The sequence below is a fragment of the Urocitellus parryii genome, chromosome 7, assembly GCF_045843805.1.
Source record: "Urocitellus parryii isolate mUroPar1 chromosome 7, mUroPar1.hap1, whole genome shotgun sequence".
NCBI lineage: Eukaryota > Metazoa > Chordata > Mammalia > Rodentia > Sciuridae > Urocitellus > Urocitellus parryii.
Genome location: NC_135537.1, coordinates 162,616,933 through 162,689,021, shown reverse-complemented (window position 1 = coordinate 162,689,021; position 72,089 = coordinate 162,616,933). Strand labels below are relative to the sequence as shown.

The 72,089-nt window shown below is 40.3% G+C and overlaps 2 protein-coding genes and 1 non-coding gene across 4 annotated transcripts; all 3 read left to right on the top strand.

The window, feature by feature from the left end:
- The first annotated feature begins 5,775 nt into the window (after window positions 1-5,775).
- On the top strand, window positions 5,776-13,605 carry Krt222 (keratin 222). Its single transcript, XM_026387143.2, has 6 exons — window positions 5,776-5,871; window positions 9,155-9,283; window positions 10,102-10,322; window positions 12,445-12,521; window positions 12,698-12,833; window positions 13,377-13,605. The coding sequence occupies exons 1-6, from the start codon at window positions 5,776-5,778 to the stop codon at window positions 13,603-13,605; spliced, it is 888 nt and encodes a 295-aa protein (XP_026242928.1).
- Window positions 13,606-21,221: 7,616 nt separating this feature from the next.
- Smarce1 (SWI/SNF related BAF chromatin remodeling complex subunit E1) lies at window positions 21,222-41,455 on the top strand. Of its 2 annotated transcripts, XM_026387066.2 has the most exons (11): window positions 21,222-21,307; window positions 23,299-23,350; window positions 23,528-23,571; window positions 26,615-26,719; window positions 31,511-31,591; window positions 32,654-32,785; window positions 33,053-33,224; window positions 36,583-36,755; window positions 37,592-37,693; window positions 38,333-38,543; window positions 40,549-41,455. In XM_026387066.2, the coding sequence occupies exons 2-11, from the start codon at window positions 23,344-23,346 to the stop codon at window positions 40,755-40,757; spliced, it is 1,236 nt and encodes a 411-aa protein (XP_026242851.2). In that variant the 5' UTR covers window positions 21,222-21,307; window positions 23,299-23,343; the 3' UTR covers window positions 40,758-41,455. The 2 variants fall into 2 exon arrangements, with proteins under 2 accessions (XP_026242851.2, XP_077656659.1); XM_077800533.1 differs by lacking the exon at window positions 23,299-23,350 and having other exon boundaries at window positions 21,257-21,307.
- A 16,632-nt stretch (window positions 41,456-58,087) lies between these two features.
- Trnav-cac (transfer RNA valine (anticodon CAC)) lies at window positions 58,088-58,160 on the top strand. Its single transcript has one exon. It is a non-coding gene; the product is annotated as a tRNA-Val (tRNA).
- Window positions 58,161-72,089: the final 13,929 nt, after the last annotated feature.

The window sequence follows — 72,089 nt, the reverse complement described above, 5'->3', positions numbered from 1 at the left end:
AATAGAAACTAGAGAAGATACAACCCAGTTGCACCTATGAAGGTCATCTCCATGCAATTGAGAGAGGAAGAGGGATGAGGGGAAAAATCAAAACAAGTTCTTAAAAGTGAAAAAAAAGTTGATCGATCTTTTGGTACAAGCTAAATGATGAAACTAACAATAGCTGTTTGACTCAATCAAAATAATGCAATTATAGATGAAATGCTCAGAACTTCATCTCATTAATTTGCAAGCTTCATGTTGCAGATTTTTAAAAAAAAAAAAAAACATATTTTCACACCCCTTGGAACAGATTTAAGTGATGTCCAGATCAGCTACCATTTCCTGAGTAATTTTTTCACTACATGCTCATTGTCTCTGGGGAAGGTAAAACAAGTCAAATGGTTTCCCAGATCTTGATCTTCGAGTGAAGGGAACTCAGGAGCCGGTTAAGTGTTCAGAAGAAAGGTTTCTCTTGCACTTATTCATCTCTGCTTTTTCTGTGCCAGGCACAGAGCCAGACAGTGGTGGCACAACAGTGAACAAGACAGACAGGTTGTGTGGCGTAGGTGCTTGTGACGAGAGCAGGATTCTCCATCTCACCCTCAAGAAAAGAACAGCTTCCCGTAGCCTGAAGATTGCTGAGACCATGCAGAGGTGGGGCCCAAGAGACAAGAGCCCTGGGCCTGCTTCTGAGTCATTGTCCTCACCAAGCAGCAAAACTGAAGCAAGTTCAGAAAAGTGATCATTTAGGAGAACTGTGCCCTGCTTCCTGTATTGTAACCCCAGGAAAGGGACAAGAGCCAAATAGGTGATGACTGCACAGTGTGTCGGATAGATAGAGCCCAAAACAATCTACCTGCTGTTTCCATGCCACCAGGTTACAGAGCATCTAGTACATCTAGGATGTACTAGAGAGGGCAGCTGGATATTATAGAGACAGATACAAAGTAAAAATAAGAGGCTTAGTTTCTCCCACTGAAAATAAAAGAGACTTCTTCTTTTCTTCTTCTTTAATCATGTATTTTATTTTTTCAAATAAATTTTGTATATTTGAGGGGTTTGTTTTTGCTTTGCTTTGCTTTTTGGGAACAAGGATGGAACCCAGGGGAGCTTAACAACTGAGCCACATCCTCAGTCCATTTTTTTTATATTTTATTTTGAGACAGGGTCTTGCTGAATTGCTTAGGTCCTTGCTAATTTGCTGAGGCTGGCTTTGAACTTGTAATCCTCCTGCCTCAATCTCCCGAGCCTCTGGGATTACAGATGTGCACCACCCGTGCCCAGCTATTTGAGGTTTAAAACATGATGTTCTGGGATACATGTAGATAATGAAGGGTTACTATAGTGAAGCAAATTAGCTTGTCTATCATCTCACATAGTTATTTCCTTTAGTGACAAGAGCATATAAAATCAATTTACTTAATGAAAATCCCAACTATCGACCAGAGTCCTCATGTCATACATTACATCTCTAGACTTGTGCGTCTCTGCTACTTTGTATCTTGTGACTTTCATCTCTCTAATTTCTTCTTCTCACCCCCACCCTCACTCAGGTAGCCATTATTTTATTCTCTAAGTCTGTATATTTAACATTTGGGGTTTGTAAAAGGATTCCACATATAAGTAAAATCATGCAGTATTTTCTTTGCTTCCAGCTCATTTCACTTAGCATAATGTCCTCCAGGTCCATCCCTGTTGCAGCAAATGGCAGGATCTGCTTTTTAAGATGAAGTAATATTCCATTGCATATACATACTACATTTTCTTTAGCCATTCATCCATTGATGGACGTGTTGGTTGTTTCAATATTTTTGACTATTTTCAGTACAATGCTGCAATGAATGTGGGAGTGCAGATGTCTTTAAATAGTGGCAATTCCATCTCTTTGGGGTATATACACAGAAGAGGGATTGCTGGGTCATATGGCAGTTCTATTTATAATTTCTATTGGAATCTCTATATTGTTCTCCATAATGTATGTACCAGACTAATTTCCAACCCACAGTGTTCCTGGCTTCCCTTTTATCCACCCTTGTCAACATTGGTTATTTCCTATCTTTGTGATTAGCATCATCCTAAAGAGTTTGAGTGGTAACCCCTGATGGTTTTAATTTGCATTTCCCTGATGATTAATAATGTCAGGCACTTTCTTTTATACCCGTTGGCTATTTTAATGTCTTCTTTGAAGAAATGGTCTAGTCCTTTTCTCATTTCTCACACAGTTTATTTGTCTTTCTGCTACTGAGTCGTAAGAGTTCTTTACAGCCAGACATGGTGGCACACACCTGTAATCCCAGCATCTCAGGAGGCTGAGGCAGGAGATCACAAGTTGGAGGCCAGCCTCAGCAATTTACTGAGGCCTTAAGCAACTTGGTAAGACATTGTCTCAAAAAAAAAAAAAAATTTAAAAGACTGGGGATGTCGTTCAGTGGTTAAGGGCCTTTGGGTTCATTCCCAATACCAAATAAAAGAGTTCTTTACAAATTTTGGATATTTACCCCCCCATCAGATTTGTGGTTTACCATTTTTTCCCCCCAGTCCTAAGGTTGCCTTTTCAGTTTTGCTGATTGTTTTTTTTTTTTTCAGAAGCTTTTTAGTTTAATGTAGCAGTACTGCTTATTAATGTTTGCTTGTGTAGACTGGACCCCTAACCCATTTCCTCTGGAGAAAGAATGAGAGAGAAATGAAAGGGAATAAACTTAACCTGTGTAACAGTGCTTCCCAAATAGGCAGCGTTTTAGACTGGCTGGGGGACATGTTTTTTTTACTATCTGCTTTTGTTTTTACAATTCTGGTGCCCAGGCCACATCCTGAGCTCATCAAGTCAGAATATCTGGAAAAGAGATGCACTCACTCATCACTCTTTTTTAAAGTTCTTCAAGGGATTTCAGTGTGCAGACACAGAGACATCCTGTGGCTGTCCCTGGAAAGGAGTCTTCGACCACAGCATGTTAGCAGTTGTGAGGTCTGCGATCACTAACTTTCCTATGAATAAGGTACACTTTTAATAACTAGAAATAACCTGTTCCTATTAATGAAGTAATTTTTCAAACTACAGTGAATGGGGCTGGGGATATAGTTCAATTGGTAGAGTGTTTGCCTCGCATGCACGAGGCCCTGGGTTCAATCCCCAGCACCACAAAAAATAAATAAATAAAAATAAAAAACAAATCCTACTCATTAAAAAAAAAAAAGAAACTGCAGTGAAGTTATAATCATCTATAAGATTGACACCCTTGCCCATTGGAATTCTGATATGGTATCTGAGGCATAAGAGAATAGGATGTAACTATGGCTAATACACAAAGAATTCCATGAGCCCCCCAATTTTGCATGGACCATAGTCTTGAAGAAATATTATTACTGATTTTTTAAATAAAAAGTAGGATATTTTTGTTTTGTTTTGTTTGCAGTACTAGGGATTGGATCCAGGCCCTTTAACATGCTAGGCAAACACTCTACCACTGAGCTACATCCTTAACCCTTCTCTTATTTTTTGATTGATTAATTCATTGATTGATCTGACTAAGTCACCCAGGCTGGTCTCTAATTTGTCATTCTCCTGCCTTAGCCTCCTATGTGGCTAGGATTGCAGGCATGTGCCACCTGGGTAGGACCAGTTTTTTTGAAAAGCAGTGTAGCAGTATTTTTCCTTGAAAAGGGTATTCAAGATCTTTCCGGGTGTGGTGGCACACATCTATAATCCCAGAGGCTCAGGAGGCTGAAGCGGGAGGATCACCAGTTCAAAGCCAGCCCCAGCAAAATCGAGGCACCAAGCAACTCAGTGAGTCCCTGTCCTCTAAACAAAATACAAAATTGGGCTGGGGATGTGGTTCAGTGGTCAAGTGCCTCTGAGTTCAATCCCTGGTACCCCTCAAAAATTTTTTTAAATAAAAATGTAAAATCTCATTAATGTTTTATTTTGATTACTATATTTTAGACATATGGTGTTAAAATAAAATGTTAAGTTAGCTTCACTGTTTCTTTTTACATCTTTTGATATGCTTATTCGAAAGTTTTAAATCACTTCGTGGTTTGCATTTATGGTCCATGCTGTATTTGTAATAGCACTTTGTGGGGTTCATAGGAAATACCTAAGAAATCTGTTCAAAATGAAGATTGTCAGGACAGGGCTCCGAAGAATCTACTTTAGTTCTCTGTTTGAGGCAGAGGTTAACAGAAGCTCATATAAAGCAACAGGAAGCATTTAATTTATTGTTCCTGAATTTAATGTAAGAGTTTAATTCATCACGTTCTTTCTCCTCCGCTTCCAATGCCTCATTCTGTTCATATATCTCAGTATTGATCACTAAGAAAGGGAATCCGTTTGGCCTGGGTGGTCATCCATGGCCCCTCTTTCCTCAGAGCTTCTTGTGTCAGGCTATCTTATATAAGTCTCTGAACAATCTATGGAGTTGTGACTGGCAGGGAGTGTGGAGGAGATGGATCCATCCAGAAATGATCTAGAAACTCTCCCTTCCACAGGAGTTGGGGGTGAGCCATCTTGGCTTAGAAAGGATGGTGGGAATGCCAGGTACAGATTGATCTGGCCAGAAGTGAACTAATTCAGAAATTGTAAAAGCTAGATGTATATGCAAAGGCCCTGTGAGCGCTAAAGCCAAGATCTGTGCTCCATATAAAATTCAGCCAAGCCACTCTACGAGTGACCACAACAGATCCATCCACAAAAAAAAAAAAAAAAATTCAGCCACATCTAACAAGCAGCATGCCAGATGGAACAAGGAATTTAAGTGGGAAGAGAGTTACTGCAGAGGCAGATGAAGCAATGAAATACAACCAAGCAATCAAAGTTCCAGCCAGCCTTAGTCTACTCACCTTTACAGGCCACAGAATGTCAGGGATTGTGAAGATTGAGTGGAATCAGAGACCCAAAGTACTCCCTGTCTTGGAAGATCACAAGTGGTGTGTTCTAGGTATGAGTTGTCACTAATTGCATGTTTACTAATGAAGAAGTGATCTCACAGTAAATCGGACCTCAGTGAATTCAGCCTCTCCAGGGACCAAAATGGTTCTATTTCTTCCACCTTGTTCAAACACTGGTCATGTTAAGTTGTGGCTCCCACACTCTATGAGCAGTTACCACTAGCCTTGGCTTCATCTGAAATATGCCTTTCGGGATTTACCTCCATACATCAAAATCTGCTATCAGGTCCGCAGGCCACGGAGAGTTGCACAGTTGAGAGAAATAGACAATCAGGTCTGTGGCTAATGACAATTGTCAACCTCATCTGATGGTAACTTTTCCCAACCACTGTCAGAATATTTAAGATTTACAACATACATATCCCAACGATCGACCACAGCCTTTCTGTTTTAAAGAATCTAAATGGTGAGAAAAACCATAAAAGAAAAAATTTTAGTTATCCTCTATGGGCCCAGATTTTATTTCCATCTTGGGAAAACAAAAACAAAAACATTATTTTCTGAATGTTATGCCCCATTTCCTTTCCACACAATGAATGAATCCCCCCTTTGCCCCCAACACGGTGCTCAGGAATGACTGAGGGTCTTTTTAATTCCCTTGCCTTCGTGGAGATTCTGCCATTTCTACAATACCAGTGACAACAGGAACGCACGACGGGCCCCCTTATTGGCCAACATCCGATGAAAAACCACAGGGATTTCCGAGGCTTCAGGAAAAGGAGCTCTGCGTCTTTAAGGCTCCCCGCGCGCGGGGCGCCTGCTCTCAGCGACGCAGACGGGGCAGGCTCTGCCGCAGCGACTCATCCTATCGATAAGGTTCAGTTAGCCAAGGTGGAGGATGGGAAAAGAATGGAACTGTCCCAGCTCCTCAATGAGATCAGGGCAAACTATGAAAAGCTCCTCACCAGCAATCAGATAGAGACGGTGCTCTCAGCAAGGCTCCAGGTAATGATTTCATACAGACAGGCACCTCCCAGGATAAGGAGACAGTCCATGTCTACCCAATTCCTGTCCCGGCCTCTCTGAGGTACAGTATTTCCTTTTCAATGCAGCATATACTGGGGAAGGAGCCTAGGTTTTACTGCAGTGGGACTGGAATGACAGGGGGGAAATACTGTGATTGCACTGTTCAATGACCATTCAACAAATGGGGATCGATGCATTTGATTTTTGTAATGAATGATAGGAGGTGGCGGTCATTAATAAAACATGAGGTCGACAAGCCATAAAACGGTGCCCTCTGACCTCCTTGGGATGTTCTTCAGGAAGGATGCATTTCCAATAACCCTTCAGAGAAGAGTATGGAGTTATTTATAGAAATTATTCCAAGGATAGTCTTTTAAAGGAAGGCTTTAGGAGGAAGAGTCGGTGGCGTGAGTGCTTTCTGGAGATTGAAATGTTTCTAAAAGGTTTCTATGATCTTTTTAATGAGTTCGGTTTTATATTAGACTGTTATAAAGAGAAATCATCTGAGTTGGGAGTATGGCATTCAGAACCATTGATATAAATAAACTCTGACAATCAAAATTTCCCAAATTTTGCTAAGGGTCATTTAAGGGTATAGATTTTTTTTGTTTGTTTTGCACTATCAGAAATGTTTATTTCCAATATGTTGGCATATTGCATATGGCTTGCAATATGTATTTTAAAGAGAGAGAGAGCCGACTTAAAGGCTAAATCCCAATTTTACATGCTTACTTTTAAGATAACAATCACCTCTAGCAATTAATTAAGGTCTCAAGTCTTGAAACAAACATTCAAAAATTTGGAGATTTTGTTTCAGGGGTTTGTTTTTGGTTTGTTTGATCATATCTAAGTTCAAGTTCTATTTCAAACATCCAAATACATCAGAAAGTTTACTTAAGAAGGTCACCAAAAGAGAAATAAATATTGCTAGGAAATCACAGGTCTTTATTCCATTAGCAACTCATTTTAGTAATGTAAATTTTACCTCTGGGTAACATTTTCAATCTTCATAAAGAATGATCATTACCTGAGTCTAAGCAAAGTCACTGAGAAACTTGATTTAAGTGTTAAAATAGTTTACTCACCTTTTACAATAAGAAGGCAAAAATATATATATATATTAGATGACAACTTCTTAAAATTATAAATCCAATAAGTAATTTGTTTTGCAAGAGTGGAGACAATATAAGTTTAGTTTGCAAGACTCAATGCTAAAATGAATAAATCTGAATAAAAAAATAAGACTACAATAAGTTTAGTTCAGTGTTTTAATATAAAAGTTTAAAGATTTTATTTCCCAAATTATTCAGGAAAGTCAGATGGAATGAGTTCAAAAAAGCCTGATTATTTAATTGTCACAAAATAATACAAGGTTCTGGGTTCATTCCAGGACAAAAAAAAAAAAAAGAAAAGAAACAAAAATCACAAAATAAAGAAACATAAGCTATTTGGTTACCAATCACTGTATAATAAGCCACCCCAAAAACTCAGTGGATTAAAATAGCCATGGCATTCTGTGTCATGATACTGTGGAGTGACAAGGCTCAGTTGGGGAATTCTTCTACCACATTCGGTGTTGACTGGGATGCAGTGATCAGAGCACATCTGGCCTGAAACCACCAACGTGGCCCCTTTATGTGTTTGTCACTTTGGCCTTCATTGTTAGGAGATTGGCTCAAGTTAGGACAACTGAGCCTGTGTCTCACTCCACATAGCTTCAGAGACTCTCTCCATCTGGCATATCTACATCTCTCCAACAGAGTATCCAAGCTTGTAACATGATGGACCTGGGCTACCAGGAGCAAAGAAGGGGAAGCTGTTAGGGCTTTTTATGCTTTAGCCCCAGAACTGGCCCAGTATCAATTCTGCCACCTTCTATCAGTTGAAGTGGGAATCTCACTACCTCCCAAGCTTAGCTGCTGATTCCATACTCAGAATCCAAAAGACCAGTTGACATCAGCATTTTTAATGCTTTTACAGTTCCAAGTTTCTTCACGTTCTATTTGTTCCTTGCGGTATGACTTTGCCAAGTTGACTCTAAGAACAAGTAACCAGCAAACCAAAAGAAACATAATGAGTTTTGTCCTCTAATGCCTTGCCCTCAACTTTACTTGCAGCCTTTCATTTAGTCCGATTTATTTTAAACAAAATCTATTGTACAAATTAAATTTTTTAGTTTTAAAATGTATTTTCATAAGAACATAAAAGTTGTCATTTTGGCTTCAAACTATTATAATCAATTTGATGTGTTGCTTTTACTGTTCTTGGGGCCAAATGCTGAGAATTCTGTTAAAAGACACTTTCTTGGGCTGGGGTTGGAGCTCAGTGGTTGAGCGCTTGGTACACATACATGAGGCACTGGGTTCAATCCTTAGCACCACATTAAAAAATAAATAAATAAATAAAGATATTGTGTTCATCTACAACTAAAAAAAAATTTTAAAAAGACACTTTCTTTTAATTCCAATATCAGCACCAGAACATTTGAAATAAACTTTAATATGTCATTTTTTATTACTACCCCAGATACCCCAAATTAAGATGCCTTCTAATCAGATCATTTTGAAAAAAGGTAAATAAACAGTGGGTTTTCTTAATACAGAAATATATTTAAGAACCTTAGTGCCTATGATAACTTAATCCTCTAATTACTAGTAATGTACTTTCCAGTAATATTTACTCCCAGTTTATACTCCTGGTCCCAGTACTGATCCCATTTGGGGATATATAGCTGAAGTTCTAAAAAACAGGCTACAAGGGGCTGGGGGTTGTGGCTCAGAGGCAGAGTGCCACCTAGCATATGTGAGGCACTGGGTTTGATCCTCAGCACTGAAAAATAATTTTTTAAAAAACAGGCTGCAAGAAAATACCAAGGAAAATAATCATTAGTTTTCAATAGTTCTTCCTTAATTATCCATAAATAATGGAAAGAAAAAAAGGTCAAAGATTTAACCCCTAAAGAGGGGATGTTTTTTCATGAAATTACATGTATTTTTCCATACTTCAGAGACTATATTCTATTCAGAAGGGACTTTTGAAATCACTTTATATCAGAGAAAGCTGAGGCTCCGCACGCAATAGACACGGTCACGTTATTTAATTTATTTGTAACTAAACACAAGGACACACCTTGTTAATCTAACCATTAAAAGAAAAAAATGATTTTGATTTCTGTACATTTTTTTTTTATCATTGCTTTTATCCGTCCCGTTTTCAAGAGCGCTCTTTGTCTTTGTTGTTGCCGTCGTTGGCTTTCTTCCAGCTAGAAGAAGATATCAGCAGAAAAATGGACAAAGATGAAGAGGCTTTGAAGGCAGCTCAAGCAGAACTCAAGGAGGCTCGACGCCAGTGGCACCACCTGCAAGTGGAAATCGAGTCTCTCCACGCCGTGGTGAGACTGGGGTCTGGAAGCAGCATCCCGTGTCGGATTGAGAGGGGGCAGAGGGCTCAGCGAGGGTTCTTGCCCAGCATGCGCAGAAGAAGAAGGGAAAGGAACAATACCCCTCACTTTACAGTGAGAAACTGAAAATCAAGGCTGACTGTTATCAACTCACTCAAAATTAGTTCACCCTGGGGCTCTCTAATGGTCGAAATAGGGAATAGGGTGCTAATTAGCTTCCAAAGTCCTACCAGTGAGCTTTTTAAATTCATGCCTTTGACATTTCTAATAGAAATATTAAAGCCTTTTCCTGAAATGCCTTGCATAAGCAATCTGCCCTGCCTTTGACATTGAATGTATTTTCAATACTTAAAGAAAAAATCAAATTACTCAGAGTGACAATAAGTTAATCACAATATAGAGGATTTCATTTTGCCATAGGAATTATTACAGGATTTTTTTTTTGAAATATAATAAGCTCTCTCGTTATGTATATAAAATATAAATATGTTTTAGAAATTTGGAACGTACATGAAGCTGTAGGATAACATCTCTTGCATAAATGAGACATAATTAATGCAACTTAAAAAAATAAATAAGAATAGTGGGGAGGGGCTTGGTGGTAGGAATTGCCTAGCATGCACTAAGGCCTTGGGTTTGATTCCCTAGCTCAAAAAAAAAAAAAAAGAAAAAAGTAAAGGAAAAAAAGTCACACTCACACACACACACACACACACACACACACACACAATAGAATGAAGACATTGCAAATCAGATTTCAGAAACACATTTTGTGTCACTGATTCACTGATGAGCATCTCTATAAACAGGAAAGGGGCCTTGAAAATTCCCTGCACGCCAGTGAGCAGCATTACCAGATGCAGCTGCAAGACCTAGAGGCTGTGATTGAAGGACTAGAGAGAGAGCTACAGGAAGTCAGGCAGGGCATCGAAAGGCAGCTGCAAGAGCATGAGATGCTTCTCAACACGAAGATGAGACTGGAACAAGAAATAGCAACTTATCGCCGCCTCCTAGAAAAGGAAGAAATCAGGTACCTAATCTACATAGCTAGTGACAAGGGGCCAGACATATAGAGCCACTTATGTCATTGTTGATATAGTCATAGAAATGAAACCTAAAATCAAAACCCATCATCACCTGGTATAGTCACTGAGTTCCTCCAGTAAAACAGGATTAATACATGCTGCAATGAATACATGGAAGAGCTATTTACAGCTTGCTAACACTAGGAACCCAAGAGCCAAAATCGGCTGTTGAAAGGTCAAACAGAACAAAATGCAAACAATTCCTGATCAGTACTGAAATGATCTTTCTTATTTCTCTTTTTAATTACTGTTCATCTCTTTTAATATTAATTCTATAAACCATCCACAAAGAAATTTTGGAAGTCACGTATTATCACCACAACTCCACCCAAAGGGCCCACTCCCACAATACATTAAATACCAAAATAATAATAATGATAATAATAATGTAATTATATGACAACCAAGGAAAGCAAAACTTTTTGGAGCCATGATTTAGAAGACTTCCAGATGTCCTGAGAGGAAAAGGCTCCAAAACAGGAATTCTTATTTATTCATACAATATCACTAATGAGGTCAAATATCTTTGAACATGGTATAACCTCCAATTCTCCATGTTCTCATAAAAAGAAACTTTTAGTGGGATGTGGTGGCCCACACCTGGAATCCCAGCAGCTCGAGAGGCTAAGGCAAGAGAACCACAAGTTCAAAGCCAGCCTCAGCAACAGCAAGGTGCTAAGCAACTCAGTGAGACCCTGTCTCTAAATAAAATATAAAGTAGGGCTGGGGATGTGGCTCAATGATCTAGTGCCCCTTAGTTCATTTCCTGGTAACCCCCTGCATAATCAATCAATCAATCAATAAAGTCTGGAAATGTGGCTCAGTGGTACAACACCCTTGGGTTCTATTCCCAGTACAAAAAAAAAGAAGAAGAAGAAGAAATCTTTATTCCTGCTTGTTCAGAATTCTGAGTCCTCTATAAAACTAGATGAAACAACTTTGGCCCATAAGTTTTGACATTTATTTAATCCTTCAAAAAGCATTAATGAGCTCAGAAATATATTGCTTACTAGCAGTATGACTTCGAGGAAGTTACTTAATCTGTCTGTGCTTTAGTTTTCTCATCTGTAAAATGAGAATAATACCTACTTTATAAGATTTCTGTGAGGATTAAATGAGTTCATGTGTGTCAAGTGCTTAACTGGCACACTGTAAGTGCTAATGTAGATAGAGATAGACAAAGTTTTATATAAAGTTCTATACAATATAAGCAATAATACATATGTTGTTAGGTAAAAAGAACAGTTTTGAATTTTATTTAAGTCCTAATCATTCAAGATGTTGCCAAATTGGTCTTTAGTATTTATTTCTATAATGCGATTTTCTAAAATTTAATCATTCTAGCTAAGCACAGTGCACATTCCGGTAATCCTAGCTATCAGGAGGCTACAACAGGAGGATGGCAAGTTTCAAGCCAGACTCTTCAACTCTGAGACAGGGTCTTAAGTTCAAAGCCAGCCTCAGCAACAGCAAGGCGCTAAGCTACTCAGTTTTTTGAAATAATAATGATTTTTTTTTAAGTGATGGGGGTGTAGCTCACCATAGAGCTCTTGCCTAGCATATTTAAGCCTTTGGATCAATCTCTAGTGCCAAAATCTTTAATGCTATACTTAAGATGTACAAAAAAAAATCAAGAAAAGTATAATGAACACCCATGTACTACTTCCCCCAGTTTAAGAAGTATTTCCAATGTTGTTGCAGTTCCCTGGACACCTACACCATATCCCCCAATCTCATCCTCTCCCCTCTACTTATCCTGATTCCTGAATTTGATGCTTATTAGTCTCATATATTCCTTTATAATAATTTGTATGTATCCCTAAACAAAGTATGAAATTGTTTTACATGTTATTTTAATCTTTATAAAATTAGTTGCATTTTTCTTTTTTCATGCAACATTATGCTTAGGAGATTCATCCACAGAGATACAGTATAGCCTTCATTCACTTATTTTCATGGTCATATATTGCATTCATTGTATGATATACAATTTATCCACTTTCCTATTTGTTTCAATTACTTGTTAACACAGTGTTGCTCCTATAATATAGTTCTTTCCAATTTCAGATATTATGGTTGTATCCAAGGTGGGAAAAAAGATCAAAAACCTACCACCAGTAAAGTTGGTTTTGTTTTACCTTCAGGTGAGTTTCTTATATAAATAAACTAAGTTGAAAAGTAAAGTGCTATGTATAGGGATTATAATGAAATTAAATACTCCAAAGTAACAAAAGCAAGTAATATTTTAATAAAACTATTAATTTAATTGTGAGTAGTATGTTAACAGTGTAATTTAATGTCATAAATAACATTTTTACAGCCATTATAAATGAAATATCTTTTTCAACAAAACTCTCACAAAAGTATGAGGATGAAAAAGTGGAAACAGTGACCAAACAGGCAATATTAAATGGGAATATTGTGAAGGAAAGCACTGAAGCTCATGGCACTATTCAGTAAGTAAAATAACTTTCGTGAAGAAATAATAATAAACATATGTAAAGAAATTAACTCCCATCAAATAATCCCAGCAATTAATCTTATTTTAATGTTTCTAAACATACTTTAAATATCCAAAGATTTTTAACTGTACATAAATGCAGTATATAAAGACTTCTTTGTACATAATATGTACATAAAAACTCAGATGAGCTGGGTGTGGTGGCACATGCCTCCAGCAACTTGGGAGGCTGAGGCCAGTCTCAGCAGCAATGCCTACGAAATTTAGTGAAAACCTGCCTCAAAATTTAAAAAAAAAGGGGGAGGGGGGGGGCCTGGGGATGTAGCTCAGTAAAACACCTCTACATTCAACCCCCAGTACAAAAAAAAAAAAAAAAAAAAAAAAACACCTCAGAGATAAAAGAGTATGCAATCAGTTCACCATTTCTTTTCAAAAAATATATATAAATTACTTGATTTCTTTTTCATAGTATGGAATATATATATATATTTGTATATTCATACTTCTTCCTATAGAATGGTTCACTTTATCATTTCAGGACAGAGAAAGTGGATGAAGTTATTAAAGAATGGGAAGGTTCCTTCTTTAAAGATAACCCTCGATTAAGGAAAAAATCTGTTTCTCTTCGGTTTGATCTTCATTTAGCAGCCACTGACGAAGGCTGTTTACAGACTAAGCAGGATAATCTGCCAGACATAGAAGTCAGGCTCATCATGAGAAGATCATGCAGCATCCCCTCTATCAAACCTCCGTCAGCAACTAGTTAATCCGATGATTTGAATTAACATTTGATTTGCAAATGATACTAGGATGGACCAGGGTGTGCCATGCTGACCCCTTCTGTCCTAAAATGTAAGTTATTAAGTGTGTATGGAAAATGTTATGATCCATGTGTGATTGTGATTCTCTTCAGAAGAGCAAACACACACACACATTAAGGGGAAAAAATTTCTGAATCCATTTATGGGTATGCTTTTTAGAGAGGGAGAGCCTAAAAATAAAATCAGAAATTCAGTTTGGGTTCTATTTTATTTATTCTCTAAAGTCTTCTCTTTCCCTGGAAATTTTATTAGAGATTGTTTGAGTGTTTACTTGGCTTAGTTAAGTCTGTAATGTCATTCAATGGCAGAAAACTGTAAGGAAAAAAGAATAATTGGTTTAAAGATGACTGTATTATGTAAAGGGTCACACTGAGTTATTCATTGTTATTCTATGTCTGGCTAAAACAAAAAAGGTTGTTCTAATTTAAAAAAAAATTATAAGCAGACTTCTAAGGGGAGGCTCACTAGTCACTTCAGATTTTTCCTTTTGAGACAATCATTTGGACACTTAAAAAATAAGAAAAGTTATTTTCCATGAGCAGTTTTGAGAAAACTATAGAATGTACCACAAGGCTATTTTGATGACTGAATAAAATTAATTTCTACATCTGAATTTTTTTGTAATCAGGATTGACTTTCAGAAGAGTTACTTTATTAAAAGGACTTTAAGGGTTTTGTCCTTTCACCAAAAAAAAAAAAAAAGAAAAGAAAAGAAAAGAAAAAAAATTCAGAAGGTTTATTGTACAAAACATGAAAAACAACTTGAAAAGGTGATTCCTGAAGTTACTAGAACAGTCACCCAAACAACCTCTCATCTCAAATTTTACACCATAAAGTTAAATGGGATTCAAGAGTTTGCTCTGAGCCTTAGAGACGATACTATACGATGTAATATAAATTTCTTGCAGTAATTTATGTGAACTAAGATAACAATATTGTTATCTAAGGTAAAAGTGTTTATAGGATTTGTTTTTAAATTGTTCAAACTGTCATAAATATGAATAGAAAATATATTTGTGAAAGTGAAGTATCATTGCAAAGTTTTTAAAACAACCTAAATTGTTTGATACAGGTATATTTATTAAGTCCTTAACTAATAAATACCTGTTTTAAAACATTAGAAATTTATAGGCTATTAATTTTTTTCTAAGCAGAAAAAAAATGGTTGAATACAACTGACAGATGTTTTTCCAGTTAAAGTATCATGTAAGGGCTACAGCTATGTTAGCATTTTAGTACAATCTTTAAAATCAATTTCTCTCTCTCTCTCTCCATTAATATATATGTATGTATATGTGTATATATATTTATATATTTCAGTAAAATGTGTGTTTTAAACAGAAGAAAATTATGTTAAATAATCTTTTAATCTTTAACATAATACAGAGATACATTTTAAATTTTCTTTCCACAACTTCAGATCCTTTTAGCCTGTCTTATTCTATTTAGTGAAAAGAAGTTTTTTGTTATTGTTCTGGTTTTTTTGTTTGTTTGTTTGTTTGTTTGTTTTGTCAAGACTACAACAGCATGTTAAGTGCTCATTCTTGCATAAGCATCTGACCTAAAACTCACCCTAAACATAAAAATGTTTCATTTGGGCTGGAGTGTAACTCAGTGGTAGAGTGCTTACCTAGCATAGGGAAGGCCCTGAGTTTAATCCCCAGCAGGACAAAAAAAAAAAAAAAAAAGTTTCATTCAATATTAGTTAATGTTATAAACTTTACTAAAGCTTTAAAAATGCAATCATATAATGTATTGTACTGAAGTTACTATACTAAGCAACAGTGACCATAATAAGCAATATACCTAGTATAATCTATTGCAGTGTTAAAACCTTAGTACTGGGCATTATGAATGTAACTGTAACTGCTTGCTATAGTAATTCTCCTATGCAACTAAATTGTGTGTATAACACGTACATTTTAAAAATACAGTATTTGTATTTATAATAAAGTTTTATTTGCTTTGAGGCATTTTTAAATCGGGATATGAATTTACCAAAGTAAATGATACCACTCACAATAAAAAATATTGAAACATGAACTCCAAAGCTGCCTTGTATTGAGTTTGATACATCCTTCTCTTAGTTCAAAGATATTTCTGCATGATTAAGCAAAATAAAGAGAGTGCACTCACTTGGGGAATAACGAAAACTGGAATCATAGGAGATAGATAATGGTTTTTAACTTGTTTTACAAAAGATAAATTAAGAATAGTATGCTGATATTTTATGCTAAGAAAAAAATCAAAATAGTCACACAATTCTGGGGAAAATATAATAACAGTAGCCGAAGTTTTTAAGGTGTTTATCCTCCAATCCAGATATTGTGTTCAGCAGAGTCATTCGCAGTCCCTCATCCTTAAAACAATCCTACAAAATAATACTACCCTTGTTTTATAAATGAATAGAAATTAATATTCCTCAATCTCTCAGAAATCTTTCAAATGCATGCTTCCATAATGAAATGCAAAAATAAAGAGTAATTCCAGCTACTTACAATCGTAGGATCCTGGCCCTGGCTCTGACACTAACGATGTAAGAGGAATGTCCATGCTAAATTCCCTACGCCTCAGTTTTCACACTTGAAAACCAGGAAAAAAGGTGATGCTTAGTAATAATCTCTATCCTGACTGCCTCACAGTTATTTGAATTAATATACACATGAAAATATTTGGTAAAGCACTGCTCAAATGTCAAGTACCATTTGGACAAAAGTTGGTTCTGCAAGTAAAGAATTTGTGAGGAAATTATAGCTGACAAAAAAATTAATAGTTTAAAACACTATCAATAAAGATAATACTTTTGAATCTTTGCTTCCAAAAGGATTATTCTTTCCAAGTAAGTTACCTAATTTGAACTGTTTCAACCATGATAGTTTTTAAAATACAAAAATGTACTGTGAAGATTGTGAATCATTATTATATTATTTTAAGCCACTAAGTTTTGGGATAATTTGTTATGCAATAATGTACAAGTAATACTGCATATAAGCATTTTGCTTAGTGATAGAAATTTTTATAGTGTCAAAGTTTATAGTTTGCCCTTCAATTTGTTTTCTTAACATGGGTTTTTAAATTTTTTTGAAAAAAAACTCTTAAGTAAAAAATGATTAAATTAGTTTGAAAGTTTCAAACAGAAACTTATTATGGCACAGGGTCTAAAATTAAATTTCAAATTGCATACATATACACATGACACAAATTATCAGCACATGAAATCAAAGGAAAGTTTGTTCAAAGAGCAGAATTTGGTTCTATGTTTATGAGGATATAGTCGGCATGTACACACAGGTTGCCAATCAATATTCACTGCAAATAAAGATTTTGAAATGAGATTATATATACACATATATATTATATATATATATACACACACACTTGTGTGTGTGTCTTAATACGAGCCTTTCCAAGTTGTCCTCACACACTTAAGACTCTAGGCCAGGGTTGCTGTATATTTCCTGTAGAATATCAGATCACAAAGATTTTGGGCTTCTCTGGTCAGAAGCAACTCTGCCCTCATAGCTGCAATCATCCATAAACAATATATTCAAATGATGGGTGTAGCTGTATCCAAATAAAATTTTATTTGCAACCTAGATTTGGCCTAAAGTGATAGTTTGTCAACCCTGGTTAGGGTTGAGTGGTAGAATGCTTGCCTAGCATGTAATAGGCCCTGGTTTGAATCGTGGGGGGAGGGGGGGGAAGCACCATTTTGCCAACCCTGGCCTAGACCCTCAAAGCAATCAATTGATAATGGCCACATAGCCCAGATTCTCCAGTACCATCCTGTTTTCAAATATTTTCATCCTTTTACACATCATGAGCCAAATCTCATGTCCCAAATCATCAAGGTTATTTTGAGGCCAACACAGAGGTTGTAAAAGCAATCATACTTTGTCAAAATCTATAAAAGTGTGAATCACTCTGTCTTGGAAATCTGCTGGGCTTCAGTATTTCACAATTATTTATAGCAATAGAAACTGAATGCCCATGCCTCTGTCTGCTTTCACAGAAACAGCTGAGCAAAACTGCCTGTTTTATCTTTTTGCCTATAACTAGACTTTTATGGACTATTTGACACAGGTAAAGCTCTGTTCTCCCTTTCCCTATTTTTAGGGAAAGAGTCCATTTAAAAAACTGCATCAGAGTTGGGCACAGTAGTACATGCCGGTAATCCCAGCTACTTGGAAGGCTGAGACAGGAAAAAAATCACAAGTTTGAAGCCAGCCTCAGCAACTTAGTAAGACCATGTCTCAAATAAATAAATAAATAAATAAGAACTGGAGATGTAGTTCAGTGATTGAGAGGCCCTGGGTTCATTCCCCAGTACTACCAAAAAAAAAAAAAAAAAAAAACTCCATCAGAACATATTACATACAAATTCCATGTCCTAGTGGTTAATTCAACATCCTTCTCAGTCACAGTCCTCTTTGAAAATCTGATGAATTTATTAATCCTCTATCTGGAAAAAGCACACAAAAATCATACACAATTTTAAAGGGTTCATAGACCCCCTAGAGCTTACTCATGGACTATGAGGTATCCAAGGATTGCAGGTTTTTCCTTGTTTTCTCCCACTTCCTTTTTCTTTATTCCTGCCTAGCCACAGTCCTTTCTTCTCCTAATTCTCTCTCCCTCACCAGCTTCTTCCCACAGTACTATGGAAAGAACTCAAAGACCTGGGCTAGAATCCCAGCTTAATTACTTATTGGTTTTGGCTTCCCTGACTTGGGGAAAGTGTGAGTAGTATCACAGAGGAAAGCAGGACAAATGCCTGGATCTTGCTGCCAGAATGAAAACTAAAGTGCTCAAGCCTACAACTATATTTGGAGTTTCCTACTAGGCTCATGGGAGGGCTCCCAACCTTTGTCATTACATATGGTAACAGTCATGTTAATACTGCATCCCATATTTTCCAGGAATAGTCACATTTCCAAACATGGATACTATAGTTTGCATAAATATCCTTATTGCATGTAAGATCACATGTTCTATTCTTTGCTTTGGAGAAAATAAACTGTGCAAGTAGAGCAGACATTTCCATGTTGGATATTTCACCCAGAGGTTTTGGTATATTGAACACTAGGGAGGATTTTTTCTATTATCTTTTGCCTATATTCTTCCTTTTTAAATTTTTCAAATCTTAAGGAACAGAGGAAGAACCAAAAAAGGAAAATGAGATAGTCATTCATTTATTTATTCCACAAATAACAAGCACCTTCCCATACTATGCACTGTTCAAAAATTACAAAAGTTCCCATCCTCAGCCAGCTTTCATTCTGATAGGAAGCAAAAGACAACAGACTCAATACATGTATAGATACTGTTTTGTGCTAAGTGCCAGAGAAAAAAATTAAAAATGGCCCATGAATAAAGAGAGGTGTTGGGGAATGAGTTGTGATTTTTTAAGTAGGGGTTGTGGCTCAGCAGTAGAGTGCTTGCCTAGCACATGTAAGGCACTGGATTCAATCCCCAGCACCACATTAAAAAGAATTGTGTATATATATATATATATATATATATATATATATATATATATGTATATATATGGGCTGGGGTTGTGGCTCAGTGGTAGAGTGCTTGCCTAACATGCATGAGGCACTGGGTTTGATCCTCAGCACCACATAAAAATAAAAAATAAAGATATTGTGTCCACCTAAAACTAAAAAATAATTTTAAAAATACTAAAACAAATAAAGGTATTATGTCCATCTACAACTAAAAAAAAAAATTAAAAAGATTTACTATAAAGGTAACCTTTGAGTAAAAACCACATGAGAGGAGCTAGAGGGTGTAGCTTACCTGGAGAATATGTGCTTAGCACATTTGAGGCTCAGGGTTCAATACACACACACACACACACACACACACACAAAGTCTATCAAACAAACAATATCGCTGCTCCACTCAGATCCCTTTTCCCTTTCCAACATTTTTGTGCCACTCCAATCTACTACAGTGTGCTTTTCCTAGCATCCAGTACTTGTGGCTTGTCTTTAGAGAACTTCCTAGAAGATGACACAGCATAGCATCTCCTCAGCACTGGGTTTGCCCAGCTCCCCCCACTCCACCCGTTAACCCCATAACCCCAAAGAAGAAACCATGCTGGAGTTGCTGAGCAAGATCAGAGTAAGAAGATATTGGATCCCTGCTGAGGCTTCCTGTATCCTACATTCACTCTTGTTTTTACATTAAAAAAGCAATTTCATATTCATTGTCTCTAGCACCACTCAAGCTACCTGTTATCATTTGATGACCTCTCATTCAGTATTTCCCTTCAATATGTGCTTCCATTTCATTAATCTTTATTCAGGGGGATAAAAAATATTGGTAGTGGAAGAACTGGGTAGAATATCACTTGTGGCTGTTTTTTCAGATTTTTAGAGATGCCCCTGCTGGTACAACAAGGATGGAGCCTAAGGGCAGCCCAAGAATTCCACCAGTCTCTCTAAATGTCAACACTGTTCTCAGGTAACTACAGGTCAAAGACCCCATCTGTTCATTCCCCCTCCAGTGGCCCACATCAGCCAGGTGTTTATATACTCCATATGGTAAAGTACAATATACCAAAGTATAAAAGTGCATATAGCCAAGTGCCACTGATTTAATGAAAAAAGCCTGGAACAGGCCCAAAGGCTGCCTCAACACATATTTTGTGAACATCTAATCATGAGTTAAATCGTTAGTAAGCACTGGCAATAAGATGACCAGTGCACGTGCCTGAACCTTTGCTTTAAAATCTTCGTGATGTATTTGCGATGGCAAACACAGTCCGACAAGAAAGCTATCAGATACAAGACTGCAATAATAATTATGACTCAGGAGCCACGGGGAGCCCAAAGGAAGAATTATTGGGGGAAAGTTCCAGAAGACAGCATAAGAAACCCTGGAGCCAAACAAAGTGGGGACCTTAGTCCTTGAGCGGGAGCTGAATGCACCAAGGACACTCAACCTGGAGCGAGGGGATGGACGTTTCTGGGCCTTGGCTCGGAAATCTGGAGCAATTACATTCTAAAAGCGATTAGGAAACTGCAAAACTCCGTGTTGCTTTTCGCCAAGGCTATAACCTGGCCGTTAAGGCAGGACGCCCTGAGAGCCGCCAGTGGGGACCCAAACGCGCGACCCGAATCCTCAGCGCCTCCCTCCTCGGCTTACTAAACTACAGTGTGGACCGGGACTCAGAGACCAGAGCAACGGGAAAGCACGGCGGTGAGGAAGCCGCGCTCCCAGGTCGAACCCCGCGCAGAAGCTGGGCCTCGGAGCCCACCACCCGGGCCCTGCTGCACCTCCACGGCCACCCCCGCGCCGCGGCCGCCCCCGCCGCCCGGGGCCGCGAACCAGCGCCCAGCGGGCGGTCGGGCCACCCCGCCCTCTTCGCCGTGACGAATCGGCTCCGGGCTGGGACACTATCCAAACTCGAGGAGTTCTGGGGAAGCTGTGTGGCCTGAAAAAAAAATCCTTGACTATACCAAGCATCACCGCATCGTGATCAGAAGGGTTATTTTTCTAAAGAGAGCCGGGCGCGGCCCGGAGGGAAATCGAACGGAGTGTTGAAAGTGCGAGCGCGGAAGCTCCAGCGCGAGGGGCGGGGCGAGTGCGGGACAAAGGGAAGCGAAGCCGGAGCTGCGGGCGCTTTTTCGGCCCGCGGGTGAGTGTTTCCAAGTGGGCCCGACCCGGTCGGGAGGGTGGCAAGCCGCGATGTCCCCGCTTGGCTGGACCCCGAGTTCCCGCGGGTTGCTGGGGTGCAGGTCTGGCCGTGGGGGCCGGAGCTGGGGGCCGTGCGGCCTCCTTGCGGCCTAGCGGCGCGAGGGTCGAGAGGAAGTCCCTCCGCCGCCCCTCCTCCCAAGCAAGATTTGTCCCCTCCGCTAGTCCCCCGAAATGGATCTAAGCGCTTGTGCACACCCCCTTTTGCGGGATTTGCCAGTCCAGTGGGTCCTCCACGACAAACTTAGGAAGCGACCTCAGAGGAAGCCTTTGGAACGAGGCAAGCCGGTGGTCCGCACCCCCAAGAAGGTGGTGCCCCTTTTTGTTCGGGTAGAGACCTGAGGACTCACTGTGTGGCTTGGAGAGAGGAGCGAAGGCTCTGAAACCGTGTGGCCTGGGTTTGAAATCCAGCTCTGGCACTTCCTGGCCATATGGCTCTGGACAAGTTATTTGAAACTCTGAGAACTCCCCTTTTCATCTGTAAAATGGGGGCAGCAGTCTATTCTTGTTGTGACTGGGTGAGCAAGATCATGTAATAACCTGTTCTGTATAAGGTAACTATTCAACAACTAGAGAATCTGTTTTATGCCAGGTACCAGGTAATACCCAATGTAGACAAGTGTACAGGCCCACTCTTTGCATTCTAAAAAAGGAAAGCAATCATTTAATAGTATTAACAGTGAAGTGTAATGTACAGGGAGCTTGTGGCAATTTTTGTCTGAGCTCCCCACAGCAAGGTCTACTGCATGTTGACAGCTTCCCTATTGTGACCAAGGAGGAGAACCGCATGAGAGTAAAAGGCTTCTGCCTATTCTTTAAGAAAAGAGGGAGAGACCCAGGACGGACCATTGAGAAAATAAACTATTTCCACACCAGGACTCTTATTCCTGGTAGTCAGGAGTTTTCTTAAAATGCAAAATGGAAGCAGAAAATTATTTTATTTTACATAATGTTGGATGAAAAAAGTACTTAATTAGTCAGAAATGTACTTGCCTTTCTAAAAATGAATTTCTCTCTCTTTACACCTGTTTGTGATGTATATTGATTTAAGGAATAAACTCACATGTGTCTGTTCATGTGATGAGCTCTTAACACTTTGACAAGTTTTATTAAGAACAGAGCAAGATATTGGGAAATACAGTAATGAATTAGATGATCCCTGTTCCCTAGTAATACCCAATCTAGCCAGATTGACAGTTGTTTGGTGTTTTTTTTTTTTTTTTTAAGTTATAAGAAACAGCATCATAGATCTTTGTAGAAGATAGGAATACAGATGAGGGAGTAATTAATTCTGCCCAGGTAATATGTCAAGAAATTGCCATTGAAGAGATAATTTTGAAAGGGGCTGTGAAGGAGTAAGAGTTCTCAGGTAGACTCTCAAAATTTATTCCCAGCACTTTTGGAACTATTTACCAATAGAAGGAAAGGAGAAGTTCATCATCATACCCAGTTTCCCTTTATACTGCCTGCAGGAATAAAATGCTCCTCTATTTCAACAGAAGTTCTCATCCCAAAAGCAAGGTAACTGATCAGGGAGCTGTCAGTATCTGGTAGGCCTTGTTGGGGTCACCCTGATAATACATCACATTCTATTGTCATTATTTTTTTTATCAGTCTAAGTAAACGTTTACATGGCATCAGCAAAATGTTTTCCATACAAGACGTGGCTTGGTATCATAAGCAAAACCCTAAAAATACATTTCTAATATTATTCTAAATATCCCGGTAACTTAGTCATTTAATTCTGATCAACCAAATGACCTACAAGAAGTAGTTAAAATATGCAAAAGGCTTGATTACTAGCAGATAATAGTGAAGTGATTTTACTCAGAAATACCAATTAAACTACCCTATTCTTTAGGAAAACATTCTCTTATGCTTGCTGAGTTTTGATTCTCTTTTTTTTTTCTTTTTTTTTCTTTTTTTTTATTTTAGTGTCTCAGATTCATTCTTAAGGAACTGAGAACTTAATCTTCCAAAATGTCAAGTAAGTTTCAATTTTTATATTTATCAATCTATGTTAATAAGAGACTAATGCCCTAGCAAATGGGAATTCCAAAATACTCTCATTTTTTTTTTCTTCAAAACAGGACCATTGGTAGTTTTGTTGCATAGTATTATATCTCAGTTGTTTACAAGAAGTTATTTATTTTCTTTCAAACAGAAAGACCATCTTATGCCCCACCTCCCACCCCAGCTCCTGCAACAGTAAGTTTTAATTTTCTTGTTAATGTAATAGCCAAGTCTGGCCTTGATACAAAAACCCAGATGTCTTCCAGTGACAGTCACTCAATCATCACAGCCACAGGATGAAAAATTCAGCTAAAAAACAGCACTTCCTACTAAATAAAATAACTTTGCATCTTAACTTGAACCAACCCCAACATTTAAAAAAAAAAAAAAAAAACTTTGAAATTCCAATCAAACTCCTATGCTCTTGTTTTTTTTTTAATTGGAACTAAATGACAAGTTTAACACTTCTTTTCTCGTCAATCTTCGCTATTAAGAGTCTTTTAAGTTGATATTGAGTGAATGCTCATTCTGGCATTATTTATTTTTTTAAACCTAACCTTCAAATGGTTACATTTTTCTCTCTTGTCTATATATAAAATTTTCATATTAAATCAAACAGTAAAACTTCTAGGTCTATAACTACACTAATTGTAATTCTTTATTTTCAAGCTGTTCAAGTAAGGATTTCATTATCTGTGGGTCAGATCTTGCTGCTGAATTCTCCATAAATTATGTTTTACTGGTTTCTAAATTGATAATGTTTCACGGTGTCTAAATAATAGTTGTGAACTGCTTTTTGTATCCAGCAAACTGACCCAGCTTGATCAGCATGTAAAATAATTGTCCAGCCCACAAAACAGATTTAACAGTAACTGTTCAGGCCTTGCTGAAATGGCTTCCTTGTTGGTTTTTTGCGGGGGTTTTTTTTTTGTTGTTGTTTTGTTTTTTAAAAAACACTGTTAACATGACCATATCCTACAAAATCAGTTCTTTAATAGCCGCCAGCTTTTCCTTCCATACCTCCCCACCTCCTAAATTTCAGGCTAGTGTACTTTTTACTACTAATTAGGTCCTTGTATAATTTTTTTTCTCCACTAGATAACTAGTCATATTTACTAATCCTCAGATATACGTTTTAGTTACGTTTATCAACAATTTGTTTTTCTTTAGTAAGATGCTTTTAAAAAGAGAAACTGTATCATATTTTCTCAGTTCTACTTATATAATATGCAGTCTCTAAAGTTAGTTCCAGTAGACCTGAAAGTCCTGTTTGGTTCATTTTCTTTCTTAAATCAAAGAACATTTCTTACCACTATCTCCATGACACTCTCCTAGTGGCTATACAGGTGGAGTTGAACAATGGAGATTCTGACCTCAAAGAGCTAACCATGTACTTCAGCTTTGGAAATGGTATAATTATGTTTTAGTTTCAATTTTTTTAGTTCCCTTATTTTTCTTACATTATTGCCTCCTAATGTTAAACAGTGATTCTCATTATATATGCAACCTCTGAAGGTGTCATTTTGATGTAAATACTGCCTCCAACAATGTATAATTATCTTGAGAACAAACTTGATATTTTTGAGATTAAAATGTTTCAAAAACCAAGTACCCCTTCTGACTTGTCATATGTAGAAAGGGTTTTTTTTTCTTTGCCTTTCTTTAGTCATATTTCTGTATCATAATTTCACATTAACACATAAAATATAGGACTAGAGATTAAAACATCCAACAGAATGGATATTAAATGAATTATTTTCCTTCTTTTCTTTTTTTTTTTTTTTTTGGTTCCATTACTTCTACCACCACCATCACCACCACCACCTCCACCACCACTACCACCTTCACCACCTTCACCACCACTACTACCACTCAAATATACCACTCCAAGTAATATACACTTCTTTTGTGCGTTTGATACTTCATCTGTGTTTTGCCTACTTAAATATGTCTAATTTGCGTCTTTAACTATATAGGCTAGAAATTGATCAGCTCTCTTTTCTCCTAAAAAGTATCAAATGTACTATCTGCTTGAATGTCTGTTAGACACTAAGGATATGTATAGTGGCATGTTTTAGAAAATTGTATTTGTTATGTAACAACTAAAGCTTAGTTGGGATGTTTTAAATGTATTTTACATTATACAATTCAGGAGTGATACTGTTAATTGCATGTAAAAATGAAATTACTGTCACTTTTTTGATTGAGTTTCATTAGAAAAAAATACCCTACTTTAGTCCTCTCCTTGCTATATTCTTTTTATGCATTATGCCTTAATTTTCATGAACATTGGATGTCATGGTATTAATTAATTTGTGATTATATCAACACAAAAGTCACAAAACCCAAGAATCCTGTTGCAGCGAGCAGTTGTGTTTTGAAAGGGTGAGAGCTTTCAGAAAAATAGATGAAAAAAGAAAGTTCACGTCTGTCAACTAGAAAAGTAGTTCTCATTAACACTAAATGCAGAAATTGTTCATAATTGACCTATGGAAGATGGATCAAAGAAGAGATGGAAGAGAAAGCCCTAAAAAGAATCATTGGGTTAAAGATCAGATAGTACCCCAGAATGAAATCCATGCATTTCTTACAAGTCTTTGTTTTGAAGTCATGTATGTGACATCCATTGAATCCAACATATGTTCTTTTCTATTGACAACTCCTGGCTTCCTGGTTTGAGTCTCTTCTCATTTCTCACATTATATAAAATAATTCAAAATTGTCTTGAAAAGCAGATCCATTTCTTGTTTTTATTTGTTTTTAGTAGATGAATACATTGGTTGGCATCCACATAACTGTCAAGTAAATTGTGTTTTGTTTTGCATGTAGTGTTTTCAGATTTCTAGGTTATCACACTTCAAGCCTTCCTATTTGAGACATGATATATATTGCTAAATTGCTTTATGGTACTATTGACTATAAAATAATCCTGAATGTTTGAAACACATCAGTGTATTGCTTACCTCAGAAAGCAAGCCACACATTCACATTCTCACAAACACCCCCCAGCCCCTGCCAAAAGAAAGAAAAAAAAGCAATAGCAACACGTACAACTGGTTTCTCAATGAAATAAAATTTTAATTTCCTCAATAAAAGAAAAAGAACATTTACAACACATCATTGCTTGTTTAAATTCAGGTTGCTTTTGCATGCCATATGCAGATCATTTTTCATTTCTGTGTTTTCCTCGTTTGAGCTCATTTCTCATTCGTGTTTTTGTCTCATTTGTTTCCATCAGCAAATGCCCAGCACACCAGGGTTTGTGGGATACAATCCATACAGTCATCTCGCCTACAACAACTACAGGCTGGGAGGGAACCCGGGCACCAACAGCCGGGTCACGGTAGGAGAATCAACTATTACAGCCTCCAGCAAACCACTGGAATTGACCAGAAATGCCTCCAGAGTTAGGTCCTTCTATAAGCACAGCCACTTAAAAAAACTTTAATTTGGCTTTTCAACTATTTAAACATTATTTAAACAGTTTTACACTGGGGGAGAAAAATAGTGAGATCTGGATGGATATGTATATGGAAGAAAAAAAAATCCATTCTGTTTGGTGGTCAGTAAGGATAAAACCTTGGGCACTTAATGCTTATACTATTGGAGACAAACTGAGAATTTCCTATGGTTAAAATACCCTTTTGGAGATGAAGAGTTTCTTCTATTTTTCTAAGGTAATTGGCATTAGTCTCAAGAACTTTGTTTCTTACTAAGTGCTAGTCTTTCAGACCTGGCATTTTCAGGGCTGGCTGGAAAGCTTTTGGCTGGCCTTGCCCATAAGAACTGCTACATGTGATAATTTGTCTTTTGGATTTAATTGTCAGCCTTCTAATTGAGACTCATTTCTCTACAGTTGAAAAGAAAAAAGACTTTTTAGTGTCACTCCAAAAAATTTGCAAAATAGAAGTTGAATGAAATTGAAGTATCAGACTAAATATGTACAGTTAGGTGTATATTTCTAATCAATAGTACAGGGATGTGATTTCTAAAACTTAGGATGTTTATTTAAATGGTCAACCTAAGATAATCAAAGTTGGATGTTATACTTCAAAGTTTGAAATTGGAGTAAATTACAGTAAATCCAAAAGTCAAATACTTACATACACTGGAATCTCTGGTGTTGATGAGAATATATACAATGCAAAATGGCTGTAAATTTTTAATACTTGGTTTTTATTTGCTGTATTCATAAGTAATAAATAAATGCCTTCAATTAATGTAACTACCCTCTCACCCTGTAGTCAAACTACAGCTGAAAGCTTGTAACTATCAAACTATATGTCTATCTTGGTAAGCACATTGCTTATCTTGATAGGTTTTGTTTGTCTAAATTTTTCATTGTTTTTACATAATTTGTACTTCATAAGCATATCAAGTTTTATGTGCCATGTGTATTTCATGGTATCTGAAAAGAATTCTGACAAAGTGTGTTTATGTATGCATTTCACAATGCATACAATTTTTATGTGCATCAGTACATGTTTTCCCCTGGCCTAAATGTATGGTTTCACAAGTATAATGGATGATAGGGAACATTTTAATTTAAACACTGAATGGAGTAAATTTTGGATTATTCATGTTAATGCAGAAATTTATTCATGGGCAATAAATAGTAGAATGATTATAAATATAATAGCTCTATACAGTCAGCTCTTGATTATCTATGTTAATGGAATAGGCATAGAAACTAAAATACTAGAATGGCTTTTTTGGTTTGTGTATGTAAACATTTTATTCTTAACTTGGATGTAGCTGTTGGGGTTCTTTGTTGATAATGTGGGGTCATTCAGTGGAGACGGAGTAGGAAAAGAGAAGTGCAGTCCCTGTGTTTGGGCCCAGGTCATTCATTCATTTCTCCCCGATACTTCCTGGCAAACACAAGAATCCAACATTCAGAATGTACACTAGCTTCAGAGTAGGGTAGTATAAGAGAGTTGTTGAACATTGAAGCTTGGTGTTTTGGCTCTGTTCTTTGTGTTGTTGTCTTTTTAGTACCAGATTGAAGTGTAGTCAAATCAAACTGTTGTGTGAAGGAAATAAAACAGGAGGTTTTACACTACCTTTTTTTATATCTCTGAAGTGTATTGAGAGTTGACAGCTCTGATTTTGACCATTATAAAAACGTTTTAATTTTAAGATGGCCCTAGTTACCCACATTCAGTTCTCCTGTTTAGTAATTTGTCTAGAAATTACCTTAGTGATTTGAAGGACTGATTGTGTGAGGCCCTGAGAAGGAGCTTTCCTGAAGGTCACACACAAATTCATATTTCCTTCAAGACTCCAGAACACTTGGATAGTTTCCAGTGAACACTTTATATGGCAAGTTGACATCTTTTGGAGTGCTTAGAATAGCTTTGAGTTGCAATTCACTTCTAGTTAGTTTTTCATTCAGATAATGATTTGCATTTTCTCAAATACAGATGTGCATACAAACAGATTGAGACAAACTTATATCGCTATAAGCGATATAAGTTTTTTATATATATATATATATATATATATATATATATATATATAGCGATATCCTATTTTCTTCACTTTAATAGGAAATTTATACTCTTAAATAAATCTTATCAGAGAAACAGCTAAGAATTGGGAAAGAAACAATAACAAAGAACTCTGGATAGCCAAGATAAATCTCACAAAATCGTGAACCATGCTCCTTACATTTCCTAGGACTTTACTCATGTAAGCACATCTTTTAACACTCACAGGCACTTGTCTGCCTGCCCCAACCCATTGCAAATTAGAAGCAGAAAATTGGAAAGAGAGGGTTGCTGGTAAAGATAACAAAAGTAAATCAAAAAAAGGAAGCTCAAGCACTCCAAAAGCTACCCACTGGGCCATTTAGTAAGAGAGCCGACTATAGTTTTTCATACCTCAGAAGGTGAAAGCAAAGCAGTGACTCTTTCTAAATGTCTGTTATCTAGAAAAGTTAAAGTATATTCAGTGCAAACTGGTTTTTTTTTTGTTGGTTGGTTTTTTTTTTTGTTGTTTTTTAAGAGTAAAGAAATGTTTAAGACATGTCTGGGATGTTAAATAAATTTAGGGTGGGTGGTATAATTCTTTAAGATCCCAAAACCAATTGGAATTTAACTTTGTTATTTTGGATTATTTTTATTGTTGTTATATTTGTTGTTGGTTTTTTTCATTTTGTATTTATAAATTGACAGGTTAGTGTAATGAAAATATGACTTCAAAATGTAGATAACTGGTGTATCTTTCTTTGGAAGAAAGAGAGAAATAAATCCTTTAATGTTATAAATGTGATTCTTAGAAAAATTCCAAAGAGTAAATGTACTTTGTTTTCAAAATGTTTTGATTCATACTTAAAGTTTGAAAATATAAGCATTTTAGAATTCTTTACTTCTTTAATATCTAAAAAATTAGGGGCACAATTTTAATTTTATTTGTAACTCACTTTATAGATTTCTGAAGGTTTGTGTGGGATATGAGTTGAAAATTTTTTTAACAACTTAATGTATAAAGAAGCAGATTTGATGGGCTCTTCCTCTGAGCCCATGATCTAAGGTTAGCCTCCTAGGATTTTTCTCCCTTAAAAGAACTCCTATAAACCGTGATTAAGATCTCCCCTTATTTGCTGCTCATACCACCACTGGTGACTATTCCCGTGGCTCATCTCCATGGCCCACTGCTGGCTAAAAAGAGGGTCTGTTTGCATGGGTACACTAGCATGGGCATGCCAGTAAGAATGCTCTGAAGGAAGAGCAGAAAGAGAGGAGATACTGCTTCAAGGATGAAATGCTTTCTTACAACTTCATAGGTAAAGAAGAAGAAAGAGTTACTTAAAAGTATAAGAGGACAGAAGGGAGACCCTAGTGTCAGAAAAGGAAGCATTTCTTGCTTACATTGGAAAAGGGCATAAGCATGCCCAGTCCCTAAGCCCTTGAACAACAAAAAAAAAAAGGTTATTATTTATCACAGTAGCAACAGAAGGGTAAGAGAACAAATTTTTACTCTCATTTTCTTATAAAAATTTGAAAATTAAGTCAGGACTTTTTTCCCCAAGCCTGGCAGGGAGAATTAATATCATTTGGCCATGATTTTTATTGTTCTGAGTCCTTAATCAAATGCAGTTATGTATGTATGTATGTATGTTAAGATTTAGAAGTTTAGAAATAGGTGTTCTTGGAGTGGCTGGCTTTACCTGGGACATCTACCAGAAGCCATAGTGTCTCCTGCCTAGATCTCAGCTCATGGAACCTATCACTCATCTGTCTCATTCCTTTATTTCTTCTCTCACATACTTTCTTCTTTCCTTTTGAAACTATTTTCCAGTGTCTCCTCCCCTTCCTTTTCTTCTGTTCCCTTTTCCTATATATGCCATCTTTTCTTTTTCCTCTTATGTCTCTTACACAACACCAAAAATTCTTAATAGAATGGACTTCTTCATGTAAGACCTCAAAAATGACAATCGGGCCCAGTATCTGCTGGGGCTCTGTTCCTGTGATTAGGATGGAGGACAGAGAAAGATGGGACTTTAGTTCATACTTCTTGAAAACCACTGGATAATAGACATAGCCTTTGAGAGAAATGAAATCTTTGTGTGCTGAAGGAGATAAGAAAGTTTGCAGAGTGTTTGTTGTTTTTTAACCTGAGAGGCAGTTTTTGTATTGTGTTTTGTGTGAGGGTGTGTTCCTGATGTAGTATCAATAGATGCAAGGTCTCCTGTAGGCAATGTGAGTGTGGTAAGTGATGAAGGTTCAGATTCTGCTGCAGATAATCAAGTGTTGACTGTATGCATAATGACAGTTGAGCAAAGTAAATGGGTGCCAGGTAATGTTCTAAATGTGATTTGTTTGCTATATAACCATATATTTTCAATGTATGGATTATCATGTAATATTTTGTTCTTACAGCCAGGTTGTCAAAGCAGTGGCAATAAACTGCCAAGTAAAACATTACAATTGCATGCCTAAAGCCATTTTCTTTTGATGTGAACATTTCTGAATTTGCAGTGATAGCTATTTTCCGTGGAGAAAATATAAGAATCTTGTATCCATGGACGAGTAGAAGAAAGGCGCATTAGAATTTTTTTAAGGGACTCTCTTTTCAGGTTGCCGGTGAACTTCTTGCAGTTGAGTAATGAATGTATTTAACTCTTTTGTAGGCATCCTCTGGTATTACGATTCCAAAACCCCCAAAGCCACCAGATAAGCCGCTGATGCCCTACATGAGGTACAGCAGAAAGGTAGGCACCCAGAACTGGGAAGGAGTGTGGACCACCACCTCTGCTTCTCAGCCATCCATGCAGCTTCAGCGTGGCCTGGTCTGTTTTTCTCTGCATATTCAGGGGAAGCATAAAAAAAAATGTAGTTTTTAAAGAGCTTTGTTCTGATTTCAGAATTTCAGAAGTAAAATCCAGCAAGAGGAGCATAATTAAATAAGACAGAATGTTTTGTACCTATGAACGTAATGTGTTTTGAAGAATATTAAATGTGAAAAAAATGTTAAGTAAAAAAAGTAATACAAGATTATTTGTACTATTTTTGTAAAAATCATTAAAACTACATGTTAGTTTGAGGGAGGGAACCTAGAAAACAGTGGTTACCTATGAACAGTAAGCTGATGGCAATTTTTATTTTCTATATATTTCCTTGAATTTTCCAAATTTTTTGGTGATAAGCCTTATTACACTTAAAAATATGGCCAATATCTTTTTTAAAGGTATGGCATTTTAACAGACCTTTAGAAATGTTTTAATTTTTGGTCATAATAATTATATATGTGTTTGACAATATGATCATGTATTATAGTTTGCATTGTATTATGCAGATTAACAACTTTCTTGCTAAATTCATGTGAATTTTTAGAGACATCAGTTAGCTTATTTAGTTAACTCATCTTAAGTGCCTGTAGTGATTGGAGGTGTTCTTGATATATCAAATTAAAGTACTTAGAAATGAAGTGACATGGTGTCTGAGATCTACCTTAAAGTAATCTTATAGAACCAAGCACTGTGGCATGTGCCTGTGGTCCCAGCTACTCTAGAGGCTGAGACAGTAGTTAAGGCCAGCCGTGGCAATGTAGCAGTCTCAAAAATAAATAAATAATAATTTATCAGGGTAAAGATGACATGAGATTAGCCACCTATTAGTAAAGGTTGGAGTAGGCCAATGAGGACATAGAAATACAATGCTGCCTTTCATTTTTTTAATGTTTAAAAGTTTCTATATTAGAAAATATTTTTAAATGTTTAAATGTCCATATGTTTAGGCATCTATATTGAAATTCCATCTGTTTCCTTTTTAAGGTCTGGGACCAAGTAAAGGCTTCCAACCCTGACCTAAAGTTGTGGGAGATTGGCAAGATTATTGGTGGCATGTGGCGAGATCTCACTGATGAAGAAAAACAAGAATATTTAAACGAATACGAAGCAGAAAAGGTAGGAGCCCACTGTGGTGGGACGGATACAGTATAAAGTGCATCATCCTTGGCTCGTTATTTATAAAAGAAGCGTAAGACTGGATCAGAAAGCTGAGGCTACCTGCCTGAGCCCAGGCACATTTCTCTAGACCTCAGATTCCTTATCTGTAAAAAGAAGGTGACTTTAACACCCTGCCTACATGATGTCTTAAGATATTCAAATGAGATAATACACACTATAACCAGCAAAATGTTAATTATAAACTGAAAAACCTTTGAATTTCAGATAGAGTACAATGAATCTATGAAGGCCTATCATAATTCCCCTGCATACCTTGCTTACATCAATGCAAAAAGTCGTGCAGAAGCTGCATTAGAGGAAGAGAGTCGACAGAGACAGTCTCGCATGGAGAAAGGAGAACCTTACATGAGCATTCAGCCTGCTGAAGATCCTGATGGTAAGGGGAGAAAGTCCAATTTTGTTTATGCTTTCTCTGAATTAATGTATGTTTTAATAATGTTTTTATGTTTATCTTAAATGAAAAAGCAGTACTTAAGTGCCATTTCAATATCTTGATTATTTTGATTAAGATTTTTGTGTCAATTTCTCACAAGAAAAAGAAATATCCTTTCAGAACAGAAGATAGGGGCTGGGGATGTGGCTCAAGCAGTAGCGCGCTCGCCTGGCATGCGTGCGGCCCGGGTTCGATCCTCGATCCTCAGCACCACATACAAACAAAGATGTTGTGTCCGCCGAAAACTAAAAAAATAAATAAATAAATATTAAAAAAAAAAAAGAAGAAGAGAAGATAGTAAAAACTATACTTACTGTTTATCAAAGTCTTTGAACTCAGAACTTATGGAAGGCATTTGAGTCACAACTAGGAATTTGCCTTCACTACTTTTAAAAAGCTAAAAAGAAACTGTGGCATATATACACAATAGAATATTACTCAGCATTAAAAGAATAAAATCACGACATTTGCAGATAAATGGATGGAGCTGGAGAATATCATGCTAAGTAAAGTAAGCCAATCCCAAAAAACCAAAGGCCAAATATTTTCTCTGATATGTGGATGCTGGTCCATAATTGAGGCTGGGGTTGGGGTGGGGCATGGGAGGAATGGAGGAACTTTAGATAAGGCAAAAGGGAGGGAGGGGAAGGAAGCGGGAATGGGAGTAGGAAAGATGGTGGAATGAGATGGACATCATTACCCTAGTTACATATATGAAGATACGAATGGTATGAATCTACTTTGTGTACAACCAGAAACATGAAAAATTGTGCTCTATATGTGTACTATGAATTGAAATGCATTCTGCTGTAATGTACAACAAATTAGAATAAATTAAAAAATTTTTTTGAAAAGTTAAATGCCTTCTAACTATACCCAGCTTTCTTTTTGATTCCTTGAATTTGCTGAATCAAAGGTTCTTGAGAGAGAAAGTTAATGAGTGGGTAGGAACATTATGAAATCTCCTTGCTAGTTAATTCTGCAGTCCAACAAGAATTTATTAATACAAGTCATAAGGACCACTTGTGAGAACACACAGATTGTATATGTTCAAACAAATGGCAGAGCTTTCTAATTGGGGTTCCATGAATAGTGTGCAGGTGTGCAGATTGCTCTTCGTGTTCTTTGTAGTCAAGCAGGGTCAGAAGCTACAAGGACCCCCAGAGACTGCCACCACAGATTATAAGTACTCTTGTCCACATACCTAGCATGCTGTACTGAATACTGTGTTTTCTCTATGTACACTATGATATGGAAGAAGTTAGAAACTCCAGCTATAAGTCACAAAAACATCAAGAAAATAAAATCCCATTTTAAGGTAGCAATAACAGAGGAAGTTTGTAAAGAAGACACCAACAAGGGCAGTTTAAAGACATGAACAATATACTTAAAAAAAGAAAACCAAAAATGAGATTTTTGAAAGAATGACTGGGATATTGACAAAATGTTATAAATACAGGTAGTAAAATATAGAGAATAGAATATGGAATACAAATAATACCCATGTTAAGCAGAATCAGTAGCGCCAAAGGCACTAACATATGCAAGTTTTAATTAAGGTGGGATGGTTAATGTAAGAAAAATACATAGAATTGAAAAATGAAAGATCAGGTCTACAAATAATTGGGAAGAAGAGGATCTGCACAAGAGAAACAACGGCTAACAACATAGAAGCTATAAGCAGAAGATAAAGCTTTCCTTAAGTGAAAGATAACAGCATGACTTGAGAAAGTCTTGCCTTCTGCCTGTTGTGTTTTTTAAGTTTAAGAAAGGCTCCTAAACCAACTAATAGGAAAGGGTACAATAAATAAGGTGCCAATGTAAGAATACTGTAGACCTTGAACCTCATCCCTCAGGACTTGGGAGGCAGATATAGACATACAACCAAGAGACAGGTGGCACCTGCTGACATCAGTAGCAAAGGACCAGAAAAAGGTTCACAAGACATATACCATGCTCCACACAAAACACTGAAGGCTCTTTTAAATGACACTTGAAAGACAATCACATGTAGCACACTGTAGGCCTCTGTGGCAGAGTTTCCCAGCCCCCACCCCCGACTCTGGTAGGATACTAGGAAGTTAGGTGCTAGAGAGCAAATTTGTTTTAATGTGTTTTGCTTAAGGGAAAGCTTGGTATTTTTTAGATGAGTTAATTTAAAGGAAAGTAGATAATAGTACAGGTTGTTACCAGCTATGTGAAAAACTGTTGATTATAAAGCAAGAGCCAAGATTAAGAAAGCACTGTTGTAGTTATTAAAAGTAAGCATTATAGTGCTGGGGTTAAGCGCTCTCTTAGCACATGCAAGGCGCTGGATTCGATCCTCAGCACCACATAAAAATAAATAAATAAAGGTACTGTGTCCAACTATAACTAAAATATTTTAAAAAAAAAAAAGCATATAAGCCAGACCTGTGTAGTACATCAGTGCCCGTTGACAACAGCTGTGTGCATGTGTAAATTGACAAAAATTGGAAGTAATTTTGGAATTGAATATTTTTTTTCCTAAAGTTACCTATGCCTTCATGGCGTTTTGTGGTGGTGGTGGTGGTGGTGGTGGTGGTGGTGGTGGTGGTGGTGATAGTGCTAGGGACTGAACCCAGGGATGCTCTACTATTGAGCTATATCCCCACCCATTTTATTTATTTATTTATTTGAGACAGGGTCTTCCTGAGTTGCTGAGGCTGGCCTCATACTTGTGATCTTCCTGCCTCAGCTTCCTGAGTTGCTGGAATTGCAGTTGTGCACCACCGTCCTCAGCCTTTGTGACTTTTTGATCTAACAAAATGAAAATGCTATCTATAAGAATGCTAGAGAGGATTTTTCTCTGTAGTAATAAGTTGATCTTTACAAATGATCATTTTCATCAATTGTAAAGAGCTATAGCAACAAAGACTACACAGTTCATATGTTGTTTACCAATATATATGCTGCCACTATAGCTCAGTGGTAGAGCACTTGCCTACTGAGAGAGATTGACATTCGGCAGAATTTCAGTTACTGCCATGGGTTGCAGCCTTCTTGTTGATACTAAAGCCTAAAGAGATATGGTTATATCTCATTTTTGTTTCATCAAACCCTTCTCAGACTTCATCACTTAACAACTTAATGAGAAAAACCTTAGCCACTAAACACATTCTGTCTTCTGTGTGGTTTTCACCAAATGTCCGATAGTGCTCTTGTCATGCTGGTCAGGCCAATGAGAGAGCACCACAGTTCCTCAATGTTAAATGTTAACATTGCTACACTCCTGGTTATGGTTACTGGCTACCTCATTTCTTGAACATCTTTTTCATTCCAGATTATGATGATGGCTTTTCAATGAAGCATACAGCCACTGCCCGTTTCCAGAGAAACCACCGCCTCATCAGTGAAATCCTTAGTGAGAGTGTGGTACCAGACGTCCGGTCAGTTGTCACAACAGCTAGAATGCAGGTCCTCAAGCGACAGGTCCAGTCCTTAATGGTTCATCAGGTACATCACAAACATTTGTTAAATAAATTGCTGCAAATCCCAGGTGACATGATTCTTATACCATGCATACATATACTGTGAAATGTTTCATTCTAATCTGTTGTGATTTGGGAAAGATGGTTACAGGAGTGAACCATTTCCAGAGGTTTATTAAGTTTGTCATTAAAAACTAATAGAGACAGTACACACCTGTAATACCAGTTATTTGGGAGGCAAGTTTGAGGACAGCCTGGACAAAATTTTAAAATAAAAGATAAAATTAAGGAACTGGGGTTGTAGCTCAGTGGTAAAGCACTTGCCTAGCATGAGTGAACTGGTTTTGATCTTCAGCTCCACATAAAAATAAATAAATAAAGATATTGTGTCCATGTTCAACTAAAAAAAGTTTTTTTTAAAGATAAAATTAAAGGACTGAGGATTTAACTCAGTGGTAGAGTGTCCTGGGTTCAATCCCCAGGACTGGTAGAAGGGGAAAACAAGTAGTAACAAAACCTTGTAATTGAAAGTATTTCTATTAAGAAATACATGTGCACTTGAGAATTTTAGACAACCTCTCCACATTTGTTGCTTTACTGAATACTTTTCCAAAAACCTCCTGAGGCCTGAAATAGTGTTCTTTAACATTTTATTAATCACAGTCCTCTCTCTATACTTAATTTTATATTTTTAAAATTATAGCTGATTCATGTTGTAGAAATTAAAATTTAAAATTTAAAATGTTATTTGTCACAGAAATTGAAAGAGTGATCATTAAAAAATGAGGTGTTTTCTGTGTTTGATATTTGCTTCAGAGAAAATAAGTAAGTAATCATAAAACCTGGTTATATGTCTTACAGCGAAAACTAGAAGCTGAACTTCTTCAAATAGAGGAACGGCACCAGGAAAAGAAGAGGAAATTCCTGGAAAGTACAGATTCATTTAACAATGAACTTAAAAGGGTATCCATTTGATGTGTTAACTATACTTTCATCACTGTTCCTGCTACTTTCTTTTTCCTTATTCTTTTTTCCAAAACTGTTTTTATTTAATATTATTCACTTTGAAACAGAGTTCATGTCACTATACATATAAGACCTATAATATCTTTTATTTATGAAATTATTGCAATTTTCTGGAAAATTGCAATAAATTTGAGATATCATATAGTATACATGCACATATTAGGTCCATAGATGTTGGAGTCCTAATATTTTAAACTTCTATTCGGTCATGAATTGTTTTCACTTTATTGGAATTATTCATCAGACTTTTAATACAGTTTTCACTTTGTATTAGAACAAGTAAATCTTGTGTTTGGGAGTCTGAAATACAAATTAGAAACCTTATGAATAATTCTGTCTCAGTATTGCCTCTCCCCCTGTAGTACTTGATGATACGTGAGTGCTCAAACAACTTCTTTATGTTTATGCAAAAGAGTTTCAGGGAAGACTGAGAAGCATGTTTTTTTCTCCTGTATACATACATTTATTTCATAGGCAAGAAAACCTACTTTTGAAGCAATTTATCTGGTTCAAAGGTTATAAGAAGAAAACATTACTAAAAGAGCTTTTTGGTGTTGTTTTTTTCCTGACTACTAGTTGTGCGGTCTGAAGGTTGAAGTGGATATGGAAAAGATTGCAGCTGAAATTGCACAGGCTGAGGAACAGGCCCGAAAAAGGCAGGAGGAAAGGGAGAAGGAGGCAGCAGAGCAAGCCGAGCGTAGTCAGAGCAGCATCACTCCCGAGGAAGAGCAAGCGGCAAACAAAGCCGAGGAGAAGAAGGATGACGAGAGCATTCCAATGGAGACAGGTAAGCACCAGACACCGGGGGGAATCGCCAGGGCCTTTTACAGCTGTCTGTAATTTTGATTTTTCTTTCTAAATGCTCCTAGAGATCACTCTTGTCTCTTGAGTAATTCTCTATGTGACCTACCCAGTTCTTTCCAAATCCTAATCTTTATGGTAGACCCACTGAAAAAGTTGGTATCACCATGGAACACCAATAACATATTGTCAGCAGTCTTGCCGTCTGAGGTTTTGACATTGTACCCAGATGTGCTGTTTTTTAACTTGAGATTATGAAGTAGACCAGTATGATGGTTAAGGACCCTGGTCCAGGAATCACACAGATTGGGGACTAGAACTAGAACCTCAACTGTGGATAGTTGTTTAGTTTGTTTCCTCATTTGAAATCATCCTAGTACTGCTTCTGTGAATACATTCTGGTACTAGATTTAACATGGTGTTAACACTCAGCATTTTGACTTTTATCACTCATATTAATTATGCAAGGTGTGATCATTGTTCTTAAGATTGTGTCCTAGGATAGTGTCAGGCAAAGTAAAACTTATAGGCCAAATCCTGCCACACTTTTTTTGTAAAAAATTTTATTAAAACACAGCCACACCGGTTTGTGTATATATTGTATATGACTGCTTTGAGGCTACAGCAGTATGGTTGAGTAGTTGCAACAAAGACTACCTGGCCCACAAAGCCTAAAATATTTACTATCTAGCCCTTTACATAAAAAGATCGTTGACCCCATCCTAGAAGAACTTACTTCTAGGTAAACTGATTTTCCTGGGGAATAAAACATCTTGCAAGTTAGAAAATTACATGTAGGACTTGTATAAAGAACTGATTAAATTGATTATTGCTTGAAATTTCCAGATCACCTCACTTTCTGGCACTATTTTCACCTACTTAGTGCACCATGTAAATAGAACTAAGCTGAGAGTAGTTATAGGAATACAGCCAGAGGCTCCTTCAACCATCATTGCCAGAAGTAGCAGGGACAATAGTTATACTTGTACTCAAATGACAACCATCTGAAAAGTATTTAATGGAATATAAATATCTTCTCCAGACATTTCTACAAAATATAATTCACTAGATGAATATTTCACACAGATTTTAAGTTTTATCTTCTTAGCCTCATTTCTGTTTTTTTTTATAAACATGTTTTTTATCTTAAATTTGAAGCATGAGCACGTTTGTGGTTAAATGAAGAGCTTGGGAATCAGGGTATGGGTCTTTGCTCATTTTGCAACTAGACATTACTCAGTCAGAGGTTTTGTCATCTGTGAATGGGGCCTTTCTTATTCTTAAGGCCTGTGGGTCTTTACTCAGATTCTATCCTTATAGCTTAAGAAAAAGAAATGAAGAAAATGAAGACTGCAAGCAAAACCCTCATGCTCTTAATTTCTTATAGGAAACAGCCCAGTGTGACTTTTAACAAAAGTATCTAAAATATAAACTTGATATTATTTCCACATCTGCCCTCTCACTTAATCCAAAAGCCACAGAACAGCACTGTTCAATAGTAATATACTGTAAGTCACATGACATTTTAAATTTCATACTAGTGACATATTTTTTAAAAATTAGGCAAAATAATTGACATTATTTGATGATATTGTATTTAACCCAATATATCTTAAATATTATTTCAACATGTAATCAGCATTTTTAAAATTATCAACTTTTTTACATTCTTTTTTTCACACAATAAGTCTTTGAAATCCAACATGTATTTTATTCTTAGAGCACATCTCAATTCAAAAGCTAAATTTTCATCCAAAGCATTTAATCTGTACTTAGATTTTTATAGAACCTACTGCTAAAAAAGTAGATTTTCACACCCCAGATTATGCCACACATACTTAAAAGCTCCTCACTGACACTGGCTCATTTCAGGTACTCACTAGCCACAGGTGGCTAATGGCTACCATATTGGACAGCACAGCTCCATGCTGTCCGTGTCCATGTAGAGCAGATGTTTATCTTCAAACTGACAGTGTCACGTGTGATTACAGAGGAGGCACACCTTGAAGAAACAGCGGAGAGCCAACAAAATGGTGAAGAAGGCACGTCCACTCCAGAGGACAAGGAGAGTGGGCAGGAGGGGGTGGACAGCATGGCGGAGGAGGGGACCAGTGATAGTAACACTGGCTCAGAGAGCAACAGTGCAACAGTGGAAGAGCCACCAACAGATCCCATGCCGGAAGATGAGAAGAAAGAATAATTGTTGCCTTGTTTTATGTGTCCTAAATACTTTTTTAAATGAAAAAAATGTTTTTTGGTTTTAATGGTGTTATGTGGTCTGTGTATTAATTTTTTTCTTGTCTGTTTCATACCACCAAAGGCTTTTTGGACCATGAGTGTCATGAGCCCAGTGGCACAGTCAGTCACCTTTCTTAGCATTGTAAAGATGGCTTTTTTCTTTGGATCTTGTTGCTAGCCCTCATCTGCCGAAAGCCTCAGAATTTAAATTAATTGAGAAAACACCCACCTCTTTTAGAGAGTTATCCTTTGATGCTGCAGAATCTCCTCTTACAAATGCCTTCCTCCAGCTCACTTGGGTGCTTACCAAAGCCATAGCTTTAAACCTTCCCAGTCCCCATCAACAGCTTCCTGAAAGTCCCCTCTCCTGTGTATATGTGCACAGAGTACATTCTTGAGAACACAATCATGAGTGTGTGTATATTTTTTCACTTGCCCTTTTTATTTTAAATCAGTGTCAGATAACAAGAGTTGTGTTAAAGGCTACAGTGTTGCCTACAATAAACTATCCTTGGATCGTACTGATCCAGAGTAGTCTCCACAGTTAGAGTAGTTCCTGGCTTATGATGTAGTCATTAAAATGAACATAGCACATTTTTGTTATCTATACTGCTTTTTGTTCTGGTTAATATTGGGTGCATTCTGGTAAATTCATCCTTTGTACTGGGGGAAAAAAACACTTTTTTACCAAGTTTTCCAAAGACAGAATAGATCACAAAGTTAAGGAATGGAATGTTCTTGTAATATACTAGATAACTTCATAATGATTAGCCCATTCCAGAAGAAAAACAGCTGGGAATTAAGTTTATCCACATGAAATTGTTTTACAATAAACAAAACATTCAAAACCTCAAGGCTCAGGATCCCATAGATCAGAGCCTACCTCCCTTTTTGATAAACTTAGTAAAGTCTTGGAGACTAGAAGAAAGATAGTTTGTCACTCGTATGCTTCCAAAAAACTAGAATAGATTTTTACTGAATAGTGGTATATCTGATGGTATATGTTTCTTAAAGGTCCAAATGTAATAAAAAAATGAAAAAAATGGTCTCAGTGTTTTTAATGTCCTAAATATTTGTATGCAAGACAAGGATACAGTTTTGTCTCTATAGTGCAATGACAGTATGGAGGGGCCACTTGGTCATTTGAATTTACATACTCAGGGCCCTTGTCTGTAAATGCTGCAGTTATTAAGTTAATTTGCACAATACAGTTGTGAAAATAAGTTTCCTTCCATGATAGTTAGGTCACATATGCATTTATCTTGAGTAAGAATACATTTATGACATTTAAATTTAAATTATCTTTGAAAAAAGCATGGGGCTGGGGATATAGCTCAGTTCGTAGAGTGCTTGCCTCACATGCACAGGGCCCTGGGTTCAATCCCCAGCACCACAAAAAAAAGAAAAAGAAAAATAACATGGGTGTGCTTTGGGGGCAAGAATTCTGTCCTCGTTTATGATGAATTCACTTGCTCTGAACCCACAACACCATTAGTGACTGTAGCTCCACATCATGCTTAGTCTCTTGAGAGGGAGCCTGATTTGGGGTGCAAATATCCTTTGATGTCTTTTCTAAATAATATGTGGTAACTTTTTCCTGGTTCCTTGTGAGTGAGAGAAACTGATGAATGAGTCCATTTCTAGGTGCTGGGCACTGCAGGAGAACTCAAACCGATCTCAAATTATACAGCCTCCTCTAATACGGTGCACAGAAGTTGTTAAATAATAGAGGTGGAAAACGGTGCCAGAGCAAGGTGTCAGATTATTTATCCAAGTCTCTTGAGAGTATGGAAGTGCTTCCTTTGCTGAGCTGGAGATGGGTGGCACTGGGAAAACATCTGCCTGTCCTCGCCAGGCAGTTCTGGCAACTGGCTGAAAGGTGAATTAAGTCAGGTGGAATTTGACAGTTTTTAACCTCAAGAGGCACAGAGTAACTTTTCTCCTTTGTTAAGGTGATATGTGCAGACACAGATATTTCTTAGTTTTGAGAATGTGGGATATAACATTAATTTTTCATCCTCATAGACATTGGGAAAATAGTTTAAAACTCTAAGCCTGTTTCAACTAACATAGATTGAACTACTTTCTATTTTAGTGCCTTTTCTGCTCCATATAGCCATGATTTTTAATGCATTTATCTTGAATAAGAATGCACAAATTTTGAGGGCTTAAGTTATAAAGAGAGAATTTTTTATTATTTATTTTTTAGTTATCGGCGGACACAACATCTTTTGTTTGTGGTGCTGAGGATTGAACCCGGGCTGCACACATGCCAGGCGAGCGCGCTACTGCTTGAGCCACATCCCCAGCCCCAAGTTATATTAATTTTTAACAACAAATAGGGTTCTATATCTCCCCAGTTTTCTCACTAGAATGCCAAATTCTCTTAACTCCCCACCTGTCAATAAGCATGTCTTTCTTATCTGGGCACCATGGCGCATACTTATAATCACAGTAACAGGAGGTTGAGTCAGGAGGATCAAGTTCAAAACCAATGACAAAAGCCAGCAACAAAGTGCTTAGAGACCCTGTCCCTGAATAAAATACAAAATAGGGCTGGGGATGTGGCTCAGTGATTGAGTGGACTTGAGTTCAATCCCAGTACCAAAAAAATACATAAGCATGTCTTTTTTAAATGTCTCCTACAGTACATGGTAAATATGTCAAGTCATGCACAGCATACAGATATTTCCATCAACAGAGGACCACATGTAAGATAGTGGTCCCATAAGATTGTAATGGAGCTGAAAAATGCCTGTTGGTAAGAATTTTTACTGTGCCTTTCCTATGTTTAGATACACAAATGCTTATCTTGGTGTTACAAGAGTTAAAATTGCCTACAGTGTTTATTTAATGCAGTAACACGCTGTACATGATTGTCACTAGGAGCAGTAGGCTATAGCCTAGGTGTGTGGTGGGCCATACCATCTAATTGTGTATGAGTACACTCACTATGCCATTTGCATGACAACAAAATCACCTAAAGATGCATTCTTCAGAACATCCCCATTGTTAAGTGACACATGACTCTATAGATGTCTAAGAGATTTGGAAGAAATAAATAGGTGCTATCTTATTTTAACATGGTAATATGAATGTCAAATGGAAAAGATACAATAGGTTGACTTTTTTCTTTTTTTTTTTTTTTTTTTGTATTGGGGATTGAACTCGGGGCTCTCGACCACTGAGCCACATCCCCAGCCCTTTTTTATATTTTATTTAGAGACAGGGTCTCACTGATTTGCTTAGCGCCTTGCTTTTGCAGGGCCTGGCTTTTTTTTTTTTTTTTAAAGAGAGTGAGAGAGGAGAGAGAGTGTGAGAGAGAGAGAATTTTTAATATTGATTTTTTTTAGTTCTCGGCGGACACAACATCTTTGCCACACGCATGCCAGGCGAGCGCGCTACCACTTGAGCCACATCCCCAGCCCAGGGCCTGGCTTTGAACTCACAATTCTCTTGCCTCAGCCTCCCAGTCCACTGTGATTACAGGCGTGCTCCCCCATGTCTGACATAAATTGACTCTTTTAAAAAGGAATCTGAGGTCATGTATATCTATTGAAATTTAACTAGATGTGTCCAAATTTTTAGTTTTGATCCTCTACAGTTAGATTCTAGTGTTGGATGTTAGATGGCGCTGACTGTACAAAACTCCTATCGCCTGCAGTTAAACTTAAGCTTTAGTTTTTCATGTGAACAAGCAATAAAGCTGAGATTACTTTGTTAAATCATTTCAGAAATAGTTCCCCTGCCCCAAGCACTACTACACACAGTCTCCCCACTTAGTTTCAGCTAGTGTGTGTTTTGTATTTCACCACTGGGCAAAACTTACTGGAAGAACTACAGTTGACTTCTTAATGATTTGCACATTAGAGGGTTTAATGCCTTTACAAATGATAGATAAACTGTGCAGTAACATGCTAAAAGGAACTCAGAGCCTTTTAGAAGAAATTGTGCTGAATTATAATTTGACTTACTATGATGATATCTCTTTGATCATTATGGTAGGGGAAAACACTTGAGTAGAAAGTAATGCCCAAGAGTTATTAGAAATCATAAAACTGCTTATAAATATCTATTAGCTTGAACCACAGGAAATGGCCAATGTAGGTGTTTAATCTAAAAAAATGACAGTTTCACCTGCTTCAGCCTAATAATAATATTGCATTTTTTACTCTGAATGTAAGCTCTTACTTGTAGCTTTCTGAGTGTGAAATGATGGTGATTTACCAGACTGGCCTATACTTCTCTAATAGCCTTACTAAATAATGTTAAACAAAACCCTGATGAAAATGCAAGTCTCTCTCCAGTATTTAATAGCCAGGTTTCTAAAATAGACTGAGGTAAACATATAGTTAAACTATCTGACTTACATTCACATTGTCTTAACCAAAAAAGGGGGGTTTTTATTCGGATTCGGGAATAAAAATTGTTGTATGGGGAGGGGAAATTCCCAAACAATAACTTGCTCATTACATAAAATAGACAATAACTGCAGATAGCAGCTTTGCTGAGACACTTGAAAGTAGGAAAGGCTTCCTCATATTCCTTGGCATTAATGAGAGTGTTAAGGTAGCCACCTCCAGCACCCACCAGCACTTGGTCCCCAGGTCCCCTAAGGCATCATGCTCTACTTAAATAAATATTTCTAGTCTCAGTGAGCCCTTCATCTCTTAAGACAGTTCATTCCTTCCTTAGTTATCTAAAAATATTTCCTACTGAGCTATAAAATCCGTCTTTCTATAATTTCAGCCTCTGACTGATATACCTTGGAGTCAAAATAGAATAAATGTAATCCTCTTTCAAGTAAAAGATCTTCAACTATTTCAAGATAAGTGTTTATTTAATACAGTAACATGCTGTACATAATTGTCACTAGGAGCAGTAGACTAGCCTAGGTGTGTGGTGGACCATATTATCTAATTGAGATCCTTTCATGAGACAGTTTCCCTTCTGATCACCTGTTGTCTCTCCTCTGGTGTCTCTTCTTGGTGAGGTGAGGCTAAAGGAGGACTAAGCCCTTTCCGCTTCTGAAGTCTGGACCACTAAAAAGCACTGTTTTCTTTAATATGGTGAAACTGTCATTCCTCCCCGGTGTACTGCACTTAATCAAAGCACCACATCTCTAGACCTCAGAAACCATCTGTCTAAAATAAAGGGTTCTGTGATGATCTCAAGGTCCCTGTGATATAAAATTTTGTAACCATATTATAGATTCAAACTCCATGAAGTAAGTGTTGATGAACATTCTCATCTTTAGCAAAATGGGGAGCAAGCTGATTCAATTTAACAACTCAGGACTTCTCAAAAAGTTTAGTCATTTGCATACCACCATCATAATTTTTACCGTTTCTAGGTATCACCTGTACTATTATTACTGAACAGTTTTCTTTGAAGAACTTCTTCCATTTAATTTATTTTAAAAGGAAGTTTTTATATCAGAAGAAATGTAAAATCATTGTTTTTTGTCATAAAAAGGTTATGATCTCCAGGGCTGGGGCTGGGGATCAGCGGTAGAGCACTTGCCTAGCATGTGCGAGGCCCTGGGTTCAATCCTCAGCACCACATAAAAATAAATAAATAAAATAAAGGTATTGTGTCCAACTACAACTAAAAATTATATATATAATATATATGTATATATAATATATATATGTATATATATAAAGGTTATAATCTTGAACACCAATACTTTAGGAGTTATGTTTTTACTTACATGCACACTATTTTCAAAGAACTTATTTAAAAGACCTGCCTACCATCCGAAATCACCTCAAAGATCCCAGAGAAGAATGCTTACTGAATAAGACTGTACAAATGAGAAGGTATATTTCCTGCCACCTAGAGTTGCAGGAACATGGTCTTCTTAGAAACTGTCCCTGGGTCATCGCAGTTTATAACCCAAGGTCAAACTAGTAGAAGTTATTTCCATGATCACCTTCTAATAATAAAAGCCAACATTCATTGAGCATTTATTATACACACAAGTGAATTTTATGCATTTTCTGATTCCTGAAGTTAACATTAGAGTGGATCACTTTACCAATGAAATCTATAATTATGATCTTGGACCTGAGTTGATCAATTCCTACAAACCATTTTTCCTAGAGGAAAAAAAAGAAATAGTCAGGTGCTGTGTCACACACCAGTAATCCCAGTGGCTCCGGAGGCTGTTTCAGAGGATTGCAAGTTTGAGGTCAGCCTCAGCAACTTAGCAAGACCCTGCCTCTAAATAAAAAATACAAAGGGTTGGGGATATGGCTTAGTGGTAAAGTACCCCTGGGTTCAATCCCTAGTAGGGAAGGAAGGAGGGAGGAAGGAAGGAAGGAAGAAAGGAAGGAGATATAGCCTCAGACTGTAGCACAAGGTGCTAACTGACATGAGAATGGAAAGACTCAAGACAAATGAATCCACTTGGATCAACATCAGTTTTAACTTTATGTGCAATAAGTTATAGAACATCACTGATATCCTTCCAAAAGACTACCAAATTGCTCTAAGATCTGTCATCAGTGTATAGGTCATGACCTCTAAATGACTGCTTTCAGAAGGAGGACCAGTCTTCTACGATATTGGACCCAAAGAAAAATACTGCTCAAAAAGGAATAAATGCCCTACTGACCCACAAGTAGCTCTTGGTTGTCATTAGTTCAGACAAAGTACACCTATCCAGTACCCTAGTGTTATTCCTGGGACTGATTTCTAACGGGCATGACATTTCGTTCTAGAGAAGACAGCCAAGTTCTAGCCCTCCCTGGTCTAACAAATACATAAGAGGCCCAGTCATTAGAGGGATGATTCAGATACTGACACTCTCGTGTCCCCTCTGTGGAAACATGTCCTTGATGATACCATATATGGGGTTACCAGAGAGGCTGTTCCATTTCAGTGGGGCCATGGTTAAGAAAATGTCCTACATCCCCTCAAACAGACTTCCTAGTCTGCCTTTACCTATCCTCAGCAAATCCCCATTTGCTCTTTGAGTTCTAGATCTCGGTAATATCTATTTTCTAGTTGGAGTCTATGGCAGAAGGCCCCTGTTATACAGGTCAGAGATGCCCATTAGATTTTTAAACTCAAATTACCTGGAGTCCACTAAAAGACAGAGTACTCTGGGAAGACAATTATTCACTTGATATTAGAACTTGGAGGATATCACATATCCCATGGTCATAAAATAATCTTAGGGACAAAATCCCAACCAAAGGATATAAATATTTTCACCTCCTTTTTTTTTAAGTTATGGTAGGGATTTCACCCCCTAAAAAAATCCACTTGCGGGGCTGGGGATGTGGCTCAAGCGGTAGCGCGCTCGCCTGGCATGCGTGCGGCCCAGGTTCGATCCTCAGCACCACATACCAACAAAGATGTTGTGTCCGCCGAGAACTAAAAAATAAATATTAAAAATTCTCTCTCTCTCTCTCTCTCTCTCTCTCTCTCTCCTCTCTCACTCTCTCTTAAAAAAAAAAAAATCCACTTGGAGATCAGTGTTCTTACAATGGAAAATGTATGTCTAAAAACCACTTCCTTCTGAATCATCTCCTTCCCTCCAGAGCCAAAATGAAAAACTACAGAGGCTGAAAACAGAATGACTTGTAAAGCTCACAGCGATACCAGATCCTGAGCCACATGGAGAACCACCTTCGTGTCTGATGCGTCGTGTGTTCTGTTTGTGCTTCATCCCTGTTGTGGTTTCCTGTCAGTATGTGAGAGCTGGGGAACCTTTTAAAAGACATCCTCAACTGAGTGTCAGAAATTTCAGGAAATACCAACATCAGATGGATGTCATCCATAGTTACCCTCTGAACTTTATCCCCCTCTTCCCATGTTGTGCTCTAGACAGGCCTTCCTCTTCCTCCTCAGAAAACATACCACACATCCTAGGACACTAGCCTTAAAGTACCTCCTTGAGGGCTGGGGATATAGCTCTGTTGGTAGAGTGCCTGCCTCCCATGCACAAGGCCCTGGGCTCAATCCCCAGCACAAAAAAAAAAAAAAAAAAAAAAAATCAAATAAGAATGTTCATTTAGGCACAGTCTCGCTGAGTGGTTCTCACACTGGGCATCAGCATGTTCCCAGGGAAGCTGCCTGGGTCCCCACCCAGGCCTAATAGATTGGAAACTGTCAAGGTGGAGCCCATGAACCCAATGCACCTGAGTCTGGCTTCCTTTTAGAAAAGGGGAAACCAAGTCCCCCCAAGGAGAGAAGTGGATGGTTCAGATATCGATCCAACTATTTCATAGCCAGGACTAAGACTGTTTCTTACAGCATCTTCTGGAGAGAGCAGATCCTCAGGATACTGAAAAACCATGCTCAAGCCTGATTGGACCTATCTTTGCCTGGAGTCTGACATCCTTCAGCATGTGGTACTTTTTAATGTGTTTTCCAGTTTATCAGAACAGAACCACCTTCCTTGCAATAAAGCCCTACTTCTCTTCCTAAATAGCAGGTCATCACACCATTAGGAATCTTATCTTTGCCAGTGGTCTCTAGGCCTCCAAAACAAGTGTGCCTGGTACCCAGGACCTGGAGTCTGTGGACTCTCCAAAAGCAAAACTCATCAGATCCAACCTAGAATGCATGAGATCAGCCCCACAGAGAAAGGCAGGGAAGAGCGGAGGCCAACGCTCTAGGACAGCGTCTGATTCAAGTTCGGTTTTTCATTTTCTCATCCGCACGAGAGGGAAAAAATGACTGCAGTATCAATTTCACAGGGTGGTTTCAAGAAGACAATGAGATTGTGTGAAAAATACTTTGTCCATGGCCTGGTACATACTAAACATCCAATGAAACTTCATTGGTGTTGCTATAGTTACAGTTATTGATGATAATGATGATGATGATGGCAAATAGAGTCCTTGGGAAGACTTGGGAACTAACTAAACCCCTTCATTGAGTGTATCTAAATACCACCAATGAAAGCCACAGCTTCATCAACTATAGTATAATTCCATCTGAAGCCATACTGGATTAACAAAATAGGCAGTCAGCTTGGAGTTAGGGGGAAAAAGTGACTTGATTCTTCAACAAATTGGGGTTTTTTGTTGTTTGTTTGTTTGTTACTTTTTAACCCCTACAGGTGCCAGGCTCTGGCCAAAATGCCTTGCACATGTTATCTCATTTAACCCCACTCACAACCTTAGAAGGGGGTGTACTATCAATATCATCCCCATTTTGCAGATGAAAAAACTGGGGTTCAGAGAGGTTAAATACCTTGTCCAAGATCACACAATTAATTTATGGTGGAAACAGAACTCCCACTCAGGGCTTCTGACTCCAGTCAGTTCTGTGGGTGATAGAAATCCTACCCGTGAGAGCCAAGCAAGCCTTCCCTCCTCCTCAGGTCTTTAAAAGCACCAACCCTTCCCCATACCCTCTTCGGTTCTTAAAATGACTTTTTAAGAGGATGAAGCACTTTAGAAGCATAGGATTTCTCTTTATAGAACAAAAGGAAGGACTATTATCCTAAGAGTCGTTTACCAAATAGTGGTACAGATGGAAACATCCACTGGTGCAGATGGTATTGCAAGAAGTCAGTGGCAGCTCTGTCTTTAAATCATTTTGTGGGTGTTTTCAACCAGGCTCTCCTGGTGCGGTTCTCACAGCATACCTAATGAACTGTTTTTGCCTGAAGTCTGTGGTTAAACAACAAAGAATGAGCAAGTGGAAGAGTTGGTAAAAGGTCCAACTCTGAGAGTCTCTGTTCTAAACACTTTGCAGCCCAGTTGAACACATCAGCAGCAATACACCAGAGCAGGGCCCACATGACTGAGCTCCCAGGAAACCAGAAACACATGCTAGCATGGGATTGGCTTCAGCCAAGCTAAGACCCAGAGTGGGATGTGTGAGGGTCTCCTTTCCTACTAGAATTGCAGAAAGGTTCATTTTTCATCCGAACCCTTTGAAAGTAAATTTTATGTTTTCCTACTCCATTTCCCAAGTGAGGAAGGTGTGGTAGGGTCTGTAAGCCTGGGGGAAAGGGACGGTTGATAAACGCATTGAAACACGATGATGGAGTTGAGGATACTATCCCTAGACCATGATGTTCTGGAATATTGGATATTTTAAGCAGAAGGAGTTTGAGATATGGCAGGTAAAGGCAGGACTTTCTGAATTTCTCTGAAAGCAGGTCATAAGACTCTCATCTGAGAGGTGGCTTCCCTGTACTCAAAGGGAAGAAGCATCCTTAAGATGCTAAAAAGAGGAATAATAGCAAGAGGAACTAAGCAAGCAGTGTTAGTGCCCCCCATTAGCCACACTTAACTCATCCCTTTTGCCCTGTCATTTATTCCCATAGCTTTCCACTTTTTATCAACCTACTGGAGACACACTGAGGTTTAACAGTTTCTTGGGGACTTCAGTTTCTTCTGAGTTTCCTTTGTCATGTAAAACTTACAGTAAATAAATATGAATACTTTTTTTTTCTGGTGAATTTGTCTTTTGTTACAGAAATCCACCCAGTCACCAACCTAGAAGGATTCAAGAAAAAGAAGGTTAACCCACCTTTCCCCCTACAAAATCAAACCATTATTTTCCCCCTCTGGCCTAAGTTATTCTAGGTCAATGCAAACTGGAGTGTCCTGCCATCCGGATGAAGCAAGGACAGTTTATTTACATATGGTTTGCTTTCTCAGGATCAAAAAAGGAGGACTGTGAGCACGGGCTTCTCCCACATGATCATCAGTATCCTGACAGTTGTTCCTTGTGGCCAGAAAGAGATTCCCAAATCTGATGGCATCAGTGTGATGGGATACCATGACTCACCTGGGAGGGCTCAATCCATGGGCGCTGCCTCCTATGTTTGTCTCCAGCACCCTCTACAGGACCTTGATAGGAACTGGAGTCAGGGAATAGGCCATAACCCCTGTGTGCATTTACCAAGGACTGAGTTGCACATTCACAGCTAACTCTGGGCAAGTCCCAGGCAACCTAGGACAAGTTGGTCACCTTACTAGAAAGAGGGTGGGAGGATTAGCCTGAGTTACTCAACCTCCATCAATTTATGGTTGGGGGACGGCGGGTGCAGAAGGACCAAGTCAGAACCCCCAAGCCCCTGAAACAAAACAATGTGTCAGAATCTGCAGCCCAGGCTGGGAAAAGAGCCTGGTGACTTACAAGTTTCCTGTGAGCTATGAATCATTCTTCTGACTTTCATTCACTGAATAAACAACTACCGACACCTTTCATATGTCAAGGACCCTCCAGTATGACATGGCCCCTTGCCTTTCGCCTGGTAGACGAGACGTCTGTACAAATGACCATAGTACAGTGAGCAAATGCCCCCCCCTAAACAAAACACTCCCCAGACATGTGTCCTGGAAATGCCTTTACCCTTGTGAGAGGTGGGGAGCTCGTTTCCATGGACCTGGAACCATTTAACAGGAGGCAGGTTCAAAGCCAAGGAGAAGGCAAACCAGAGCACCAGATCTCCAAAGCTAGACCACCTTCTCTGCCTAGCCCTCTGGTTCTGACGGCCCAGAAAAGACAGGCAAACACCTTGGTTTAAAGTGTGAAAGAAGCAATCACATTTCCAGCCACAGGATGTTAATTGAGTAAATGATCGTACTAAAAATAATTTGCACATTGATGATGGCAAGAAAGATTAGGCAGCAACACGGGACAAGGCATATGCTACCAGCCTAGTTTTTTGTGTTTTTTTTTTTTCAACAAGTAAATGTGTATTAGGCTTCTAGCTATGTCTGATTAAATATGCATCCAGATGAAGCCTGAAAGAGGAGACAGAAACTGGATCCTGTGTGTACCGTGGTAAGATTATAAGTGACCTTTCATAACTAGGTTTCATACAACTCAATCATTTCTATAACCAATCAGGATAAACATCTTTAATGTCATGAAGTTCACATGTACAAAATTCTAATGAAAATAGTTTTTAAAAAACACGACTACCTATGTACAATTATTATGTGTCAATTAAAATTTTAAATATATATATTTTAAAACCACTGCCATAAAAAAAAAAAAACAAGCCAACAGTCCTGGATTAACACATTTGAAGTTACCCAGGAAGGGAAGAAAATAAAACTTTGCACAGGGGATTAATTATCCTTTCAATTCATGGGGCTTATTATGTTCCTCTCCACACCCTACAGACGCCAGAGGTAGTGTCAGAACACCCAGGCCAGGAGTACATCCACCACCTAAAGAATTCCAGGTTAGCTGAGCTGCCTCCAGGCGACTGGGAAACTAGTAAGAGGCCAGGGTCCTTCTAAGAGGTGATCTTTGCAGGATAACAAATCCAGGCTGCTGGTAGAGAGATGGAGACAGCTTCAATAGGCTGGACTGAGAAGCAGCTTCTCACAGAACTTGGGTTGTCCACAGTGACTCAGGGAGAGAGGCCACCAGGACATATTCTCAGCTGCAGAGAGCCTGGCTTGGTGAGCCCAGTCCAACCAGAGACATCCACACCAGTGTGCTCCGGCCCTCCCACCATGGCTCCACTGACCCTTTGGTGGCACTTTGGAGAAGGGTTGACATTGTTTGTATATGTTTAAAAACAACAGGGCGCTTCCTGTTTGCCCAGTGTCAAAACTCCTGGGATGTCAATGAAATCACAACATATTAAGTTCCCCACCCAGCGCCTATCCCAGCACCCAAGGCCTCTCCCCAAAGAAGGCAGGGCCTTGATTGAGAAGAAAGAAGTAGGTATTAATTAACTTGAAGGAATTTTGAATCAAGTTGTTAAATCCACTGTGTACCTGAGTGCTTCCATCTGGAAACCTGGTTCAGGGTCAAAGGCTGTGGTCCTTAAAGTTTGCCCCATGCGTTCCTTCTATGTTACTCCCCCCCACTGGGTACCACAGAAAGACAGAAGGATCTGGTATATACCAGAAATAGTATAGACTAGTTCTGGCCTCACCCTGTCCCAAGCCTCAAGACTGGATAGATTTCTACAATGCCAAGACTGTATACAAAGATTTCTGCACCTTTTCTCCTTCCAAAATCAGCAAACTGGTCTGTCATTCTCAGTTACCCGCTGAGCCCAGTCTTAACTCTGATACTGTTTCAAATCTTCCTGGTCCCTGGAGAGAATTCACCATAGCTGCTCTTCCCAGCTCTCTCCCCAGCCTCTTCCTGACAACGGACTCATCTCCAACCAAGAGGAGTGGACAGGGCCCATCCTCTGTGATCGCAAAAGTGGATCTTTGTTTTCCTTGCGTCCAAAATTCAGTCCTTTCTAGTGGCATCATAGAAAGCCAGGTGAGGGCAGGCAAACTCAAGAGATGAGGGAGACCTGGCTCCAACCCCAAGGAAGTAGAAGAAACAGAAAAACCTCCAGCCCCTGTCAGGTATGTGAGCCTGTGGGGGGTGAGAGGGAAGACACACACTCCTAAGGGAGGTCAGGAAGGTTTCCCTGCAGTGAGGCATCTCACTAGCCCCAAAGAACAGTGGAAGTGGAGAGTAGGGCACGGCGTGGGGATGGAGTTCTGGGTAGAAAGTGCACATCCGAGATGGGAAGGAGCCCAGATAATTCCCAAAGGTGCAAGGGCCAGTGTGGATGGCCTTGCCAGTCCTGACTCCCAGCCCAGACCGAATCTCAACCTCAACCCAGTTGCCCGTGTCTGGGAGGCCCAGGGACAGGTCTTGGAGTGTGTGGGGGAGAGGGGTTCTGTGGCCCATGATCCTCTGGTGCTCATTTTCAGCCCTGATAGAAACTGACCCTTCCCTTCTAGCAACCCTGATCCCAACTTCTCCAGCCCCAAGTTCCCAACCCCACCCAAGACCAGAACTCCAGGCAGCAGGAGAGGACCACCATGAGGTTCGCAACCCCCACAAATCCTACCTGCCCTCCATGTGCCCCTTATTTTCAGTTCCACCTGTCTACACCACAGTCTTTTCCAAAGAGTAACCTGAACTCCTGGGACATTCCTAATTTCAAACACACTGGGCCCCTTGCCCCCTGGGTTTTCACCGTTGCCCCCAAGCGAGCATTGCTCATTTTCAGTGCAGGGTGGGGTCACCAGAACAGGGGTACTGGGCCAGGAGATTCTGCCCTGGAACTTAGCTACAGGATTTCAGAGTGCAACTGTGAGGTCACCTTGGTCCTGTCTAGTGCTCCCTCCCCTCCCCACCACCCCTCCATTCAGCCCTTGTATTGTACTTGTGTCCACGTGGGTCTGCATCAGGAGACTGCAGGCTCTGGGGGAACCAGAACTCTCTCCATCCTATGTGCCTCCATCTTTTCCTCCTTCTGATAAGGTAACAAGGAAGGCTAGAGACATACCCTCTGGCTCTGGGGAAGAGACTCCTCTATGGATAGCAGATACTTCAACTGGGAGCTCTCAAAGGCCTTGGGCTTTGGGCTGGGGGACCCCCAGCAGCCAGGAGGGTACCTTGGTGGGAGAGATCAGCAGTTGGTGACTTGGGGCTGGGAAGTCTAGCTTTTTTGTCTTCCCTGGCCAAAGGGCTCCACCCAGAGGACAGTCGGCTCAGATCCCTGTCTACCTTTCTGCTGCTTCTGCCCAACTTTCCTGAAGAAATTCAGAAACCCCAGAGCCTCCTGAGAATGGCTCCACGGAATTCTCCCAGAGCAGTCAGCCCAGGCACGCCCCCTGTCTGCAGGCGAGAGTGAAATTGGGGCAGCTCAGAATTCTCCTCCCACCTGGGGGAGCTCCGAGAACCAAATGAGGCAACTCATGGAGCTACAAAAAGTTCGCAGGGTTCTTCAAACCCAAGGGGGTTTTTGGTTGTTGTCTACAGGGCGAGAGGTGCTGTAAGAAAATTCTCCCCTCCTCTTTTCACTTCCTCTTCTCTCTCTTAACCCTGGGAAGGGGAAAATCACACAAAGATTAGCAGCTGACTTGTAAAAGGACCAAAACAACAGGCTTTAGTTGCATTTTAACAGTATCTTCTGGCAGCTTCCATGCTACTGGGTTCTGATGTCCCTGGCTCAAGGCAAGGAAAAAAAAAATCACTGCATCAAAACAAATTAGAGCTGGGAGTGGTGGTGCACACCTGTAATCCCAGCAGCTCAGGAGGCTGAGACAGGAGGATCGTGAGTTCAAAGCCAGCCTCAGCAAAAGCGAGGAGTTAAGCAACTCAGTGGGACCCTGTCTCTAAATCAAATACAAAATAGGACTGGGGATGTGGCTCAGTGGTTGATTGCCCCTGAGTTCAATCCCCAATACCACCCCCCGCCAAAAAAAAATTGTGATGTTGGAAGAAACTCAAAGGTCCTCCAGTCCAAAGAGCCACCACACAACCCTGTCAAAGGGCCTGCAGCCTGGGCATGGATGTTCCCAGTGAGAACGAGGGCCACCATATTCAGGTAGCCCTGTTGCAGACATTGTCTGTATGCTCCACTAAACCACAAGGGACTGCGGCAGCATTTTGAGGGTACGGAGAACTCAGGAATGCCCTAATCTTGTCCAGCCTACTTCCCCTGAGATCCCCCAGGAGATCTAGGCCAAGGAACTAACAGGAACAAATGAGATTCCAAGTCCCACCACAGCCCCAGCTGTCAGCACCAATGATGTCGTCAAGCTCTCAGAAGAGCTCCTAGGTTTTCTGAGAATGATGACACCAAGTGTTTATGCTGAAAACTGACTGCGGTGCCAGGCCTGAGGGTGAGCAAAGCTGAGGGGGAACTCGAAGGTCAAAGCGGAGGGAAGGACATGCTCCGAGGGTCTGGGAAGTAGGCAGGTGGTGGGTGCCAAGGTGTGGAGGAAAGGTGGCCCCAGCTCATTTCTGAGAGTCACCAGGCCTTGTCTCCTGTTCAAGCTCTGCCTAGATTCCCCTCACCCCACCGCAACCTGATGAACACCTACCCTGCTGTCAAGATGTAACCCAGATGGGGCTGGGGTTGTGGCTCAGTGGTAGAGCGCTTGCCTAGCACATGCGAGGCACTGGGTTCGATCCTCAGCACCACATAAAAATAAATAAATAAAATAAAGGTATTGTGTCCAACTACAACTAAAAAATAGATATTAAAAAAAAAAAGATGTAACCCAGATGGGTCCCCCTCTGTGAGGCCTTTGCCAGACCCCCTCTTCCAGCTAGAGGGAGCTGCTCTCTGTCTGTGTCTCCTGCCTAGCCTGTGTCTGCTGTCTGTGGTCCCAACTGTCCCTAGACCTGGCTCATAGTGGGGATGGAATAAATATTGGCTTTCATCTTTGGGCCAAAATGACTCATGTACACGGAATATTACAGAATAGGGATGAATAGATGAATCCAGATGGAAACCAAGAGGTTATAGGGCTAGCCTCTGACCAGACCTAAGGGCAGGCACCTATCTCACACCACAGGGCTTCATGGTAGAGCAACCACTCCATGGGAAGGATGAGCTCAACTCAACATTTAAGAATCACTCTTTCAACAAACATTTACTGGGCTCCTACAATGGGCCAGGCTCTGTTCTGGGCGCTGGGGGTGTATCAGTGAACAAAACACAAACCCCCTTGCACCCGGGGTTTATATCCAGAGGAGAACAAGACACTCTGTAGCTTCTGTGTCTCATGCACACTTACTTTTTCCCCAAACACCCTCTCCTTGCTCCCCCCAGGCTCCCCGACTCCAGAATTCAAGGGTCTAGCGATACCTGCGTTCTTCAACAAGAGCAAGAAGAGTACGCCATGAAGGGCGACTGACCAAAAGAGCGAATTGGCACCCTTTCAGTGACCAGAGACAGATGTCCAAGGGCGGAGGGTGGAATTTGGCTTCCTTGTCCTCAAATCTCACCCTGCATCACCTGATAGCGTCTTCTGCCATGGAGTGGAACTGACCCTCCTATTTTAATTAAAATGAATAGAATCAGCTCTCATAATCCGATGATGCAGGAATGTCCTGAGAGCCACCCTCGCCCCGGGGCACCTTGCCAACCCTGGGCCTGTGGTGTGTCATTGTCCCTGGTTTCCTCTTCAGGTGCCTCCCTGGCTCTTCTGGCTACCTGGTTTCCGGCAAGGAGTCTGTCAGCCCTTGCAAACTGTGTTTTGCAAGCGTTTGGAGAAGGCATTGCCAGCCTCCAGAATGACTGACTTCTGGAATGTGGGCGCTGTTCTGAGGCAGCATTTCCCACCTTCCTGGGTGGCGTGACCATCTTACCAGGCGCTGGAGACGGGTGCTGGAAGAAAGGCTCCAAAAAACTCACTTGCACAGAATGAGGGGGCGTGCATCAGCCTCCGAGACCTAGCCAGTGTGGTTTTCCTACAGAGCTAGGCACACAGCACAGTCTCATTGAAGACCCAGAAAGGGGGGATAAAAGAAAGAAAGAGAGAGATAAAACACAGGAGGGGAACTATTTAAAGTAATCATGTAGTAAATTGTTGCAAAGCAGGGGCTGGGGATATAGCTCAGTTGGAAGAGTTTGTGCCTCACATGCACAAGGCCCTGGGTTCAATCCCCAGTACCGCCAGAAAAAAAAAAAATTGTTGTAAAGCAATAAATCCCTTTGTATAGCAAATGTTCTCCATTGAGGATTTGTTAAAGGTTTGAAACAAATCGCATCCTTCCTGAATTAACTATTCCTGTATCCTTGCTAAAGTTGAGGGGCTGATGGCTCCTGAAAGTAGCAATCATTTGAATAACCCCTTTCATACCCACAACCCGGGGGAGGGCTGCCAGTATAACCCCCACCTTGTCAGAAGAAAGCATTACAATTCTGCAATCACCGGGAATTCAAAGGATGGGGTTGCCAAACAAAAACACTGTGTGCGCTGCCTTTCACAGTTAATGCGTAACATCCTCCTCATCCCTCTTCTGTTTCTGCCAGTAAATGGAGCTTGGCAGGCCTGTGATTTTCCTTATAATGCCAAAGGATGAAATCGGTCTCCCAAATACAAGCACTCGTCATTAACACAAGAGTCTCAGAAGGAAATAAGAAGATGGACTCTCTCCCTAGCAGCTGGGGAGGGTGAAGTGCCACTCGACATTTAAAAAAAAAAAAAAAAAAAAAAAACAACAGTTCAACCCTTCAAAGAATCAGATTTGATCAAACATTAGGTTGAAAATTTTCACAAGAATATACATCTTGCTCTTCTGGGTAATGTGCGGATTCCTGTGAATAGTCATCACTGCTCCCAGGTGTTCCTGATGAGAATAAACTATCTCTGGGTGCCTGCAGTCAACAAAAGAGGTCTTGGTAAAACATCTGAGGCTTTAGAAATGGTTGCTAGATCCTATGAAAAGACCCCTTCAGATACCTGTCATTCTGCCTGGTTTCTTCCTTGAAGATGGAAATCGTATTGTAATGGACACCTCTGCATCCCTAAGTTGCTCGATGGGCTTTTTCTATCAAATCACAAGAGAATCATTGGCATGTTTTTCTTCTTCTACTTTGTACCGTGGAACAAATGAAACCCAGGACTCCACTGGCTTTATAAACACAAATTGAAAAGCCCAGCTGTTGAAATGAGCAGGGTTACACATGTTTTTCCTATGAAATAGCCTACCAAGATGGCTCTAGATCTGAGTGGCCATTCCAGACGTGCGCTCTGCTCACTCTCTCTGCCTCCTCTCTCCCCTAAAAGCCCTCCTGGTCCAACTCGAACTTCTCTGGATCCAAGTCTTCTCTGTGAAACAAGCCTATCTTTATCACTCACAAAGTTGCTCCCTCTTTGATTTACAGAAGGTATCTCTTAACAGGGAAGGAAGGGTGGTGAAAAAAAGTAGGGCGCGAGGATAGGACAAGCAATGATCATTAGTCACTAAAATTCACTAATAAAAAGCAGCATGTCAATTAAATCCATGATGGGTTGAAGCTGGCCAGGGGGGTGCACGCCTGTAATCCCAGCAACTTGGAAGGCTGAGACAGGAGGATCACAAGTTTGAGGCCAGCTTCAGTAACTTAACAAGGCCAGCCCAGTAACTTAGACTCCTGTCTCAAAATCTTCAAAAAGGGGCTGGGATTATGGCTCCGTGGGAGAGTGCTTGCCTAGCATGTGTGAGGCACTGGGTTCGGTTCTCAGCACCACTTATAAATAAATAAATAAATAAATAAGTTCATCAACAACAAATAAAAATATTTTTTAAAAAAATCTTCAAAAAGGGGGTGGGCTGTGGATATGGCTCATTGTGAACCTCCAGGTTCAATCCCCAGTACCAAAAAAAAAAAAAAATGTATATATGGCTCATCAATTTCAATCTCATACTATAGAGTCAATTTTGAATTTCAGTAGGCCTGTGGGATTCTATTTAGTCAGACGTAAATTATGGTGCTGGCTCATTCTTGGGACCTCTCAGGGCTTCTCAGAAGCAGCAGCACCCTCACGTTCACAGTCACCTCCCTCCCACCATCACCACCCAAAAGTACACATTCTCCTGAGTATAATCTACTGATTCTGAGAACTCTTTCATTTGGTTCCCATTCAGTGAAGTGTAAGCAAGAACTCAAGTGCTTCCCTCCTATACAGCCTCAATTTCTCTCCACCAGTCTTGGCAGATCAAAGTCCCACCACCCATTGGTAAAATGCATTCCATATGGACCACTGTGCAGCCATTAAAAATGGTACTGTGGAAAAATATTGAATGACAAGGAGGACAGTGCATGATCCATTTGTTACATGAAAATAGCAAGTTACAGGACAATGATGCTACAAAGCATTCATTCATTTTTTTAAGGTATAGGTTCTTTAAAAATAAAAAAGATAGGAGAGATGGTCCTCTCAAAGTGGTTTTTATTTACTTTTCTGTGGTTTTCAACATTTGACAATAAGTTCTTCCATCGTTGAACAAAAGTAAAAAGAAAACATTCGACCTTTTATAGGCTGATTTGGACCCGCTCCCCAAATTCATACCTTGAAGCCTTTGCCCTTGTGATGTGACTCTATTTGAGGATGGGACCCTTGAATAAGTCATGAAGGCAAAATGAAGTCAGCTGGGGACTCCAGTGCAATGTGATTGGTGTCCTCATAAGAAGGGGAGATGGGGACCCAGATGTCACAGCCCATACTGGGCTACAGCCACAAGCTGCCACCTGCAAGGCAGAGACGAGATCTCCAAAGTAACAACAATGGCGAACCTTGACCTTGAACTTCCAGCCTCCAAAACAGTGAGAAATAAATTTCTGCTGTTTCAGTCACGCAACCTGTGGTATTTTGTGACGGTGGCCAGAACAAACTGGCACGCCCTTCAAAGGCCAGCTTAAATGCCAGCCCTGCCAGGAAAGCTCCCCGCACTCCAAACTTCCCCTCCATCCGGCCTCCTGTTTCTTTCACTTTTGTGTCACTCGGTCTCAGAATTTGGGTTGCTTTGGCTCGCCCTTCTCCCTGCTGGGCTACTGAAGGACAAAGTCCATGTCCCATTTGACTTTTTTCTATGCCATCCCTACTTTAGTCCAGATAGCTGGGAGGACTCACTGGGAAACTACTGAAATAAGGACAGAGGGACTTCCCTGGGATGCCAGCAGGGGTCAGACCACTTAGATGGCTCCTCACACAGGTGCGAGTTGGTGGTGGCACTGGTGCTGTTGATGTGCATGTGTGTGCACACTTGTGTGTGTATTGTGCCTGCGTGTATGAACGCCGTGTGCATTCATGTGCACTGGGGGAGGGTGTGGTTATTCCAGGAGGGTGCCACCTTTTACCAACTGTGTGATCTTGGGGGCAGTCACACTTCACACCCAAGAGTTTACAAAGCACTTTCATAGGCATGCTCTCGTTTGGTTGTCATAACAATCCACCAAGGTTACATATTATTTCCTCTAGTTCGCAGGTGAGGTAGCCATCCTCCGAGAAGGTGGGGAGCAAAACATTTAGAAACAATAATAGCTAGGATACTTTTGAGTGCCCAGCTTCACAGTAAACAGATTGCATGCCTGCCCGGCCACTATTAATCTTTACAATGAACTTATAAGGAATTATTACTAGACCCATTTTACAGATAAGGAAATTAAGGCTCAGAGGAGTTGCCTAAGATCACACAGCTAGGAAAGGGTGGAGCTGGAACTTAAACCCAGTTTAATACGTTCACAGCCCTACGTAGACCAGTACGCCCTACTAACCTCTCCCCACACAAATAAGAAAATAATGGGTGCTAAATGAAGGGAACTGGCAGGTGTTGCTCCAAAGTTCATTTAGTGCTGTTTATGGTGAAGAGTTTCACAAGGCAGATTTAGCCACCTAGTTCAGCCCCCCACACCCTTCATGAGCCCTGGGTATGTGCCAGCCCCTGAGCTGGAAGGTACTCACTCGGATACAGAGAGCATTAAGAGGAGGGCTCTGTCCAGAGTTGTCACCTAGGCAAGGCAGACTGGCATCCAATGACAGTGACCAAGAAGACATGAATCAATTTAAGGTTTTGTCTGGGGCTTTGTGGAGAAAGCCCAGGTCCCAGTCGGGCAACTCATTTTCTATCACAAATCGGGCAAATCAGAGCCTATCTTGTGGCCTCAACTTTTATACCTAAACACAGAGTTACTGAATCTGTACTCCAGAGTATCTTCTAGGGGCTACTGTCCATCATTTACACTTAATTTCTATTCTTCCAGGCCCACCTCATATTTCCATGCAACCAAAAATTTTAACACTGACAATTAAAGAAAAGCAATCTGTTCATGGAGGAAGGAGGTAGAAATAACTCCAATGGCTGATTCTACCTTATGCCATCCCTGGCCCCAGGGTAAAAGGCCCAGCTGGGTCTCAGCTCTCACCCCTGGGAGGGGTGACATTTCAGAGATGATCTCTATGGCATAGCAATGCACCTCCAAGGGAAGAAGGTTGAGTTAAAAGCAACGGTGCATGTGTGAGGACAAGAGCATCCCCTCTGAACTCTGAGCTAGACCTGTGTGGGCCTCTCCTAACTTCTGCCCCTCTTTCTGAACCTCTCCTACCAAATCAGGCCCCTCAGAAGTGGGGTAAATCTCTCATCGGCTTAATTTTTGTAAGACTCAAGAGACAGTCTTAAGAAACTGACTCAATGACATATTCTTATCCAAGTGCACGGGTTGAGCAAATGGGAACACATTTCCGTGACTGTGTTCAGTTGACCAACACAGTTGCTTTAGATTCTGGAGCACCTTTGTACCTATTGTGCATTTGGTTTCTTGTTATGTTTTCTTTTTCTTTTTTAACCATGGTGGGGGGGGAACCTGCCTACAATTTAGATTGAACACTTCACTCTCCATCCCAGCCTCCAAATACAATCCTGGGAAATTTCTGCTCCAATAAGATGATCCCTTCTCTGAAAGGGAAAGAAGGAAATGGGCCCTGGGTTCTGCCATGCCCGGAGGCTTGCAGCATTGAGGGTCCTCCCTGGTGCTCTCTGAGCTGCTGGCATCCACAGCTCACCCAGCATTGCAAGGGGTTGGGTCTCTGCAGGAAAACCTCACCTTCCTGAGCTGCTTCAAAACCCAAGGAGATGTGGTGAAAGAAAGATTTCTCTGTAACTGTACCCATAGGGCCCTGGGGCCTTCAGAGTTAAAGCCTGTGCCTGGTGAATCTCTTACCTGATGGCCCAGCGGGACAAGTGACCTTCCTGCCATTCATTCAGGGCAACAGGAAAGGGATTTAAGTCAGTTTTGACTCATCTGACAAATGTCACGATCCCTCTCCACCCAGCACTGCGTTCTGTGCTGTGCATACAAAATGGAAAGATGCAAGTTCCTGTCTCCAGAAATCCAAGGAATAGTAGGGGAAGGAGGGGATCTTTATCCCTTCTTTCCCACCCCCCACGCCTCCTGAAACCCCATAATTCTGAGAGCAGCAAAGTCAGACCAGCTGTGTTGAGTCAACTTGGACAAACCACTATGTTGGCTGTTGCCTGCCACTTTTAGCTAAAGACCCAGTAGAATCTGAGAGGTTTCAAAATTGTCACAATCTTGGTCACCTTGGACACCTTCCATGTCGCACAATTTGGGATTAGGCTCCTAGTAAGGGTTGGGTTGACAGAAAGCTGGACACACCACTTGAACCCTGGAGACCAGAAATGAGACAAGTGGGGAAAGGTGCAGGGGCAGAGATCAGGTCGGGACAGGCAGCCAGGTTGGGGGAAGTGTGACCCCAGGCCCCAGGCTCTATGCAAGGGTCTGGAGGCCTGGGCCAGGAGCTGGGAGGTAGAAACTTTGCTGCCTGTCTTTTCCTGGTTGGGAGGTATTGAAGGTGAGTGGGAGGATTGAAAAGTCCATCCCACTCCAATGGCAACTTGGTGCCAAAAAGTCAGGTCCACTTGAGTCTGGCCAGGCATGTGGCTCAAACACTGCCCAAGCCCTGTGTGGACTAGTAGCCTAATTTCAAAACCCAGCACTCCCCTCACTTGCTCTGAGGCCCTTGGAAAGGCCCCTGAGTTTCTCAAGCTTCGGCTTCCTTATGGATGCCCAGGGGGAATGGTGAGGACAGAATGGGACAATGGGTGCCAAGCACTTTATTTTCAGCTACTTGGTTCTATCCCATCCTCCCAGTTAAAGAGGGCCTCTGCCCCACCTTGAACTCACATCACAGCCTGGCTTTATCTTTCATTTTCTCCCCTTCAAGGGAAGATCCCTATCTGATTCACATCTACAGCAACCAGCCAGAATCCAAATGATGAGTGAGGATTTAAATGGTTCTTGGGAGAAAAGTGTAGGGGGTGGGGGTGGGGGAGAAAGGACAATGTTGTTGGTAGAAATATACAACCACTGCCAGCTACCAAAACAAAGACAAAACTAGACTGAATTGATTAGGGCTTGGAATCGAGCCTGCCAATTCGAGTGAAGGGGACATAAAAGATAGACTTTTTGTGACTCGTGGTGTGGCCCATGGATGTCACCTGCAAGCTTCTTAGAAATATAGAATCTCTGACCCTATGCCAGACCCGCTGAATTAGAACCTGAATTTTGTCAAGATCCTCCCACGATTCCTAAGCACACCAAACTTTGAGAAGGGCTGGGCAGTCGTTCTCTTTCTTGGCTGTATGTTGGCATCATCCGAAGAGCTTAGAAAAATCCCAGAATATCTAGAATCACATTATTTTTGTAGCTCCCCAGGTGATTCCAGCAGGCGGGCGGAGTGACACTACCATTTGCAGGTCAAGAAACTGAGTTCTAAAGGGGTAACTCTGACCTGCCCAGGGCCATACAGCAAGTGAGGGACAGCGCTTGGGACTTGAGCCCAAGTCCTTACGACTCTCTTCACTCGTCTCGGATGCCCTCCAGAGGAATTTGGGAGGTGAGATTGGCTGAGGGGGAGCATCAGGCTTGGCTTCTTCATGATTGAATCCATGATGTCAGATCCCACAGGAGGATCTTTGTAGATATGGGTGATCTTATGCCTTTGGATTCCCTGATAGACTATGGAGGCCTCGCCTTCCCCAACAGTAGGTACCAGAAGCCTGGGATCCGGTGGGAATCTGCTTCCTAACCTGTGGCCAGCCTCTGGATCTCACCTAGCGGCCCGGCGCAGCCCTTCCCACAGCCCCCCATCTTCCCAGAGACACGGAGCACCCAGGGACTGTCCCCCCAACCAAGCCCCACAATTCTGAGAACTCAGATGAGGTTTCCGAGCCCCACAACCTCAGCTCCTGGCTCCTCTCAGAACTGCCGGGACAGGCCCGTTCTCAAGTCAGCAACCGCGGCCCTCTCTCGAAACCAGCAGGGCTGGAGGCTCCTCGTGACTTGTTTTGCTATCTTGTCAGGGTTTTGGGGGCGTGTGTGTGTTTCAGACCTCTGATTGTCTCCGCTTGGTGTCTTTCTCTGGCGTGTTTTTGAAGTGGCTTTTTGTTATTCTGCCTCCACTCGCTCGTCTTTCTCAGCAGCCGTGGAAAACACTGGGCCTGTTCTGCTCCCCGCTCAACCCTTGGATTCCACGTAAACAGCTCGCCCGGTGCCTGACCAGGCTGCGCAGGAGGGAGGGCCTGGGCCTGTCAAGGCTTTGAACAGAAACACGGGACATAAACATCCCCATGCCGAAGGGACTTTCTAGGCACACAATTTTGCTATTTCTAGACACACTGTTATTGGGTTATTCTATTGATGGCCCACGCAGCTCTGTTCTGCAGCCCTAGAACAGGCAGAAATAGGGGCTTCCTCCTTCCATGAGCCTTAGGCCTGCTAGAAAGAGGATATTCACATGCCAGGAGCCTTTCTGGTCTCTTTCCTCTCCTGAAAATTGCAGGAGAGACCTCCATCTGCTCCTGTCCCAACAGGGCAGCTGCCAATCACATGCAACTATGGAGAGCTTAAAAAGTAGCTCATGTGACCAAGAACTTGAATTTTATTAGGTGATTCTACTTAATTTATTTTTTATTGTTTTTTAATTTTTTTTTAATATTTATGTTTTAGTTATTGGCGGACACAACATCTTTGTTGGTATGTGGTGCTGAGAATCGCACCCGGGCCGCACGCATGCCAGGCGAGCGCACTACCGCTTGAGCCACATCCCCAGCCCCGATTCTACTTAATTTAAATGACATTTGAATAGCCACAGGTGATAGGTTGACATAGAAAATTGAGAAAATCCAGAAAAACAAAAGAAGAAAGTTAAAATGCCTAAAATCCACAGCCCAGGGATAAAGGGTTAAAACATTCAGGTATATATTCTTCCAGATATTTTCCCATGAATATATCTTCATTTTTTTTTTTTTGAAAAATTGGTATCATACTATGCTACCTATTTTGTAATAGGTTTTTGTCACTTTGCTTATGTGATTAGCAAGTATTCTTACACCATCACTTTAATGGCTACAGGGCACTCAATTATATATATTTATCCAAATCTATATTAATATTTTCCCCATTTTTGCTGCCATTTTAAGAACATTGCTATGAACATAATAATGGCAATACCTTTGTGAAAAGTCATTCACTAATACCTTAGGGGAGTGCTGGGGATGTGGCTCAAGCCGTAGCGCGCTCGCCTGGCATGCATGCAGCCCAGGTTCGATCCTCAGCACCACATACAAACAAAGATGTTGTGTCCAACGAAAACTAAAAAATAAATATGAAAAAATAAATATTAAAAAAAATTCTCTCTTTAAAAAAAAATACCTTAGGGGAAAAGAAGATAAAAGAATTTGGTCTCCAGGAGCAGTGGTACAACCCTATTATCCCAGAGAGGCTGAGGCAGGAGGATCACAAGTTCTAGGACAGGCTAGGAAACTTAACAAGACCCTGTCTCAAACTAAAAAATAAAAAAGACTGGGGATGCTGCTCAGTAGTTAAGTGTCCCTGTGCTCAATTGCCAGTACTGGGGGTGGAGGGAGGCAGACAAAATTTTAAGACTGCTCCTGAATGTTAACCAAATGACTCTCCAGAGAAGTTGAGCCAGTTCACATTCTTATCAGCAGAGCATCATCGTAGCACCTATGTTTATAAAAACATGCTCTAGAGATTGAACTTTTCAAACGTAACAAGGCTTGAAAAAAACTGTTTTTCAAGAAACCACCAATGGGCAACTCATTATTCCAAAGCTCAACACACCCTTAATGAGCACTGACTGTATGCCAGGTGGTACCTTCGATACTGGTGATTCACACGAACGGAACACATCCCTGCCCTCCAAGAACTCGGGGCAGGGGAGAATTAAGGGCTTGGCTTTAGCAACATGGATGTTAATTAAAGGTAGCAGAGGCACGCAGGGAAGAAAAGCTCATCGTTCTCATGGTGTGGTTGGGAAGTCTGATGGAGCAACATGAGAGCTGGCTCTAGGGGATGAGTACAGGCTTCGACTGTGGTAGGAGGTGGCGGTAAGTGGTGGGAAACACCAGAAGGATCAGAGGGTGGGAACGGTATCCTTTCCATCCTCCAGGGGCTCCGACATATACCAATGCCCTGTAGTTGGGATGCTCTCCTTGGGTCTATCCAAAGCCTCGACTGCAACTGTAGATCTCTTCCTCTGGTTATTTGAAATGGGAATGTGAGATGGCTGGGTTACACTCACCATGAAGTCACCTTCAGGGACTCTTGGCCAACGCCAACACCGAGCATGGTATGGTCTGTTTTTATTGAATTGAGTATCTTTGGGAGAATTCACACCTTTTTAAAAAAAATATTTAAAATTGTAATTTGCAGTTGGACACAATACCTTTATTTTATTTTTTTTTTTTTGTAGTGCTGAGGATGGAAGCCAGGGCCTCGCAGCGCTAGGTGAGCACTCTACCGCTGAACCACAAACCCCAGGTCGTATTCACACTGTTTAAAGAAACAACATGGACTTGTGACATCATTAAACCATTTAAAAAAAAAAGTTGCAGAAGTTAAAGTCACATGACCCAGACTACCCAGGCATCCAAGCCTGAACCCACCTTGTCCACCATTACTAGGATGCCAAGAGCCAGCCCTGGATAGAGATGGAGGCAGTCCACTAAATTCCTCTTTCTGTCACTTAGGACCTTGAAGGAATGTACTTCATCTTGCTGAGCCTACAAAATAAAATTTGTAAGAAGAGGGGAAAAATTAGGTAGGGGTGGGGGAGAAGCACTTTATTTTTAAAAATAATAATAGTAACAACCACCTTTGACTCCCATCAGTGCAGGTCCCTGGCCAAGCTGGCCAGCCTCTTGGTCCTCTTTCCGTCAATCTCTGTGACCCACAAACACACACACACACACACACACACACACACACACACCCTTTAAATCAAGTTTCTTTAATTCTAGCATTTCAGGAATAACGCAAGTCCCTAAAGATGACCTTTCTTAAGAAACTCATTGACGAATGAACTCAGGAACTCTCCCAACCATGTCTTAGAGCAGGAGGTAGAAAGGGCATGGCAGCCACTGGACCCTTTCCACCCGCTGACCCACACTTTTCCCTAATTCTGTCTTATGATGTCAGAGACAGGATGAAATTTCCCTACCTACCCTAGCTTCACCACCTGCTTCTCCCCTGCTCTGTGACACATGGTGTCCCTGGAGAGTCCCCCAACATCATCACAGAACAAAAACAAAAACAACAAAGAAAAAAATACCAAACCTCTCCCCCCTTGCCATCCCCACCCTCTCAGCCATGGGTGGCCCACATGGTGGGGGCTGTTTTTTTGCAAATACTAGAAATGAGATGGCTTTTTATTTATTTTTTTCTTTTCTTTCACTTCTGCTTTTAAACAGAAGTGTCTGCCAGGGACCTGGGCACGAAACCCATGATAACTCAAGTTTATTTTTGGATTTCTCAGCTGAAGAAATCTACAAAGTACTGAAATGGGCTTGGGTGATTCAGTCACGGAGAGGAAGAAGGAGGAAGAGAGGGAACGTTGTGGAGAAGCTGCTCAGGGCCAAGAGCCTCGCCAACCTGATTTCATTTCGCCCTCACAGCATCTCTTAGATGAAACCCTATTTTGTGAAACTGGAGTCCTGTGTAGTCAAGCGACTTGGTCAAAGTCAAACAATAAGTATCGGGACCTGATTCGCAACCAGAATGACTGAAACACCCAAGGTCTTTGTGCTGAGCCCCAGCCCCCACTTTTTCCCAGCCCTGTTTCACCCCACTTCATCCATACCTTCTTCCCCTGTGTGTTTGTACTCTCTCTGTCCCAGCCACCACCTATATAATTTGGCCTTTTTCTGCTTTGGAACAAAAATAGGGCCAATCAGAGAAGATTCTAGAAATTTAAGTTTGCCCCCCCACACACCACCAACAACAAAGCAATGCCTCATTCTGATCCATTTACCTGACTGACTCCTGGCCCCTGGGAATCCTGATGGGGAGGGTGAAGGTAAGGCAGAATTCTCTAATGGTGGCACAGAAGAACCCCAGACTTAGAGCTACTCAGAGCAGGGTTGGAATCCCAGCGACAGCCCCTAAGGCATTTAATGTCACCCAAGCCTCTGCTTCCTCATCTCTTTGCCCACCTGGAAGGTACACTGAGAGATCCGGCTGAGATCATGTAAGGGAAATGACCAAAGTCAGACTGAAACATCCTAAAAATATCTCCTCCTCCCCTCCCTGTCTCAAGGTTGGAGTATAGCACTCCAATCAGGTTCATCCAAGCCTGCCTCAAACATTGGCGGGGCCCAGGCAAAGCAAAGACCTTCACCCCACCTGCCCCAATAGATATCTTACATATCAAGTTAATAGACCGTCTCATCAAATAGGCTCTCTTTCATTTTGAAAATATCTACAAAATGGCAACAACAACAAAAATTCACACTGGTCTGAAAGATCACGTTCAAATTTAGAATTCTGAGATTCCTTGGAAAGCTTATATCTGACCCCTGGCTCCCTCAGAGTCTATACACCCAGGCTTTCTGCACAGGCCCCACAACCAGCAGCTCGGGGCCACTGCTTGAGTCTGGGGGCACTCTCAGACTGTGCTGTGTGGCCCGAAAGAGGCTGGTGAGGGCCCAGAAGTGGCTCAGCACACTCGGGGTGGGGCATTCTGGGAGGAACACAGCAGGGCCCGCCCTCCACCTGAGGAAGGCCAGAGACAGCCTCTGAGGTGTGGGTCCCTCTTCCCACCTGAGGGCAGCACTGTATTTTCCACATGTCCTTTACCTGACACTCAAAATAGGAATTCACATCAAGAGCTGGAGACGCCACAGGGACCTGGCCCTTCTTCCTGAGTTAAACCACAAACATTTGACATTTGAAAGGAAGCTGTGCTTTTGATCATGTCAATCTACCTGCAGTATCTTTGTCTTTCTCCACACCCAGGATGGGGGCCAAGGGGGGGGGGGGAGTCCAACATGCATCCATTAGTACTTACACATAGAACCTCTTCTGCTCTGTTTTTGGTTCTTTGTTTTAAAAAGTCTTTGCTCCAAAAGCTATTGACAGAAACCAGATCAGTGGTTGCCAGGGGCTGAGGGTGGAGGAGGGGGCTGACTACAGAGGGACACAAGGGAATCTGAGGAGGGAGGGGTGATGAAACTGTTATCTACGTGATCTTGCTTGTGGCAGTGATTACATTACTGTATGCATTTATTTTTAAAAAAAAAAGAAAAACTAGAACTGAACACGAGAACAGGTGGATTTCATTCTATGTAAATTACAGCTCCAAAAAAACTATGTAATAAAAATTTTTGCTCCAAACCATGTTTTAAGAAAGGAGCAGGATTGTAAAGGGGGAATTATTCAGGCATATAAATTAACTTCCTGCAATGTGGCATTTAGGATGAGTCATTATAGTGGACATCTGTCATCTGTCATATCATGGTTGCTCATTCTCTTAAAAATAGCCATCCTTTCCGGAGGAAATTCCCTCATCATTGTCCTCTCTCCCCAGTATAAGTCAAGAACTCAAACTCCCAGCCTCCAGTGCAGCTAAGATTGGGCATGTGACCAACTCCCCACCAATCAGAAGCACTCATACAGATTTTGATTCAGGAGTGAGCACTATTTGGCTACCACCAGGGCTACCTGCAGATTCCATTTTTTGCTGATGGGGAGGTAGAAGAAGCATTTGATTTGGGGGCTTTCAGCGGTTGTGAAGTTGAGTTCCTGGTTCCCCTAGTGTAGTATGAAGAATAAAGAAAGGAAGGGGAGTTCCATTCCTGGCCTGCTGCTTTGGGAAAGTCCTGAACTTCTCTGAGTTTCCCCATCTCTCGAAGGGGCTTCATGACGCTTACACCCCAGGGTTGCTGTGAGATTACATGAGGTGACTCCGGGATCTAGCATAACAACAGGTGCTGAATAAGTACTAGTACTGAGTGAGTACTAGTAAGATGACCTCAAGTTCCAGACTATGTCCTCAAATCCAGTCTGGACACTTCCCCAGAGCAGGGACCCCATGACCTTTACTGAGAGGCCAAAAGTGGCACTGATCTTTGAGGAGCAGGGGCAGGTTGCCACATGGGTAAGCAGAGATAGGCCCCACTGAGCTTCCATCCTCTGCCCAGCTCCTCCCTAGCAGTACAAGGAGTGGCCACGATTAAGATCCCTACATAGAGCCTTGTTGGGATCAGATCCATAGAAATATGCTTTAGTTTAATTAACACCCTTTGATTGGGCACCCAGAATACACTGTGTTAAGTGTGTACCACTTAGATGACATGGTACCATACTTAGATGACACCCTCTAGAAGGAGAAAGATGCATAGATGTCTATGATACAAATTTGCTTGAGAGATACCACGACATCAGTGTGAACAGCGTTCTGTGGGCTCAAAGCCTCAGGAATTCTTCAGGAGGTGAGGACTATTAGAGCTGGGTCTTGATGATAAGTTAAAATCAGACAGAGCGAAAGGGAACCAGAGGTACCTTTGTCTGAAAGAAGAGTTTGTGCTTTCATCCCTCTGGGGCCATTGGTCCAGATCAAAGTTGGTCCAGAATGGTTGCCGCAGAGGTACAAGTAGGAATACAGGAGATCAAGCCCAGAGGTGTGGAATGGGCCAGGTTGGGAGGGGCTTTGAATGCTGTGCAGGGGGCACAAGAAGAGGAGGAAGCAGACACTGTGTCTTTAAAGGACCCTATGGGAAGGAACAGGATGGTGTCAGGACT

Bases quoted from the DNA above. Each gene is read 5' to 3' on its own strand.
- Smarce1 (XM_026387066.2), top strand. The intron at 31,592-32,653 runs GTAGGCACCCAG...TTCCTTTTTAAG, and splicing joins ACATGAGGTACAGCAGAAAG to GTCTGGGACCAAGTAAAGGC. The intron at 37,694-38,332 runs GTATCCATTTGA...CCTGACTACTAG, and splicing joins TTAACAATGAACTTAAAAGG to TTGTGCGGTCTGAAGGTTGA.
- Krt222 (XM_026387143.2), top strand. From the start codon at position 5,776: ATGGAACTGTCCCAGCTCCTCAATGAGATCAGGGCAAACTATGAAAAG. The intron at 9,284-10,101 runs GTGAGACTGGGG...CTCTATAAACAG, and splicing joins TCGAGTCTCTCCACGCCGTG to GAAAGGGGCCTTGAAAATTC. The intron at 12,834-13,376 runs GTAAGTAAAATA...TTATCATTTCAG, and splicing joins GAAGCTCATGGCACTATTCA to GACAGAGAAAGTGGATGAAG.